Source organism: Cavia porcellus, unplaced genomic scaffold, assembly GCF_034190915.1.
Source record: "Cavia porcellus strain 051 isolate PalLab524CR breed Dunkin Hartley unplaced genomic scaffold, mCavPor4.1 scaffold_11, whole genome shotgun sequence".
Lineage (NCBI taxonomy): Eukaryota > Metazoa > Chordata > Mammalia > Rodentia > Caviidae > Cavia > Cavia porcellus.
The window spans coordinates 35106721-35178809 of NW_026947494.1; the positions used below are offsets into that span (position 1 = coordinate 35106721).

General features: G+C 35.4%; 2 protein-coding genes and 2 pseudogenes across 2 annotated transcripts; all 4 read left to right on the plus strand.

Moving 5' to 3' along the window:
- The first annotated feature begins 1491 nt into the window (after window positions 1-1491).
- Window positions 1492-18212, plus strand: Rimoc1 (RAB7A interacting MON1-CCZ1 complex subunit 1). The gene is made up of 6 exons (XM_003470203.5): window positions 1492-1754; window positions 4632-4738; window positions 6487-6633; window positions 8019-8150; window positions 8928-9042; window positions 13698-18212. The coding sequence occupies exons 1-6, from the start codon at window positions 1655-1657 to the stop codon at window positions 13979-13981; spliced, it is 885 nt and encodes a 294-aa protein (XP_003470251.1). The 5' UTR covers window positions 1492-1654; the 3' UTR covers window positions 13982-18212.
- A 2921-nt stretch (window positions 18213-21133) lies between these two features.
- On the plus strand, window positions 21134-44411 carry Fbxo4 (F-box protein 4). The gene is made up of 8 exons (XM_063258117.1): window positions 21134-21361; window positions 23314-23549; window positions 26073-26293; window positions 28090-28165; window positions 28306-28481; window positions 30952-31127; window positions 40354-40467; window positions 42529-44411. Exons 1-7 carry the CDS (start codon window positions 21173-21175, stop codon window positions 40441-40443), a joined length of 1164 nt encoding a protein of 387 aa, XP_063114187.1. The 5' UTR covers window positions 21134-21172; the 3' UTR covers window positions 40444-40467; window positions 42529-44411.
- LOC134478082 (integrator complex subunit 10-like) lies at window positions 36948-40321 on the plus strand (annotated as a pseudogene).
- Window positions 36952-37579, plus strand: LOC106027787 (integrator complex subunit 10-like; annotated as a pseudogene).
- Window positions 44412-72089: the final 27678 nt, after the last annotated feature.

The window sequence follows — 72089 nt, forward strand, 5'->3', positions numbered from 1 at the left end:
ATGGTACTAAAATTTTCACAAGACTAACACTCTACACCTGTGAAATTCTGGAAAACCTGAGGCTCCTTTTTAAAAAGCAATGACATAATTCACTACAGCATAAATGTACCTGTGTTGCCTCCCATTCTGAATTAATCTATAATGGGGTAATCTTGCCAAGGCTATGGCTTTTAGGCTTTTGATAATTTATTTAATATCCTTCTTTGCCATATTGTGTCCTCCACAGGAAGCATAGAAATCTGTCCCACACCTTCTCATATTTGACCTCTACATTCCTAAACTAGCAATAAAATAATTTTCCTGAAAAATTCATCAAGCTTTCTCCATCAAATAGGTAGCTAAAAGGTCTTTCACATATAGATAATAACATTTTTTTCATTATTCTTTTTTATTTCTTTGGCCAGCCAGTGAGCTACAACATCCCAAGGTAGTTGGAGAGAACATAATTCCCAGTAGGTAGGACCCATAGCTTCTTTCAGTAGGATGTAGCTACGTGAAGATGGAGAGCTTCACTCCCTCAGCACTGCATAAAGATTTATGGGGATGGAAATCTCTCAGGAAAATATGAGGCAGGAGATTGGGGCCTGGCAAATTGGCTAGGAAAGTGGGCATGACAATAACAAAGTTCCAGGGCACATGCACAGGGCAGTTAACAAAGCCCTGCTGTGGCCCCACTCAGAGTGCTATTGCCTGTCTTTCTAATGAGAACCTGAGCAGTTTGGATACCATGGCTCAGATCTAATGTCGGCCTGAGGAGTGGGAGGTGGGAAAAAGCAGTCATCAGTGAGCTCTGGGCTATTGTTTTCTTTCACAGTGGTCCTCTCTCATGCTGTGAAGTCTACTTCTTTTTCTACTTTCACTTGGCCCAAACTTTCACTACACCATTTCTTTTTCTTCCTTTTAATAAACATAAAACCTCTTGAAAGTTTGATTTGTCTTGAACAATTCTTTGCTTAGGACAGAGTCCATTCAGAAACCACCTTTAGAAGGAGACTCCAATGCCCCAAAGCTCACTAACAATGTGATTATTCTACATTTAACTTTTTGGGGAAATTACAAACCACTTTTTCCAATCTGGTTGCATCATTCATCCCAAAACCAATATACTAAGTGTTTCAAACCCTTCGCTAGTTTGGTGCTCCCCTCTGATCCTCCAGAGAGCTCCTCGCGGACTTTAGAAGGGTTTTGTTTCTGACCAAGAGATTATAATAATTTTATTTTAGGCTACCTTTCTTTACCACACCTCCAAACCCGACAATCCTTGTTTTCACGGCTTTGGGTCCGCCCTCTTTCTGACAGCCAGCGCCTAGCTCGCTCTTCTTCCCGACACTAGAGAAACCAGTCTTTTCATTGGGTCAGCTTGGGACATGCTTAGTTAGCGATTGGTTTAGAAAAGAAGGCGGGAAGGAGGTGTGCCGGTGCATCACAAGCGCCACGGGCTCCTCTCGCACAGAATCATGGGAGGGAAACCGAGTCTGGAGGCGGGCTGTAACCCGGAATAACCTTTGCATATTTGGACCGGCCCGCCTCCGGAGCATGTGCCTCCGCCCACCAGCGGGTTCAGCTCCGCCCTCACGGCCCGCCAAGCTGCGGGAATCAGCTGATCTCAGGCTGGGACGGTCACGTGGCCGGGGCGCGCCCGCCCGTTGTGGCCATGGAAGCCGCGGTTTCTAGTGTGGTGAGGCGAGTGGAAGAGCTCGGTGACCTGGCTCAAGCCCACATACAGCAACTGAGCGAAGCCGCGGGTGAAGACGGTGAGGGGGCAGAGGGAGGGACGCGGGCGGACGGATGGGAGTTATAGTTTGGCGCTCGCTGTCAGTAAGGCTGGAGGCTGCGGCCTGTGGCGGTGGCCGTGGCTGCGGTGGGGGTGGGGTCCCGGGTCGTCGCTGTCCGAGGTTTTGCTCCTCGGATCTCGGACTGGGCCTCCTTTGCCCTCCTTGTAAAACTCACAATGCCTACACGTTGCATTGTAAACTGCATTTTGCATAACTTACGAAGTCTGCCTTGTTTGCCTGTGATCCAGATCTGTGCTGTGGGATTTAACCCTGTCGGTAACGATTGGGGAAAGTGTATAAAGTTACACGGAAGCGTTTAAATTAATGGTTAAACTGAGAGTATTCAAATAGGTAGTGATTTCGCATCAGTAAGACAAGATACGTATTACACTTCGATTCTGACAATCCTGTGTTGAAAATTATCACTTTTTGTTTCAAAACTCAATTATAACCTGTATTCTTGAAGAGTTTTACGTTGATGTACTTTAGAGGATTCTTGGATATACATCATCTCATAAGGGTGCTATGTTAGAATACTTGGTTTGGAAAGGACTCAACTGTCTTTAGGAAAACCTGGCTTGGGAGTTGCCTCGACTTTCAATCTCAAATTCATAACTCTTCACTGTTTCTGAGTTTCCTCTAGGTTCTACGTTACTCCGTTTTGGGTTTTGTGACTTTACCGCGGATAAGTTTTAAAACTGATGTAGACTGACTCATGAGTCATCAGGTTCACAGGATAACAGTAGTGGAATATTTTCTGAAGTGATTGAAAAGTTGGTGAATTTATTGAATAGGGTTATGAGATAGGGTATGTGAGGAAATGAGCTAGTTTCAGAGAAGATTGTTGATGATCTTTTCCCAGGAATATGTTTCTGAAAGACCTACAGACAATACTGAAGCCAACTTCATTTTTGGTTTGTGGAAAGTGAATCCTAGAATTCACATGAATAGTTCATGGATAGTGTTAGTTATTACTGGAAAGGTATCCAAGTTTTCCCCCATGTCCAATTCTATTTGAATCAATAGAAAGAAATGCAAGAGTATTTTTGGTGCATTTATCACTGAATTCAAAATCCATTCTCAATTTCCTTTGGAAGAATTCTTTAATACAGTCTAGAATGAGACCTAGAAGTAAGTCAGGTTTTGTATATTTGTTTGAAGGCTTTATATTCCTGAAATTTTACTAAAATTAAATTATGATAGTAGCTGTCTACATTATGAGCTATTAATCGGTATTCAAGTCAATCTTATTAAAGTATTACAAATAATATTTCTTAGGAATTTTAATTACAAAAAGGTTATTTGTATTTGAATTAAATTTGGCATTCTTTTTCCATAGAACAAAAAACACACATTCAAATATTGTCCCTTAGTGGAACAAGTATATTCTTATAGTAGGTTGTAGTTCCTATTGTGATTTTAGATCAAATACAGCTGGGCATTATTCCACTTACGAATACTGTCTTTTTTACTGCTAATTTTTATTTACTACTTATTGTACAAGCATACTATGTTTCTTGTATGGAGATATACTGTAAGAGGGGTTTTTCCCAAACATTGTGTAAAAGTGACCTGTATCTTTTATCTTATTAGTCATTACTTAGACTATTTCTAATAAAAGTGCTGCATTTTTATGGATTTTTCCAAAATGAGAGCTGTGCCACCACCAGATCTGCCCTGCAGTGATTATTAATTCAGACACATACTTCTTTACATTTAAAATAATCTCTCAAAATGGTATTAACAAAATCTCTAAGCATATAAGGGGTGCTATATTTCATACATTTCTCAGTAGAGTCTTTTCTTATGGATTCTCTGATTAGTATTTCTCGCCTGAGGAAACATGGGAACACTACCAGAAGTAGCTTTTACCTCAGGCAAATAAAGGCTCTTATGAGCATCAGTAGATGGTACAAGTTACTCCTTAGTCGGAAAACTTAAGGTTTTACATAGTGGACATAACCTAGTGATGCTTTTGCCCCAACACGAAATAGCTATCTTTATTGTACTGAAGAGACTGGATTAGATGGGCCCATAGCAAATGCTACATTATTTGTCCATTGACTGATAAAGAGAAAAGGGTTTATATTTCAGAGAAGCACAGAGGGACAAGCTGAGGGATTTTAGTGTCTTATACTATAATAGGCATATCTACATACTACATGAGTGAAGTGGAATGGTAGATAGGACTTTGGTGTAAACACATAAAACTGAAATGATAGAAGACAGAGTAATGAACAGTAGAAAAAGCAAAAATATTAAAAGACAGAGAAAGGGAGATGAAACACATTCTGATTAGTGGGAATATCAGAAGAATTTTGTACTTTTTCCAGGTTTTGAAGAAATGAAGTAATTTTTTTTCATTTCTAACTTTTAAAGGAATTAAATACAGACATAATCTAATTACAGCTGTTACAAGCACGATAAAGTTGTAACTTCTTGCAGTGCTAGCTTATGAAGCATTTGATTTAATCATTTTTTGGAAACATTTGCAATTGTATTTATTAACATACATGTTTTCAGGGGAAATGCCCTCTTTAGCTTTATGTATTCTTACTATTCTCTACATGTATTGTTTAAACATTTTGAGTGCACTGGCATTATATAAGAAGCATTTTGCAAATACAGGCCACATTTAAGAAGTAGCAGTAGTGAATATAAAAAGTTTTTAGTCTTCCTACAAAAATGTTTGTGATTACTTACGGTTCATAATTAGTGTATGCTTTGACGAAGGTATTATTAGTATCTTGCTATTTCTCTATATGCCATAATACCATTTTCATTATTTCAGATACATAACTTTAAGTGGCAAACTGAACTTATGTGAAGTAATCATCATGTTTTTATTTTTTAAAGATCACTTTTTAATTCGGGCCTCTGCAGCTCTAGAAAAGTTGAAACTCTTGTGTGGAGAAGAGAAAGAATGTTCGAATCCATCCAATCTTCTAGAACTTTACACGCAGGTACTGAAACAGAGGTAGATTCTGACATTTTATTTTAAAATGTGATCAATTTATTAAAAACGTATGCTTAAAGCACTTAGTCTTGAAACATTGAGGCAATATCTTAAAGGTTGAGATATATTATGTGTGTTGATAGGGGTCCAGGAAAATACCTTTCAGATAACAGAATTGCTTCTCTTTATGCATAATTAATCAGAATACTAACGTATGCCATGCTTTAAAGTCCTGAAGGTTCTAGAGGGAGTAGGGAATTCTTAAGAGCCCTAATACCTTTTTTTTTCTGAATTTCTTTTTTTTTTTTTTGGATTCTCAATATGATTTCCCAATGTTAGTGTCGCATACACTTACAGATTTTTCGGTTGTCTATTTTTTTCTACTATGCTTTCATATTGAGTGGACAATGTTTTTTTAGCTTTTGCAAATTATGCTGAGGTAATGTGACATTAAGAAATAAAATTTCATTATGTAACTAATATTTATATTGTACTTTATAGTTGATAAAGTGCTTTCATATGTCCTTTCTTTATTGCTAAGGATAATAAAGATACAATGGTTATTAAATAGAATAGCTAGTTATTTCCAGAGTGCATATTTAGAGCAGGTATATGCTGGGACTATAATTTTTGTTAAAAAGTACCTCATGAAGATGGTTTCTTCTTCTAGAGATCATGACTGATCCTGTAACAGCTATTAACAAACCTCCAAAAACTGCTATAATTTGCAGGTAGTTTTCCTGGCTTTCTTTCCTCTCAGATTTTTCCTTTCTTGTCTACATATGGTAGATGTCCTGTCTTTCAGCTGGCAGGGGGTGAAAGGTGGTCCTAAACATTTTAACTTTTTTTGAAGGTAAGGCATCATATCTTGATGTACAGATTTTTTGAAATGGCTTAAACCTTCTTACTGTTTAGAGTCAAAAGATCATTTTCCATAGGTTACTGATCTCTCTTCTGACTTAGGCCTTCCACACAATGACATGTACCACTTAATACTATTGCGTGCTATATAGTGTTTCAAGTACTTTATTTATAGCTTTTTTTCTCACAGGCATTAGTTCAGTTTACCATTTTCCATTGAAGAAACGGAGTTTCAAAAAAGATAAAATTGATTTGTGTTAAAATTATTCTTGGTTAGATAGGATGGTTAGTTTTAGAATTGATACTAGAATTTAGTTTTCTCTGTCTTGATCTACTAGGTTAAAAAAAAGATTGAGAAGATTTAATATGCTTGAATAGAGCACTGCTTATATTTATGACTGCTAGAGGCTTAGAGTTTGAACTGTATATGTTGATGATATACTTCCACTGTTAAGATATATGGCTCTTAAATAGTAGTTGTATATTTAGGAAAATGAATTCTCTGAAGATTTAGTATATAAAATTAGAGGTGATAACTTTATTACTGTAGACATTTAGAAAAATTTCAGGGATTATATGTATGTATAAAGAGCAAAAATATATGATCTTTCATAATAGTATATGAGTAACATGTTAATTAAAACGTTAAGCTCCATTTTACTTCTTGAAGAGAAACAAAATGATCATTAACCCAATATTTTAGTAGAATACTTAGGAAGTTTTCTATAATATGTATCTGAAATTATTTTTACAGTTAGTCATTTTGCCTACTTAACAAATTTAATTAATGTGCCAAAAGATTTGAATGTTTATTAAAGCATTTATATACACAATGTTAAACTCAAAAGAGCTCATTGTTTTAGATTATTTATAGATGCCTTTTACCTCTTTAAGGCTATTTTGGACATGACATATTTTGAGGAAAACAAGCTAGTAGATGAAGATTTTCCTGAAGACTCTTCTTCACAGAAAGTAAAAGAACTGATTGGTTTTCTTTCAGAACCAGAAATTTTAGTTAAAGAAAATAATATGCACCCAAACGTAAGTTTGCATTATGAATTATTGGGGAATCCTGCAGTTCTTGCTATCCTGCTCTTTCAAAGCTTTTTTTTTTTTTTTTGTCTTTTTCCTTTTTATCGGTACCGGGGATCGAACTCACTACTGCCTGCTTTGCAAGGCAGGCGCTTATGCCGCTGAGCTAAATCCCCAGCCCCGCTTTTTTTTTTCTTAAATGTGGTTTTATTTGTTTTAACAGAGGGAAATAAAAGAGAACTTAACACTACATACAGACCAGTATCATAGTAGAATATCATATTTTACTAAATATTTTCAGAATATTCACATAATTGAATGGTAATCATAGTACCTTTTCATTTTTCTTTATTTGTTTGGATTTCTGTTTTTTTTTTTTTTTTTTTTTTTTTGTGATAGGATCTCCCTGTGTAGTTCAGCCTGGCCTTGCGCTCATGTAGCTTAACCTGATCTTGAGCTCTCAGCAATCCCACTGCCTCAGCATCCTGAATACTGGGATTATAGGCATGTGCCACCGTACCTAGGTGTAAATCCTTTTCTTAATGTAGATATTCTCTACTTCTACTTTACTTTTTTTTTTCTGGAAGGCCACTGGTAACCTAGTAAACATACCCACTGTCCTTTTTATGCTTCTCATCCTCCTGAACATCTATCTGCTTTCATTCTTAACATTGGTCATCCAGGTCCTTGGAGCCCCTGCATGGTCTTGGCTCTTTTGTCTCTAAGACATCTTCTCTTGCTCTTTTCCTAGTGTCTCTTTTCTTCTTTATTTTATATACAGTTTCCTCCTGATGTGTTTTTCCTTACCCCAGTACTATTCTGTTCATGTAGTTTTTACAGTCATCTCAGAGGATTTCCAGGTTTATGTCTCTAGTCCTAGATGTGCTCTCAAGCAAATAATTTCTTATCTTTAACTATCTAGATATTTTCTTTCCTCTGTGTATTTATTAGGGAAAACAAACTATGGAAACAAATCATCCATAATTTTAAGAATTTTTATTTAGTAAACTTATTTTTGTGTACTTTTACATTATTTTTTTCTTACTACTTAATTCTTACTCCGTTTAACATTTCCATTAAAGAATAGTATTCAAGTAATATTTGTAAGATTTTTTAAAAATCATATTACAGCATATATTTTGAATATGTTAGAATTTGCTACTAAAGTTTTTTAAAAACAGTAATTGAAGAGATTTTAATTCTAATGTAGCAATAGATTTCTGTATTTCTATTTGATTAAAAGGTAGTTATTCTTGTGTTTGTATCTAAAGGTGGGCACACTTTGTGAAATGAGGATTTTTTAAAAATTACTCAAATGTTTGAAATTTTTAGGATATTGCTTCCCACTACAGAAACCAGGTTTCTCTTTTAACTGTATCTTTTTCATGTTTCAGCACTGCAGTTTGCTTGGGGACGAGCTATTGGAATGTCTCTCTTGGAGACGAGGAGCCCTACTGTATATGTATTGTCACTCTCTGACTAAAAGAAGAGAATGGCTCTTGAGGAAATCTAATTTACTTAAAAAGGTAAAACAACATTTCTTACACATTTTTAATTTTTGACATTTATAGGTTACAAAAGTTGTGTTATATTATTAAGAGCATTCTACATCTTTTACTTAATAGCTATGTGATTGTAAACAAATAGAATTTCTATGACGACCTGACAAGGTAACATGTAAAAGCATTTTGTCATTTGGGGTGTTTCTCGTGGTCTTTTTTGTAACTTCTAAGTTTTTAATTTTTAAAATCCAATATAAACTATATTAGTTTCTTGGCATATTTTTTTGACCTGAAGAAAAGACTGTTGTCCTTCCTCTGTTAGCAAATCAAACCCATGTGACCTTACTCCAAGAAAATTATGGGCCTCTGATTTGCCTTGTATGTTCTCAGAAAATCATTAAATCCAAAGACCTGGGTCTTAGTATTGTTTCACTGTGCATTCTAAGTCAAGGTGAACATACGTATAATTAGGTGGACTTGGAAATGAGTGGTCACACTTTCAGATATTTTTGATTATAACATTTCTAAAAGTATATACCTATTTTTAATTGTTTTAAAACTCAATTATTGTAGTTCTTTTTTTCCTCTGATAACATTTTTGATCATCATCTTGTATTTCTTTCATAGTCAGTACTTGTATTATGAAAGTCTTAGAGTTGCTGCATCTCCAACACTGTTGAAATACAATAAATATTAGGTTTTTCTGTGTGCTAGTCCATTTCTTCTTAAGAATGGAGAAATATAATATTTGAAGTTTATGTAGTTCTGCATGTAAAACTTTCAATTCTTTGGCTTTTTTAGTACCTTGTTGATGGGATCAATTACTTGCTACAGATGCTAAACTATCGGTGTCCTATCCAGTTAAATGAAGGAGTTTCTTTCCAAGACCTAGACACAGCTAAATTACTGAGCGCAGGTAATGTAATCACTTTTTACAGATTTTTAAGTGATGTAAAGCTTTTAACAATTGTAGGAAGTTTGTTAGATTTTATTCTGATCTAAATAAATGAAATTTAACATCTGTTTTTTAAAAAGAAATTCAAAGATTAAAATGTTTTCACCTAAATACTTCTAATATCCTTTGATTAGTAATTGTGGGAGAGTTTTGTATCATGTCACTTTTATTTGTTTTGTATCCTAAGTTACTATGAATATAACAGGATTAGACCTAATTACTATCAAACTAGAAACAAGTTCTAAACAAGGTAGATATTTAGATCTCTTTCACATTATAAAGGCCTAGAACTGATATAGTGATTCTATGACATCACTGTGTTCTTGTCTTTTTCTCCATCATATTTAGAACCATAGCCCTTAAGCTTCAGAGAGAGGTACTTTATATAGAATGTAGTAAATATAAATACTTTTATAGCTGTGCAGCATGCCTAGCTATTTAGGATATGGTTTCCAATCTCAGTGTCTCTAGATATTTCTGGAGCCCTCTCCATCTCTTATGTGTTTCAGACGGCAGCAATGACAGAAGGGAATTTCTTTCAGCTAAGTTAGCTTCCTTATAGCATCCTTCTCAGAAGTTTCTAGCAACACGTCAACCACATTTCACTGACCAGAATTTATCAGATGACTTCACCTAGGAAGGAAAGCTGGGGATTATAGTCCTACCTTGATGCCAAAGTTCTTTTCTGGGGGAGGTGAATGAATATTGGGTGGCAGCTTTAAGTTTCTGCCACAGACATCTTTGTACTTAGAAATTCTAGGAACTAGATATAAAGCAGTTTTTCAGTTTTAGTCTGAAATGTGAAATGTGTGCATTTACCATTGCTTTTTGTTTGTTGGTAGTACTGGGCTACATTCTCAGTTCATTTTTACTTTTTGAGACAGGATCTTGCTAAGTTGCCCATGTTGGCCTTGAATTTATTATCTGCTTGCCTGGCCTTCCAGTATTGATAAGTAAACCAAGTGACCTACTCAGGGCCACCTAGCTACAGGTGACATTTGATCATACAAGTAAACTTCTTTTGCTTATACTTCACCTGAGATTTTTGTGTGGAAAAAGAAATACGAGCACTAATAAGAAAACTTTATATGGAAAATTCTATAATTTTAATATATTTTAATTCTTCCTATTTATTTGTTAATTTCTCTAGGCTTTTTTTCTTTGAAAATATTTCTTAAAAATAAAAAAATGAAGTTTACATGTCATTAACATTGGAGTAATGTTATCCAAAAGTTGAAGTGTAGCCCAGAGAATGTTTTGGCACAACCTTATCAGATAAAAGGCTTATGAAAATAGCTGTATCAGAATACAACTAGAGTCAATTGTCTCTAGGGTAAATTGAAATATTATTGAGCTTTCACATCCTAAGTTGTAGCCTTTTTTTTTTTTTTTTTTTTTTTTTTTTTTTTTTTTTTACTTTTTCCAACAGGATCTTGCTATATATTCTAGGCTGGTCCTGAACCCACTATGTGGTCAACAATGGCCTTAAACTTGAGGTGATCCTTCTGTGTCAGCCTTCCAATTAGGGGATTCTAGCCATATACCACCTTGTTCTGCTTGTGCCTTTTTGTAAATATTCTTGGGGACCCTCCTACTGCTGCAGCCCTTTGAATACTTTGTTGTATTTTACTTTTTTTTTTTTTGAGATGGTTTCCTGATGTAATTCAGGCTAACCTCAAACTTACTATATAATGTTGAACTTGTTGCAGTCATGCTGCCTCAGCTTCCCAAGTACTGACATTGCAGGAATGGGCTGCCATACCTGGCTGCTGCAGCTCTTTAATTATTTAAAGCAGAACCTAGATTTCATTTAGGTCCAATAAAAGGCAGATATAAACTGGTATTACTAGTAGCCTGGGAAGTTTATTAAAAATGCATACCTCTGTACCCCATGCAGGTTTCTTTCAGTGTATTAAGACCAGGAATTTTATTTTGAGTAACTTACGTTCAGTTAGTTGTTAGGATGCAGAAAGGACGGAGCATAGAAGATACCATCCTGTACCTTTTTTCAATGGAAATCGTTTATTTCCCTCAATCTCACTTCATGTATTATATTTCCCCTCCTTCCCTGTCCACATCTCTCCATGACACATACATTCTCCCTGCTATTAGAATATACATTCACCTTGAACATGCACATTGCATAATAAAGTGTGTTATTGAAAAAAGCATTCTGAGTATTAACAGAAAAAGAAAAAACTGAGCAAAATTCATAAAAGCAGTTGTACCTCTAGATTATCGAACTCCTTATAAAAGTAGAGGAGAAAAATGTACAAAATTTATTTCTTCCTCTGATGTTTTAAACAAAATTTTCTAGTCCTCAGGATTGAACACAGGGTCTTCACACTGAACTATATCCCCATTGCCTTTTAAGGTTTTTTGAGATGGGCCCACATTGGATCTGGACTTGCAAACTTTGTGCCTCACTACTCCAGAGGGCTTGAGTTACAGGCATATATCACCATGCCTGGCTCTGTGTTTTATTTTGTAGTACTGGAGGTTGAAACCAAGGCCACATGGTAGGCAAGTACCCTGCCAATCGTTAACCTCTCCCTCTGATACTCTATTTGTTGGTACCAGGGATCAAACTCATCACCCCCTGCTTGCCAGGTGGGCACTTATGCCCCTGAGCTATATCTCTTCCTCTGATACTTTAATGCGGTAGTTCTGAAAATAGTAGTCCATTGATTACCACCAACATCAGCTGCATCACCCTAGGTCCTAGAAATGTCTTTTAAAAAAAATACAAATTTATAGGTTCTGCCCCATGCCAGAATTGGAAACTCTAAGTTGGGGCACACTAGGCAGAATTTTAGTAAGTCTGCCAGATAATTCTAAAGCAAGCTAAAGTTTGATAAACACTCTTGGCAGATGACTATTCATTCTTTCTCAAGTAATACTTTACCTAGACTATCTTTATTCTTTGGTGAACAGTATTTCTTCTTGCTCATGTAAAAAATGAAACTAACCTAAAGAATGGGGCATAAATTGGGTCTCTGATCTCTTCTAGGCAGTACTTCTTACCCTCAGGTCCCTAGTTTCAGTCTGTGGAACATACTTCAGCTCCTCTCCCAGGGAGGTTCTGTTCTTACTGAAAATTTGACCAGCCCTCTAATTTAACCTCTGTCCTTACTCTTTTGCACCGTGTTTGTTGTTGTTGTTGCTTGTTTGTCTCTAGGAATAACAGTGGGATCACACAAATAATGATATACAGTGAAGTGCAATATCTAATAGAAAATAATTCTGAGTAATTTCTAATGCAGTAATTATGCTTCTTTTTGAAATGTTTTATCTTTTAATTACAAAGGAATAAAAAAATACTTTTCTTTTGTAATATGTATTGTACTTATTACATGATGCTATTTTATTCATATAAAATATAGACTATCTATAAATGTAAATCTCATACTTTGTTCTTTAATGGTTTTTTGTTTTTTTATTGATACAATAATGAGTCAGCACTTTTACTGAAACTATTGCTTCTCTTGCTTCTATTTATAAGTTGAGCTAGAGGTAAGGTGAAGGTGATAGCTGTAAGGGCAAACCTGAAACTTACAAGCTTGCTGTAGGTTAAAAACAATAGAGACTACAACAGGTTTGAAAGCTACATTTTTTGGATCTTGTGATGTGGTAGTCAGTTTCTTTTAAACTATATTAGCTGAATAGCTGAGATTATTATGCTCATTTACTTGAGGTAACCTTTTCTAGAAAACACAAGCAATTCAGCATAAGTAATTTATTTGTACTGCAGTGACCTTAAGTTAAATAACTGTGTGTTGGTGATGCTTTGTTTTCTGAAACGTAAACATTTCAATTTCATCTGTTCCTTAAGAACTCTCTGAATTATGTAGGTCATGTAGAATCCTAATTTTTCAGATTTATAAATTTAGTCTTAGTTTAGTATGTTGCTCAAAATCAAAAACCAGTGATTAATATTCAGCTCTTTTTGATTCTATTTATCTTTCTACTAAATTAGTATACTTTGAATAACATAAATGATTATATAATTATCTACTGGAATAATTTAAGAAGATGCATTCAACTTTTGATGGCAATTATGCAGTATATTTCTCTCTCCTAGGAATACAAATCATGTTTTGGGTCTAATTATCATCTTTGATAATTTGAATTATATAGCTTTGTAAAGACATGTTGGCACATGATACTTTTGGTACATTCATGGAGAAATATATTAGGTATATGATATATGACTTTTTACATCAGCAATCCCAGAATAAAAGTCGTGTCTGTGAATGGGATTCAGAGACTATTTAAAAGTTGTCTGCAGCATTTTGGGTCTATTTCTGTGAGGGGTTATAACTGAAGAAGTTAAAGGTCATCAAAAGGACCCACACCTTCCAAGAAAGATTAAGAACACTTACATGTTTCTTTAAAAAAATTCTTTGACAATATTCTGTTTTTGAATATGCCATCTTTCTTGTATAGGTAAAATACAAGAGCTGGTTAAATTAAGGTCATAATAGTAATACTGGGCTTTTTAAAGTGTTTAATGAGATGAAGAAAGCTTTATGAGAAAGAGTTCATTCATCTTCTAATAACCAGAGTTCCTTTTTAAATGTATAATTCTAATACCTCAATGTCAATAACTTTCCCAGGAATATTTAGTGATATCCATTTGCTGGCTATGATGTACAGTGGAGAAATGTGCTACTGGGGTTTGAAGCATTGTGGAGATCAACAGCTAGATAATCATGAATTGGATACTGGTATTTCTGGAGCCAGCTGTACTACGCAGAAAGAACCCTTGGATTTTCGAGAAGTAGGAGAAAAAATATTGAAAAAGTATGTATCTGTGTGTGAAGGACCCCTGAAAGAACAAGAATGGAATACAACAAATGCAAAGCAAATTTTAAATTTCTTACAGCATCGCTGTAACTAGTAGCTCATCTAGTCCTTTTCAGTGAGAAAGACAAAAAGATCCATGAAATGGGAAAAAAGTTTCAGAAAAGAAGACATATTATTCTAAAAATATTACACTACATAAAGCTAGCCAGTATGTTTAGGTCCTCTTTTTTATAATACTATCATCATCTTTCATTATATATTCTTAAGCCTATGTAGAAATGATTCTTTAATTTCTAAACTGGTGTATATATTATTCCATTTCACTTTGAACTAGATATCCTGTCACTAGTAAGGAAAACTCAAGTTAACTTTAGTATGATTTTGTTTTTCTGTGTTAGGTTATTTTAAATTGTGATAAAGTTTATGTAACACGAAATTCAATCTTCCTTGTCTTAAAGTTTGCCATGCTTCAAATATTAAAATCAGTTCGCTTCATTGCTTTGACTACATAGTGATATAAATGTAAGCAAAATGAAAAATTATGACTAATGTTTAGACTTCATTTGTAATAATGTGCGTAGCAAAAGGCTCCACAAAAGAATCATTTATGTTTATTTTGCTGTGTATTAATAGTCTTGTTTAAAATTTTTACTTGTTTTAGACATTTTATAAAAATGTAAAAATTATTTTCCTATTTTATTTAAAATGCATGTTTCCTCAAGTAATGAAGATAAAAATAACTTAGGTTAGTTCATACACTATTAGAATATATGTTTTCATACTGTTTTGAAATTTTAATATTTTTTACTTTCAGTAGTTGCTGAAATACTTAAGTTCAAGGAGCCTAAGTTGATAACTTGCTTACTGTCTTTCTCTCTACCTCAGTTCCTACTGTTACCTTGGGCTAATCTATCTGAAACCTTGCTGTAAATGAGACTTCTGCCCAAATGACTTTCTCACATTCCAAAATCTTTCTCCGTGGTTACACCTGAGCCCCAGCTATCCTGAGTTAGACTTTCTAAAATTTTCAATTTCAGTAACTGACAACAATTCTTATCCTGCCAGCTATTTTAGTCTTTAACATTACTGAATTTTCTTTTTACTTTTATTCTGTAGTCTGTAGCTTCTTCACAGCCTGCTTTTCTTCAGTGCTCTCTTTACTAGTACACTATCATCCTTTTCAGATGTTTTGGCTTCTCTGTGTACATTCAGCTTCATGTAGGCACCTTAGAAACTGCTGTTACCAGTTGCTCCCTCTTCTGTCTTGTCGTTTAGCCAACTCATTTTATAAGCCCTCAACAATGAATCAACTCTTAACAAACTTTGTCTAGGATACTTCATGGGAAAAACATAAAGTCATTCAAAGCGGAATCACTAAAGGTATCTCACTTGAGCTTTTGAAGAGCCATCACTATAAGCCTTTGGTTTTTCATCAGGTTGGCCTTTATATCTTGTCCCATTGTGACTGAGTCTGAAATTTCATTTTTTTTCAGGCTTTCTCCCTTTCTCCCTACTGTACAGAAAACAGGCTTAACATCAGCTGATACTAGCCAAAGTTACTCCCCCCATTTTATAGAAAAAGAAGTCATTTGCTTCCCATTGAAGGTTAATCTATGCTACAAGATTTCATCTGTGCTATTTCATTTCTCTTGTTGCTTCTCATTTTGTACCTACTGTTTTACTATATTCATCTTTACTAAAGTTCAATTCTCTCTTTCCTGTCTCTTTCTCTCCTTTTACTTTAAATAATATTGTTATATCATTTACAACAATTGCTTTTTCTACTACCTATATCAGGCTAACTCAAAATAGTACTAGAACCCCAGCTTCCCTCACTTAGACAAACAACCCCTGTAATTTTAGGTTCATTGTATCAAAACAAATCCTTATCTTCCATGCAGAATGTTTTATGGTTCATGTTTTTCTCATTTTTGATCAACTATAGAGCAGGAAAACACAAAATGCCTGCCTTCCCAACCTCATTTATACCATCATGTTCCAGTCCAGTGTTCCTCAAACACTGAATGTGTAAGCTCCTTTTTGGTAAACATATAATATTCTAAAAGAGCCTTTGGGGCCAAGAGAAGCACCCCTTATCCCTGCCCAGGTAGGGTTATCCCTTTGGCTTATCCTTACATGGGCAAGATGATTTTTATTTATTGTAGCAGATTGTGTTATGAAAATACCTTTGTGTTTCCTAAGTATAAAGATCTAAATCATTTTTAATATGGTTTCTAAAAGCACAGACTGTCTCCTTCTCTTTGGAGAATGTGATCAATCCGGTACTTCCAGTTCCTTCCCCAAATGTACTTGTCCTTTTTCAACCTCATTACTTTTTAGACATCGTTACTTCTGTTGCCCTTCTTTGTGGCCAAATAAATGCACGCTTATCTTTTAGGACGCAGGTTCAGTAATACTGTGTCCAAAGGATTTTTTTTCAGCTCTTTCTTGTCAAAACTAGATGCACCTTTGTTAAGTTTCCTTAGTTGTCTGCTCCCATATTAATGAAATTAACCTTGTTGCTTTATATGCATGCCATATTTTAAAACTTCACCTTTATATATACTGTCCAATGCATGGTAGGCCCTTTTGATGTTTTCTTTTTAAATTAATGAGGCATGATTCTAAGTGCCAAATCGCACAAAAGAGTTGCTGCTATTAGATTCCAAACTGCCATCCCCTCTTCACCAGTGGCTGACAGACATATTCACACCTTGCAGAAGTAAAGTATTACTAGATTCTAAACTTGTGGAAACAAGAAAATTTTATCTTAAGAAACTAGGAGGTTCCATTTGTCAATTCACTGGTTGGTTCAATTATGGGGGTATTACTGGGTGCTTTTTATAGCTATTGCATCCTGGAATCATTTGGAGAATAACAGTTACAAATGCTATTTATTCTGGTGTATTATAAACATCATCTTTCTGTATATGCAAAAGCCTGCTAAATAATTTCTCTTTCATTTAGAATGAAATAACCTCAATTTACCAAACACTCCATATAGTGAAAGTACTATAATTTATTCATTCATTTGGTTAACTATGTGTGCCTACTCTATGTCATATTTTGTTTTGAGTACTGAGGATATAGTTTGTAAACACACTCCTTTTTCAGAACTTGTGGAGAAAGTTAGATAAAGGATTTTAAGAAACAGCATGTTAAGTGGTGAATACTGTGAAGAATACAGCAGGATAAAGGTCTAATGTGACTTGGCTATGGGTGCTATTTTATTTAGAATGATTGGGAAGGCACTTCTAATCACCGGTCCACTGCTTTAGCATTTGTGTCTTCAGATTCTGCCCTGTTGGCCAAATACCTTGTATATTTAGTGCATTTACAAAGTCATTCTTTCTTAGAGATGTTCTGATAATAAAGAATAAGAAACTACTTATAACCTCTTTTTGTTATATTTAAGGTATTTCTCTTCAGTGTGGGCTTTACTAATGGGTGTTACCTAAAGATTTAGTTATATTTTTACACTTGGGGTTTCTCTTCAGCTTAAATTTTCTGGTTACTAAAATTTAAACTGTAGTAAATTATTTTTCATAATGTTTACACTCGTGTGATTTTCCCAGTATGAATTTTCTGACATCAGCTGGACTTAAGACTTGGTTAAAGAGGCCAGCGATATAGCTCAGCGGCACAGTGCCTGCCTGGCAAGTGCAGGGTCCTGAGTTCAATTCACAGTACCAAAAAGAAAAAAGGAAAAAAAGAGAGAAAAAGAAGAAAGAAAACAAACCACGCCAAAACTTAAGCTCTTACTTTCCTACATTTGTAAGGTTTCTAACTATGTGAATTCATTGATGCTGACTAAAGTGGAAATACAACTTTTTCCTTATTCCTTTGCTTACAGTACACTAGAGGAGAATTGTGGCTAAACCTCACCATAAAATTGTATTCCTACCTTAACAGTCTCTTGTGAGTTCTCCGATACTCATTACAGTGTGAGCTGTATCAAAGGCATTCCCAGATTCATTTTAATGCCATTTAAAAAAACCCACAGGTGATTAATATGCTAATCTTAGATTATCTCTTTTCTCTCTCTACCTTCCCTTTTCTATCTCCAGTAAGGATACCCTACCTGCCACAGAATCCAGAATTCTGCAGTCCTTTTGTCACTTCTTTGTATGTCTTTTTAACACAGTATGAAATACCATGTTAAAAAAGTATTACATTAAGAAGATACATTTAATAGTCATAATCAAAGCATGCATTATGTATTTATATTACAACTTTCTGTTTTGTTTTTCCTACTACTAGTGAAAATTTCCAAGTTCAATGTTTTGGATTACATAATTTTTTAAAAATAAAATCATATTCCTCTACTTGTTTTTGGATTTGCTTTTCCTTTTTTGTTGTATCAGAATGAAAATTTCTGTTACCTCAGCTTATTATTCTAAATATTTCATTTGTTTCTAGTAATTTCCAGACAAGTTAGCATATGGCTAGGATTGTAGTACGTTCTAGAGCCAGACAGCCCAAGTTTAAGTCACTGTTCTGCCATTTCCTAACCATAACTCCATATAAGCTAATCAATCTTAGTCTTTCTAGGCCTTAGTGTCCTCTTTTTAAAATACAGGATCATTAATAGTATCTGTGTGACAGGGTTCTGAAGATTGAATGAATATTCAGAGTGCTTTAGTTCTTGCCTAGCCATTGTGAAAGCTCAGGAGTTAGCAATAAATATTTTCCTGAATGTCTGAAGTTGGGCATCGAGGCATATCTCATTCCATATCCAAAATTAGAGCAAAAGCCAGAGCAAGTGAGTAACAAACTTGTTGCCTTGTAAGCACTGAGTTTTCCTTTCTCCATGTCATACTGGTTGTTGTAGATGAGAAACAGATTTCACAGAAGAAATTACAGGAAAGATAACCCAATTTTTTATGTGTATGGATATGGCCAGAAGAAACTCTATAATTGTCAAACCATTTTCAGCCCCTCTCAAAGTATTTATCATATAAGTATTACACATACCTTTCTAAAACTTATTTTATCAATCTGCCTGATACCCTTGGGTCTAATTCTTAAATCCCAAATCAGAGGCATCTAATGAAATATGAACCATCTAAATATATGTGTGTAATTTAAAAAATTATTAACCGTGGTAACATGCACATGACTACTATGTAGTGATAAAATGTAAGTATAATAGTGGTCTAAGTGAGAAGGCAAAAAAGATATAGTATGATTCTGTTTATGAAAAGAAAAGTTATCACCTTATTTAAATGTATTTTAAGTTTATTGGTACATTTTAGACATACACAATTATCCTACTCATTACAGGGAATTTGTACCTGTAAATGGTATATTTTGATTCTTTTTTTTCCAAATCCCCTCTCCTCCTTTTAACCTATCCCCCCCCCTCGCCCAAACAAAGTTTTACATTTATTTTTAAGAAGCAAGCAATAGAATAACCAGAAGGTAAAATATCTATGTTGGGGATGAGAGGAGGACCAGGTGGAAAGGATCCAGATGGAAAGGAGCTAAGTTCTTCTAAGTATATCTTGAATTTTGTAGTTTGACTTTAGAACCATGTACCTGCACTATAAATTCAAGTTATAAAGCTTGAAAAATCCAAAACAAAATGAAATACACTGAATTATATATCAAGTTTGTGACTTAAGTACATGAGGATATTTAGGTTATCTTAAAACCTAGTATGTTTGCACAACTCTACTAGGATATACTCAAGGGCAACAAGATCTACAATTTTAAAGTCAGCATTATATATACACACACACATATATATATATTTGTGTGTGTGTGTGTGAGACAGGTTTTCAGTAAATCTGAGTAAATGATCAGTAAATGATGAGTAAACTCTGAGTTTCATGCATTTCAGGGTGGCCTCTAACAACAATCCTCCTGCCTCAGCTTCCCAAGTGCTGAGATTACAGCATGTGCTACCATGCCTGGCTTGAAATACTATTTTAAGCAATAGGGTTGGTTTTGATTCTATTTTTAAAAACCCACAGGTGACTAATACGCTTTTCTCGCTCCTTCCAAGGCCCCTTTTCTGTCTCCCGTAAGGATACCTTATCTCTAGTTTTGGAGCATTGGGTATTTGAAAATGACAATTTATTATTTCTGTCTTTCCTATGTATAGAAACCATTCAGTTCTGTATCATAGATTGCCTTGGAATGTATTTTGTATAATACAGTTTCTTAAAGCCTTTTACAACTAAAACCAAAGTGAACAGAATGGGCTTTAGTTTTGAGAAATTCACTAGAGGGATTCAACAATACTGTACTTGGGTTCTCTTCTGTTTTTTTTTCTGGCCTTTTATAAGGTTATAACATTGAACAATTATTAAATTGTAATTATTAAATGACATTTTTGCATAGCAGGCCCAGGTATATGGTCTCCTACAATTGGACTTAAAGGACGTAAAATAGCAATTTTGCTTCAAGGAAATAGTTTACTTAGAGTCGAATATGAATGACTTTGGCCTGGGAATATGGATTCAATTTACCCTTAACTATGGCTCTACCATGTAAGAGATACATGAACTTTTATAGCCACAGAAGAAAGAAGGCCATAAATAAAAAAATATTCCAAGTACACTGGCAGGGTACTAGGTAGATTCACTGTAACGAAGTGGGAAACTTTTTTTCTGCAGGTTTCAGTAGCTTCAGGATTGCTGAAGGGCAGAAGACTGTTAAGTTTAGCAATTAAAGAGTCTTTACCTAATAGTCACACTGATGTCAGGTCATGTACGGAGGCTGAAAGTAAATGGCTATTAAAGGGACTAAGCCCAAGATAATTTTGGCTGTACCATCTACAATGTTCCACCTGCATCGTCACAATGTGCCAGTCATCCAAGGTCAGTGTGCAGCGTAGGCTTTTGATAATTCTGGCAGCTTCTGAGAATCTTAATTCTACAGATTCCTGCCTGGCCCTCTGAGTTTCAATTTTTGCTAAACACAAGATTGGGGCAGAAAATTAGCAACCAAATGCTGACACCAATTACTTAGCCCAGGGTAACAGAAGAGAGCCGTCTACCGACTAAGCTGGAGTCACCTAGGCCAGCAAACGCGAGCAGCTCTAAGGCTGGGGCGATGGGTCCTACAGGGACAGCGGTGTCCCGGCCGTGGCCGAGGTTCGGAGGCCAGCGATGAGGCCAGGAGAAGCTCGCCAGCAGGGCCAACCCGGGCTGCTCGGCTCCTCGCGGACTCCGCCTGAAGGCCGCCCCGCCGGCGGTGGGGCGGAGGGCGGAGCGCGGCGCCGGGTGATCGGGGGCGGGCGCGGCGGCGGCGCGGCGGCGTCACGCGCCGTGCGGCGGCCATGGCGGGAAGCGAGCTGGCCCGCGGGGCTAGCGCCTCGCCGCCGCCCCCCAGCGACTGGGGCCGCCTGGAGTCGGCCATCCTCAGCGGCTGGAGAACGTTCTGGCAGTCGGTGGGCAAGGAGAGGGCGGCGCGGACGGCCTCCCACGAGGAGGCGGGGGAGGAGACCAGTATCCTGATGCGGCTGCCGGTGAGCGCGCAGGGCCGGGTCGGCGCCGCCCCGGCTGTGGCTTCCCTGGCGGCAGCGGTCGGCAGGACTCGCCTTGGCCTTGACCCCTTGCCCTTCCCATCCTGCCAAGGTCACGGCCAAACCCACGTTCCTGGAGCACCCTGGCGGACAGCCAGATCACCCCAAGTCTTCTCCCCTCCAAACTGGCGCTTAGGGCTGGGACACCCTGCACATCCCATTGAGGCAGTGACACTTACTAGGTTTCCACCGTCTTCCGAGGAGGCCGGCTTGAGGGAGCAAAACCCTTGGGTGATAACCAGAACAAAACCTCTCCAAGGAAATTGTAATTATCTGGCTGTACATTCAAAGTAGCAAAACTGCCATTCAGTTAACGTAAATGACCCAGTCACATTGCAACAGTACATAAAGCTTATATACGTTATTTAGTGTTAGTTTTCACTTTAGATGGGAAAATAAGAATTTTGGATAATTGCTGCAATTTTGTGTCTCATTTGGATTATTGACATCTCTCCCAGACATCCATCCCAAATTGAAAACTGCCGGCTTAGAATGCCTCCCAAGGTTCTTTCTCTTGCAGTGTTCTCTGAAACAATTCTTAAAATGTATTTTATTCGTGCATATTAATTTTTTTTATCGGTACCAGGGATCAAACTCACGACCGCGTGCTTGCACATGGCAGGCATTTATGCCATTGAGCTAAATCCCCAGTCCCCGTGCATGTTAATTTTACAAAATACTACATTTCAGTGTATTTTCATACATTCATATAACGGTTTGATCATTTCCATCTCCCCATACACTCCCTTACACACACTTTCCCCTTGTCCTTATTCCCTTCCTTTTGACCATGTCTGTCTACTGTTTTCCTCTCTCTCTCTTTCTAGATTTCCGTATATTGCCTTCCTGAGTCTAGTTGATTTCACTTAACGTGATGATCTCTAGTTCCAGCCATTTTTCTACAAATGATGTGATTTCATTCTTCTTTATTGTGCATACCACCACACACCATGTTTTTTTCATCCTTTCATCTGTTGATGGTCACCTAGGCTGGTTCTTTATCTTGGCTCTTTGGATTTTACCGCCATAAACATTGGTATGCAGCTTTCCCCATTGTATGCTGACATTAAATCCTTTGTGTACATAAAAGGAGTGGTATAGCTGGGGTATAGTTCTATTTTAGTTTTTTCAGGATCTTCCGTACTGATTTCCAAAGTAGCTATACTAATGTACTCGCACACCAAGAGTGTAGAAGGGTTCTTTTGTTCCTACATTTGCAACAAAATTTATTGCAGTTTGTATTCTTAATAATAGCCATTCTGACTGGGTTGAGATGAAATCACAGTATCACTTTTTTATGACTTTTTAAATTGGTTACACAGATCATTTTTAAAAATTAATTCTTATATATAACATACTTTAATCATTTTCACCCCTCTGTGACCCTTTTGCCTCTTAAACCCTTGTACTTTGTCTGCATCTTATTCCCTTCCTCTTGTCTACTAGTAGCTTCCTTCCTACTTTGTTGTCATCTTTTTTTAGGTTCCACATATTAGATTATTAGATTATATACATGAACTCAAATGACAAATTTGCTCTAATGATAAAATCAGAAAATTGACCACTTGATAAAGGTTTTATTTTAAAGAACAAATTATTTAACTGATTTAAATAACTATAATATCAAAATACTCATAAGAAATTAAAAGAACCAGTTATAGTACCTGAAAAACAGGAGGATAGTGCTTAATTTTTCAAAAAGATTTCAGTGTGTCAGAAATTAGTGTGTTCAATTAGGGTTCTCCCTTGTGGAAGGAAGATAACTTCAGAATGATAGCTTTAATTATTAAAATACTAATTCAATTGACTATTAGTTATTTAGTATAATAATTATTTATTCTCTATCATCAAGCAACAACTTTCTGTGATAAAGTTTCTGATTTCCTCTGTTTCAGATTGATGTACAGCTATATATTTTGTCATTTCTTTCACCGCATGATCTGTGTCAGTTGGGAAGTACCAATCATTATTGGAATGAAATTATACGGGATCCAATTCTGTGGAGATATTTTCTGTTACGGGATCTTCCTTGTTGGTCTTCTGTTGACTGGAAGTCTCTTCCAGATCTAGAAATCTTAAAAAAGCCTGTATCTGAAGTCACTGACAGTGCATTATTTGATTATATGGCAGTGTAAGTATCCCATTTTATGAATTAGAGAGATAATAATTGTGTTTCATCAATAGCTAGTGTTAGTCCTGGTCCCACTACTAATTTGTTTCATGGATTTGGGGTCTGCGTATCCTCTTTTTTTTTTTTTTTTTGTCTTTTTGAGACAAGGTCTCGTTATGCAGTTCAGTCTGGACTTCAACTCATTTTGTAGCCTAGGCTAATCTTGAATTTGCAACAATCTTCCTGCCTCAGCCTTCTCCTGAGTGCTGCGATTACAGGTGTGCACCACCACACTCCGCCTAACTGTCCTATTCTTAAAATAAGAGGTTGACTTAACTATATTCTTCAGATATGATGAACTGTGTTCCTCAGCTTTGATGTTATTTACCTATGGAGTAATTATATATGGTAAAAATGTTAAGAAATAAAATACTTCTTAAAATTTTCATTCTCTTTGTAACACTTGTCATTTTGTTAAATAGTAAAAAACTTTACATATTGAGAAAAGAAGTCACTAGGGATCAGGAGGCAGTCTTTCCGCAGGGAAGAAAAAATAAGATTTTGTCACTTAAAAGCATTGATTTTTATTCATACAAAGTACATAAGAGAGTTACGGTGACTGCAAACTTATTGAACTGGATTCCATGGGCGATTCTTTGTGTATATTAACTTATTCAATTCTCAGGCTACATGTTTTCTACTTTTATGTTATGAATATAGAATTAAAGCTCAAAAAGTTAATGTGATTTGCCTAAGGTCATAGTTTTTAAGGGACTATTCAGATTGGAATCCATCGTGCTAACTTAAAGATAAATACAGGCTACTGGGTCTGAATATAACCAACTTTACTGAGAACTCCAGTAATGTACAACTGTATCTGAAGTCACTGACAGTTCCTTTGACAACAGGGAATTAAAAGTCAAAGGAATTAAAAGAATATTTATGCTTTAGGTAAAAATTGTGTTGCTGTGCTGGATTCACTAGCTACATACAAAATTTTTTTCCCCAGTTTTATTCCAGATCTGTGAAACTAGTTCGTCAAAATGTACATGATTTGTTGTATGTAATCTCAGCAAATGCCACTGCCACAAAGCCAACCATACCACCAAGTTTATTGTATGCTGAGTCACCAGATTTTCCCCAGGGAATAATAATAATCACAGTAACTATCATATATGATCAGATAAAGTATTTATAATCCTTACAACTCTGTGATTTTATTGCTCAATAATATAGCAGAAACTGAAGTTCAGACTATAAGAGAACTGCATATATAGTGTAGTCAAAATATACAGTGAATGCTTAAAATTTATAAGTCTGTAACAGTCACATTACCATTAATTGCCCTCAAAATACCCACTCCCTTCATACACGTTTACCTGATTGTTATTACCACTTTCCCAAGCAGTTCTGGAGGTCCTCTTTTAGGCTATGTCTTTACAGGGTGTTACAAAAACATGGTAAATGCTGCTGGGGGGGTGCCATCCAGTGGAAACACAGGCTCCTGAAAACATTATGGTGTGTCTGTATCCACTTTATTCACTGAGTCTGGTGCTTCGTGATTTCTGGCTTTTCTCCAAAGTTAAAATGACCATGAACGATAAACTCTGAATTGAGTCAGGATATTGAGATAGTGCAACTAAAGACACAAAAGAGAATAACTTCCATAACTGCTTCAAGGAGTGGCAAGAATGATAGGATAAGTGTGTTCAAAGCAAGGGGAAATGATGGTAATATATCTTTCATTGAAATAAAAAAAATTTAAATTGAAATATTCACCTTTTTTTCTGATCAGACCTTATAATTGACATGATGAAACTCTCTATGGTCCACCTAACTTCAGGGCTAGTGGTTTTGATTTTTGCCTTTGTGAATTTCAAGGTTTCTAATACAGATAATTTTGTTAGGTTAGTGATCATCTTTGCCATATGGTTTATTTAAAAGGCTTTAAGTTTTACTTTGATTTGAGCAACTTTATAATTTCTGGTATGTTGCAAAAGTGCTAGAGATTATATCTGTTAAAAGAAGCCAAATTGCTTCTTGCATAAAACTTTTAGTTTCCTAAGTGTTCTGTAAGAATCATTTGAGCCTCCTTGTATATTTAACATTTAGTGAACCTTTACATTTGAGGTTACTGATTGAGGCACTTTAGAAATTTGATTATATTGATAGCCTTGGTAAAGTTTTTTTAATTTCTAGGCAAATTATGTAACTTCTATATAATTTATCTTTACTACTACCCTATGCTGACCATTGGAATAAATGTTAGAGCAAGTGTCACTGAGAGAATCTATATGAAAGGCCAGAAGTCACTCACCACTTCCTGGGGAGGAGTTCTCCAGCTTCCCCGCCCTGTCTTTTTCCCCATCACTGCACTCTGCATATATTTATAATGATATTTATTCCCCAGGGGACCCCCCCTAAGTATTGGAACTATATAATCCTTGCATTCTTATGCCTAGCAAGTGCTCAATAAATTGTATCTTCTTGAATGAACAGCTGGCTAAATCTCTATTAATTTCTAATTGTGACAATTTTATACAGTTATAAAATGTGCTGTCCATGTGCAAGAAGAGCTTTGAAATCCAGTCGTCCTATGTATGGAGCTGTCACCTCCTTTTTACACTCGTTGATCATTCAGAATGAACCACGATTTGCTATGTTTGGACCAGGTTTAGAAGAACTGAATACATCTTTGGTGTTGAGCTTGATGTCTTCTGAAGAACTTAGTCCAACTGCTGGTTTGCCTCACAGACAGATTGATGGTAATTTTCCTGTTACCCTACATAATAATTCAGACACTGAAGCTTGTCTTCAGTATTAAAGAAATTCATTTTAATGAGTTCTTATGTAATGAAATACAGTAATTTAGAGGGTGTCCACCCCAGCCTACAGGTCTTATTGCATGAAACAATTACTTTAGTTATTATAAGAGGTTTTCTCATAATTCCTCAAATTTATGTAGTACAGAATTTAATATTATGTGGAAGTAAATTTTTGTTGTCAGGATAATGTTTGAAAAAGAACTAAATAAGCACCTTCTCTGGTATGAATAAAAACATTATTTGGCAAGGTACATAAATAATATACAATTTAGCTTATGCTTTACTTATTTATTGGGAACACTTTTTAGATGCTAAGAATGCAGAGATGTAGAACAGACAATGTAAAAACTCTCTGTCCTTGTGAATATTTTTGTTCCAAGGACAGGGATAGGTGTATAGATGAGTAGAATTGCATGTAATTTTAGTTCCTGGGTAGAAAACTAAGGATCAAAGAAGTAAATTTGTGATTACTAAATGTCAGTTCCATCTTCCAAATAACAGCTGAACTGACTGTTTAGAATTGCTTATCTATATAGGCCTTGAATCTTATAAGATCAGAGAAGAGTATAAGTTACATCATTGGCAAAAAGTTGCAGAATGGCGTGGGGCAGGCTTGGCTGAGGTTAGACATATGGAGAGAATACTTTGTAGGAGTTAAATTTTAGAAAACAATGTTCAGAAACGTGGTTCATTTTGTTTCCATGTTTCTCTTGTGGAGTGTACACCCCGCCTGGTGGCTAGAGGATGATTGTAGTCTCAGCTTGTGAGTGTTTCAACACTCAATGTACATGCTGCCTACAATGGTGGTGTGAGATATTTGGAATATCTTATTTTAAACCAATGAATTATTATAATGAAAGCATTAAAGATGTATCTCATGGTGATCTCATGAGGTGATCTCAAGGGGTTCTCAAGTGTACCTCCTAGAGATGTATCTCATGAGGTAAATAGGAGACAGGTTTTATTAAGGTTTTATTTTTCTACCTGAAGGGCAATGGCATTGTAGAGAAGAGACATAATTAGATATTATTATTAGCAGTTTCTCCAGCTTCTCTCTGAAGAAAAGATGCTTGGATGCAAAAGGATGTAGGAGACTGATTAGAAGTGACTGCAGAAGTTCAAATGAGAGCTGATGATAATTTGGACTAAAAGGCGAGAATGCTGATGAACAAAGTGGACAGAACTAAGGATATTTATATGTAAGAAGAAGACGTAGAGTCAGAGTCCAAGAAGGATCTTTCCAGGAGAGTAAAAGGAAAACATCAGACTCTGAATGTTAACACAGCCAAAGCAGGGGAGAGGTTAAGAAAGGCAGACAAATGCCAAGTGTTGAACTGCTCAGAATAAAAGTACTGAGAAGCTAGCATTTAGCACTTATTATTTACCAGTCACTCAACTAGAAATTTTACATAGGGGATCTCAGTCCTCACAGTAACCCTCAGAAGTATAGATAATTTTTATGCTTTTGTGTCAAAACAGATGATGATGATGACGACATAAAAAGACCATAATGAGCCTAGCAGTTCTCTGTTCACTGTGTGTTTCTTATCATGAGAATAAGAGTTCCATATAGCATGTTCTTTTCAACATGAGAATTGCATTTTATTTCAAGACTATATATATCCTCTAGTTTTTCTTTTATAATTGCTTTCACTGGGTGACAGACATTTTCTAATCTGATCTTTTGCTGTCATTATCTAATTACTTAGTTTGCTAATTATAATTTTCTTCTTTAGGTATTGGATCAGGAGTCAGTTTTCATTTGAACAATCAACATAAATTCAACATCCTGATATTATATTCAACTACCAGGTAAATTCAACTTACTATGTTTAACTGCCAAGTAAGTCTACCTAGGTTATGGCTGACCTAAAACTCAGGAGTAGGACATTATAGGAGATGGAACCTGCTTAGTGTTTTTGTGATGATATATTTTTACTTTTTTCATATAGAAAAGAGAGGGATAGAGCAAGGGAAGAGCGTACAAGTGCAGTTAACAAGATGTTCAACCTACAGCTTGAAGGAGATGACCAACAAAGAAGCCGATACAGTGTAATTCCACAAATTCAGAAGGTCTGTGAAGTTGTAGATGGGTTCATCTATGTTGCAAATGCTGAAGCTCATAAAAGTAAGCATTCTTATTTCCTTTTCAAAAGCATCATTCTTTGCAAACCAAATAAATAAAAAAATAACCTTTAGATATTTACTGTGTTATCTTAAAAATCTGATAATTTTGTCACTCTGATTTTCTGGCAATTACTGTTTGATTTGCCTTAGGATCATCTAGTGAGCTTGTTAAACATATAGATGCCCAGTTCCTACCCTGCTGGATTGTGGTTCATAGATTTAGGGTGCATCACGGACATCTGTGTTTATCAGCACCCGAAGGATTTTGATGCACATCAAAGTTAGATGTTATTGCTATATAATGTTTTCTCTTAGTATGCTTCCCATTTTTATTACTGAAATTTTCTATCTATGATATTAAATAATTTACATAGAACACACAGTTTCATTCAGAACAAGGTGGCAGAGCCCACTGCTAAAGGCTATTTCATTCAGAACAAGAAAACAAAAGTGTAGATTAATGTGCTCTCTCTTGGATAATAGAGCAAAAGACAGAGAATGTCTTCCCAAAATTCTTTTTTCCACTGCCTTTAATCCATTCATGAGGGTAGACTGCTTACAACCTAAATATCCTCTCAAATTTTTCACTTCTGTGTATAGTACATAATGTTTACATTCCTTGTTGGGAATTGATACATGTGCATGTTTTCATCTTAATTCCTTTTTTAATCCCTTTTTCTGTCCGTCCTTTTCCCCTCTATCCATTCCTTGACTCCCCCTTTCTTTTTTTGTTGCTAATAAAATTTTAAAAAGTAGTAGCATTGCCAGTCCTAGGAGCTTTCTAATTAAATACAAACACATATATGTATGAATATATATGTGTATATATTCACACATATATATTCAATAGATCTCATTGTAAGAATCTTAAAGGAAAATTTTCAGGTAAAAGAATATAATACCAGGTGGAAATTTGCATCTACAAAAATAAAATGAAGGTTCCTGAAATGGTAAGTAATATAACCACATACACAAAAGTTTTTTTCTAATTTTATTTATAACTATTTAAAGAAAAATTAACGGACTATGGGTATATGGAATTTTAAAGCAAAATATAACATACTAGAGCATATCATAAAAGAAGAAATTGAAATATATTGTATATTTTTTCTATTTGTAAAATATATTTTTAAAAAGTAGACTTATAGTTAAGAATGTTTACTGTAAATCCTTTAATAACTAATTAAAAGTATAATGTAGTTATAACTAAATATCTAAGTAACCCAGTAATAAAATTATTACAAACTCAGTTCAAAAGAATGCAGTCAAAAAGGGGAAAAGGAATAAAGCACAGGAGAGTTAAAGTCTAAGGTGAGTGATAGATTTAAGTATACCATGTTGATAATTGCATTAAGATTTTTATGCATTTTCAATTGATATAAAACAAATTACCTCAAAATTACTGGCTTAAAACAGCACCTGTTAGAATACAGTTCTCAGTGTACAGTCTTGACATGGTTGAAACGTGTTCTCGTCTTGTGTTAGAGTTAGGGTATCAGATGGATTATACACTCAAGCAGCTCTGAGGAAGAACTTGCTTTCAAGAGCTCACTAAACCCTTGGCTGAGTTCAATTCCTTACTGTTGTAAAACTGAAGTCCCAAGTTTGTGGTTGTAGGCTGGAGACTTCTCACTATAGGCTTCCTAAATTCCTTGTCATGTAACTTCTTACATCTTGAAATCCAGAAATGGAGAATACCTTTTTTATCTAATCCTTCTCAACAGGAAGAACTCTTTTTAATGGTTCACCTTATTAGCTCAGGCTTTTAAAGACAACTGTGTCTTAAAACCTAATCCTAGGAATGATAAGTCATTTTTACATTTTCTCCAACTTCAGGGGGTAAAGGATTATCTAGATGCCCTGAGTTCATTTTAGAATTCTGCAGTGTATAAATAGTTTAAATATTCCACAATGTATAAATAGTTTAAATATTCAATGAAAAGTAGATATTTTTAGTTTGAATTTTTTTAAAAAACTAGATCCAGTTATATTCTTAAATTTTGTTTTTATTTTAAATTTTAAAAAACCCAATAGAACAGTGTCAAAACAGGTTAGGAGAACTGCAATAATTAATACACTGTGTATTGTTGTCTTAGTAGATAGTCAGAGTACAAGACTTGTACTGATACCTTGTCCAAGCAATGTTAGCACAAACCTTTGTGTTCAGTGAACTAAGAGAAACTAGCTGTATGACTATCATGTTAAAATTTGAAAATAAGACAGCTATAGGATATTTGAGATAAAAATACATCAAGGATTTTTACTTTTCAACTGCAGAGACATTTGAAAGCAGGGCTTCACCTAAATTATCCTCAAAATGCTACTGGGTCTAGTTTTCTGGTAGAACAATAAAAGCAGTTTGTTAGATTTGAATCATGGTACATTTTTAATCCCTTATTTTGTTAAATTTCATTTCATTTTAAAAATTATTATAAAAATAAAAATTAATACATCTGACTTACATTCTTTAGGACATGAATGGGAAGATGAATTTTCTCATATTATGGCAATGACAGATCCGGCTTTTGGATCTTCAGGAAGACCAATGCTGGTTTTATCTTGTATTTCTGAAGCACATGTGAAAAGAATGCCCTGTTTTTATCTGGCCCATGAGCTGCATCTCAGTCGTATAAATCACCCATGGATGGTAAGGCCTTTGCTTTTCTGATGGTAAAAACTTCATTTCTTAATTTTATTTTCTATTTCATTGTTGTGTCAGCTTTCTATGTACGTAACAAATTACCTGAGGCAGTCTACTTAAACACAGAGGAGGAGTCAGATGTGGTGGTTCACACCTGTAATCTCAATACTCTGGGAGGCTGAGGGAGGAAGAGTGAAAGGTTGTGGACAGCATGAATAACAAAAGACCCTGGGTTCATTTCCTAATATTGCAGGAGTTTTTGTTTTGTCTTTAAATTTTGGCTCTCTTTTGAAACTTTAGTCCATGGTTGGTTTGGTCTATTGCTTGTACAGGAGTGAAAGAAGAGAAAAGGACTGGCATACAATATCACCTTCAGGGAAGGCCCCCAGTACCGCGTCTCCTGCTAGGGCCCATGTCTTGAAAGTTTCACTACCTTCTCGTAGCATCACTGTCAGATGCTTTAATAAGTAGACCTTTAACAGGTAGACTTCTGGGGCATTTATTCAAACCATGCCAGTTTTGTTTTTTCTTATTCATACTGTTTAACGAACTAGCATTTAATGTAAGTTTTAAAAGTTTAATTGATAGAAGCTATTTAATTGGTGTTGATAAATCTCAGATGATCAGTCCTCGCCTTTATACTTGTCCCCTACTTGTCTCTCCTGTCATAGCAACAGCATCCATGTGTTATGCCTTAAGAATCATAAAAAATACAGGTGGTTGTGGGTTGTGGGTGTAAGCTGAGTGGGAGACTGTATGCTTAGCAAGCATGAGGCCCTTGTCTGAGCTCCAGAACCACCAAAAACATTTTTTAAAAAAGATTATATCTTATAGTATATTGCTTCCCCAAATTTAGCTTAATTATGGGATATTTTCTTCAAATGAAATCAGACATGAAAAACCTATAGAAAACATTTTAAAGTTGGAAACATTTTTACTGAAAAATTTAGAGAATTTTCTTCATGCCTCCCTTATCTTTTGTTCCTGATACTCTAGCAACTATGTGGAGTACAGTGTGAAGGCTAGTAATAAAAATTTACCCTCCTGAGTGGTGCGAGTTTAGTCCTACAGTTTGAAGTGGCAGTTTTCAATACTTTAAAAAAATTATTAAACTTCTTTTTTTCTTTTTTTTCTGCAGTACCAGGGATCAAACTCACAACCTTGCGCTTGCTAGGCAGGCAAGGCACTTGCCAGGCAGGCTTATGCCACTGAGCCAAATTCCCGGCCCTTAAACTTATTTTTTAACTATTACATAAAAAAATTTATACAGAATAATGGGGTACCATGTGATATTTCAACACATGTACATTGTGAAATATATAAGTGAGATTAAGCTTACTGTTTTCTTCAAACATGTATCATTTCTTTAAACAAAAACATTCGAAATCCTTATTTGTACCTTTTTAAAAATATACTACTTCAGAACTCCTTACTCCTATGTAACAGTAACTGAACCATCATCAGCCTTTCTCCATCTCTTCTTTTCTAACCTCCCCAACTTCTGATTCTGCTCTCAGATTTTTAAGATTCTACATATAAGTGAGATCATTTGGTATTTGTTTTCTGTGTGTGGCTTATTTCACATAACATAATGATCTTCATGTTGATGTCACAAGTGGCTATTATTCTATTATTATTCTTTTGTTGTGAAGAATATTATTCCCTGTATATATACCATATTTTTATCCATTAATTAGTTGAGTCCATGTCTTGACAGTTGTGCATGGCACTTCAGTGAACATTGGAGTACAGATGTCTCTGTGATGTTTCATTTCCTTTGGACACATGTGCCTGTTAGTGGGATTGCTGCATCGGATGGTAGTTCTATTTATGTTTTGAGAAATCGCCATACTGTTTCCCATAATGATTGTGCTGATTTATATTCCCACCAATAGTGTATGTGGATTCCCTTTTTTCCACATCCTGACCAGAACTTGTTGTCTTTTAGATAATAGATATGGAAATGAAGAAATATCTCATTATGCGTTTGACTTACGCTTCTCTGATGATCAATATGTTGAACATTCTTTTCATGTACTTATTGGCCCATTTGTATTCTTTTTTAAAAAACATCTGAGTCAATTGTCCACTTTTTAAGAATATTTTTTTTTCATTATTTTATAGGTAAATGTTTGTATACTAATATTTCCATTCCTTTTGGGGCATTGGTACATGTACGTAATACATCTTAATTCCTTTTTTATCCACTTTCCCTTTCCTCCCTCTCCCCTCCATCCATCTCTTGATTCTCTTCCCTTTTTTGGTGCATGTTTGCAACACACAATGTTTACATTCCTTATGTATAACATGCATGTGTGTAACACATTTTAATTCCTTTTTTCATTCTCTTTCCCTCCTTTTCCTTCCTCTCCACTCCTTGTATTTCTTTATCCTCTTTCTATTTGAGAAAGATCTACCTCCCTACTTTCTATTCTCTTATTTTTCTCTTTATTTATACTTTGGGTTTCTCATATAAGAGGAAGCATTTAATATTTAACTTGCATATCTGATTTATTTCATTTAGCTTTATTGTATCAAGGTGCCTTAATTTTCCTACAGATAACTCTTTTATCTTTCTTTATGGCAGAGTAGTTTCTTCATTGTGTATAAATACCATGTTTTCTTTCTCGATTCATCTGTGGATGGACCTATAGGCCACCTCCAAGATTTAGCTATTATGTATTGTGCTGCTGTAAACATAGGAATGCATGTATCACTGATACAGTATATTTAACTCCTCAGGGAAATTAATTAGAAAGAGAGTAACTAAATCAGTTTTTCTAAGGAATCTCCATACTGAGTTTCAAAGTGGCTGTATTAGTTTACATTATTACCAACAGTGTAAAAGGATTTCTTTTTTCTTCCATCCCCACCAACCTTTGTTATTTCTTGATTTTGATAACTGTTATTTCTGTGGTAAGGAGAATCTTGATTTTGTTTTAATTTGCATTTCTCTAATAGCCAGGGATGTTGAACATTTTTTCATATATTTATTGGTCATTTGTACTGTTTTGAAGTGTTTATTCATTTTCAGTTGTCCATTTTTGTCTAATTTTTTATTGCTTAATACATTCTAGATATTAGTCTTCTGAGGAATAGTTAGTGAAAAATTTTTCTATTCTGTAGGGTTGTCTTTTCACTCAGTTGGTTGCTTTTGCTGTACAGAAAGTTTTTAATTAGGTACAATTAAATTTTTTGATTTTTGATACTGTGAGTTCTCTTGATATTGAGATTTTGTAATTCCTGATATATTCTAGATATCAACCTTATATGAGAAGTATATTTTGCAAATTTTCTTCATTCTTTAGGTTGTCTCTTAATGCTGATGATTGTTTCCTTTGAAGTGCAGAAACTTTTTCATTTTATATAGTTGTATTTATCTATTTTTTCTTTTGTTTCCTATTATTTGAAGGTGTTGTACAAAATACTTGCCTTCTCCACTGTACTCAAGCATTTCTCTTACGTTTTTTCCTGGTAGTTTCATTATTTCATGTCTTCCATTTAAGTCTTTATTCAACCTTGAATTTATTTTTGTGACTGGTTAAAGATAGGGATCTGCATTCATTTTTCTACACATGAAAACCTAATTTTCCCAGCACCATTTATTAAAAAGATGGTTGTTTCTTCCAATACATTTTTTACAGAAACTTTGTTGAAAATCAATTGACTGTGTTTTCGTGGAGTTATTTCTGGGCACTCAGTTCAATTCCACTGATCTACATATCTGTTTTTGCCACCATATCATGCTGTTTTTTTGTTTGTTTTGTTGTTGTGTTTTGAGACAATTCAGGCTGTCCTTGACTTCACTGTGCCCCCAAGGCTGGCCTGGAACTCACAGCAATGTTCCTGCCCAGCCTCTGGAATTGTAAGCATGCACCACCAAGCCTGGCCTGTTTTTACTATAGTTTTATAGTATATTTTATAGTCAGTTATGTAGTTTTTTTTCCTCTCAAGAGTGCTAGGATTGTTTTTTCTAGTTCTGTGAAGAATGACACTGATATTTTCATGAGGATTGTATTGAATCTTTGGTCCATAATGGGGAACATAAAAGACCTTTCCATTTTTTTGTGTACTTTTCAGTTTGTTCCATCAGAGTTTTATAATTTTCACTATAGAGATACATATTGTATTTCCTCCGTTAAATTCGTAGTTTTTAAACTATTGTGAATAGAATTGCCTTTATAATTTCCTTCCCAGCAGTTTCATTATTGGTAGATAAAATTACCACTGATTTTTGTATGTTGGTCTTTTTTAATCATACAAATATAGCGAATTTAACAGTTCTGTTAATCTTTTAGTGAAGAATTCAGATTGTTCCATATACAAAATTATGTAATTCCCAAAGTTTCCTTTCTTCTATCTGTATGACTTTTATTTCTATCTGTTACCTAATTGCCCTGGCTAAGACTTCCAGAACTATATTGAATAAGATTAGAGAGAGTGGGCGTAACTTTGATTCCAGATCTTAGAGAAAAGGCTTTTTTACCTCTGGGGCAACTGTGGCAATGGAGTCTCAGTCTAGGGACCAGCAGTCACAAGAGCTGAAGGCTTCCTGACATTAAGGCTCTGTCTGCCCATAGCGACAGCAGGTTCCTGATGCAGCAGCCTAGGAACACTATTCCAGGACTTGTGGACAGCTAAGGTGTGCTTGATCACAGACTGTACCCTTTACTTGGCTGACTTTAGCATCCAGTGTGAGATGTACACCACTGAGCAGGACATAGAGTAGGCTACCACCACTAGGAGGCTGCTGTAGACAGACGTCTACATTTCATAGACCAGCCAAAGGTGTGGATAGAATTCACCATTATTGCATCAGCATTAAGGAAACACTTCTGGCAAGATCTAGTGTGAAATCTCACTAAAAGTCACAGAATAATGCTTCAACGCATTGATACAACAAGAAGCATCGTCCCTACTTTTGATGATTTTTCTCTAAAATGGTGTAATTTCACCCGAAGATGTCCTCTGTTCCTTCTGTAGGTCCTAAAACAGATGCCATTCCAGGCCATCTAAACCAAGCAGCTCTAATGTCGTCACAACCAGGACCGTGTTATGATCAATGCTCATAAACTATGGTTCAAACCAGTTTTATACCCATTGTTCTTGAAATAATGCCATTAAAAACATTCAAAAATTGACCTTCATAAGTCATTATGAAGCTATATTAGCATTAACCATTTAAGTTAAAGATTCGAAATGATTTTCTCCTTAATGAAATGCCACAACTATACATCTGCATAATTTACTATTATTTTATCACCGATTATTTCATTACTTATATTCTATTAAAAATTTTAACACGCCTATATTACACAAATTCCCTAACAACCCACCTAGAAATTGCAAAGCAAAATTGCAAAACCTTGAGCAAAAAGAATGAAAATTTATTTGCCTCTTTCATTACACCAACAATAATAGGGCCTACCTATTGTAATCGTTGTCATTATTTTCCCAGCATCTTACTTCTGTTACCTAACTGCTAAATAACAGGTGAATCACAATTCAACAATGATTAATTAAACTAATTCTAAAACAAATAATACTAATATATAACATCAAAGGACTAACCTGATCATTAATGCTAATGTCCCTGATTTTATTCATTGGCTCTACTAATCTTCTAGGTACTATTTGAAGCTAAAACTGTTGAAGAATAAGAATCTTATTAATTGCTTTATAACTTTGTGATGTACTTTAATCAGACACTCTAGATCCAGCCACTTCTAATGCTTAGTTACTATTAGTTAACTATAATGCTTAGTTACCTGCTGATTTAATATGTAAATACTGTATTTTATATGCTTAGCAGCTGTATTTTATATTAACTATGTCACTAGATATACTCAGATGGAAAATCGGCACAAGTGCCAAAAATAAGTCTGATATAATGGTGCCAGGCAAATATAGCTCCCAGAAGTATGTAATAGAAGGACTCACCTAAAAATCCTCCCAGATTATAAGCACTTGGAAGAAGTTGCATAAGATTTTGAATATTATTGAAATCAGATGTGAATGGCAGATGGATAAAGGAAGATGAAGCAATAGTGATATATTGCATAGAATGAAGTTTTTCTGATGATGCATGGGCGACTTTGATAATGAAACACGTGCAAAATATAAAGATCAAGTAGTTTATTCCACTATTTTGATCTTCTTTAAGAATGTGTTTCAGTATGTCAGCAGAATACAGCATCTCTTTTTCTAAGGCACAAATGTTCCAAGTTCTACTTGTTCTTCTTGAAGATGTATCAAATGTGTATGGTGATATGGAAAGCAATCACAATCAGCACATACATAGAAAGAGGAAACATGCAGAGAGAAGAGAAAAAGCCATGAGTCCAGATAATGAAGACTGTTCAGCAAAGAGACGAAACTGTCACATTATAGTCAATAAAGTAGAACTTTCAGAAGTGGCTGGATCTAGAGTGTCTGGTGCTAGGATTAAGGGTGTGTAATCACTAAAATTAGCCCACTGATTGAATTGGTAAAGTTCATTATAGTCAATAAAGTAGAACTTACTCTGTTGAAGTATTAGGAAGTTTTAAATTGTGCAGGTAGAGCTGGCCAAGATGAACTTGTATATCTTGGTTTGGAGCATTAGGACCTTGGAAGAGAGATAGCTGTGTGCTGTTGACATACCAGAATGCATTCTTAAATTAGCCAAGGAGAGCTTTATTCCCTAGAATTTCTTTAAAAGAAAATTCGAAAGACTTTCTTTGGCATGGAAGATGGATGATTGGCTGTGGTTATGCATCTTGCTTGGGCAACCCATTTGGGATGCCTTCTGTCTCTCAGGAGCTATTCCTAGTCCTCATTCCTTTTTTTCAATAAATTTTCCTAATCGTAAAATTTTTTTTCTCTCATTGACATGATCACTTATCAGGCTCAACATGAAAAGGCAGTAGCCAGCCTGCATCATTTGGCAGCTCTCCAAGGATCCCTTTCTCATCCACAAGATCCCACGATGTTGGAACATCAGAGGGTGCTCATCCAGCTGGCAGCATTTCACTTTGTTCTGGGGGCATTGCAGGATGGCATGTGAAAAAGTCCTTGATCTAATGTGCTGTGTATAACTTCCCATTTAGGATGGAGGCAAATCCCAGAAAAAAAACCTCAAAAGTAAAGCACACATTTAAAAAGGTTCCAATCTGAGGCTTCTGCCCTGTATGAGTAAAGCCATTATGCCTTACTGACTGCATTTGGTTTTAGCCTATTTTAAGCTTAGACTTTCACCGACAACAGTGATGACATGCCACTGGGCCATGTAATCATACTGCTTCTGGAGAGAGAGCTTTTCTCAAAAGCTGTCAATAAGATTTGCCAACAGGGAACTTCCAAGTATGAGAATTTTTTCACTTATGTTACAAACATTGATATATTGGAGGTCTTTGCCTACTTGAGAATATTGGAAGATTGGAAAATGCATTTGGAATTACCATTATGGTTTATATTAAATGTTCCCCTCCCCAAAACCTCATGTGGTTTTAGGTAAGGCTTTTTAGAAGTGGCTGGATCTAGAGTGCCTGGTGCTAGGATTAAGGGTGTGTAATCACTAAAATTAGCCCACTGATTGAATTGGTATAGTTCAGGGTGTGGATAATGAGAAAACCCACCCTGGGTATGAGTGATATCTGCTTAGGGGCATGTATCCTGAATAGAATATTAAGGACAGAGAGAGGGCTGCTGCTACTGTTTTATGCTTCCTTCTTTTCCTGCCTTCTGCCTTGCTGTTTCCCCTCTGTGATGCCCCCCTGCCCTGCTACCTTGCACTGGAGCGAGCTGATTATGGAATGAAATTTCTACAAACTGTGAGCTAAAATAAACCTTTGCTTTGGGTGTTAAGTATTTTATCTTAGCAACTAGAAAAGTAACTAAGACATTACCTAGTCAAAGAATGCTGACCACACAAGTCACTGAGGGCATCACCCGAGATGGGCAGGAGGACATCTGCCTGGCCCTGGAGTGCCAGGTCTCCCACTTCAGCAAGAGTCTGATCGTGGAGCTGATGGGTTCTGCATTAATGAGAAGATTTTGCTGCTTCAAAATCTGACCTGAGTGGAGACCTTTATGTCAGATGCAGCTGGTCCCTGTGTTATTTTGAGATAAGATATAACTATGAGTATTGTGCAGAAAAAAAGGCAACTACCCGAGTTCCAATCCTGTGATTGCTTTTTTTTCAGACCTCTTGGTTGCTTAAAAGAAGTTTCCAAGAGTCTGAAAGGTTGTATTTAATAGTCCTGTTTTATAATTTTTGTATAACAAAAAACGAAACTTTTATAAATTCTATAAATAAAATTCATCCTGGCCATGGATTTAGCTCAGCGTAAGCACCTGAGCTAAATAAAATAAAATAAAATAAAATTTGACTAAAAAAAGAAAAAAAGAAAACAAAAAATGGACCTTTTTGCTATTCATTATGTGGTTGATTTTAGGTTTCTTATATACATATAGTCTTTATTATGTTGAGATTTTTCCTTATATAACTGACATGTTGAGTTTTTATTATGAAGTGATATTGAATTTTATTGAATGATTTTGCATCTAATGAAATAGTCATATGACTTTATCTTGAATTGTGTTTATATGATGTGTTGCATTCATTAATTAGAGTACTTTGAACCATCCTTGTATTCCTTGGATAAATCTCACTTGATCAGAATGATTGATTGATCATCTTGGTGATCTGTTAGCTTTAGTTTGCTAGGATTTTATTGGGAATTTTTGTACCTATGTTCATTAGAAGTACTGATCTATCATTTTCTTTTTATGTTGAATCCATGTCTGGTTTAGTATGAGGGCAATGGTGGCCTTGTAGAATTAGTTTGAAAGAATCCACTTTTCAATATTTTGTAAGTTTCAGAAGAAATGGTATTAGTTTTTCCTTTAAAAATTTTTAGGATTTAGCAGTGATGCCTCCCACCACTGGACTGTCCTTTGTTGAGAGACTTTTTGATACTGGTTTGGTTCCTCTGTTTATTCATCTGTTTAGGTTTTCTCTATCATCATGGTTTAATTTGTATAGATTACATGTGTCCAGAAATTTTTCCATTTTTTCCAGGTTTTCCAATTTGTGGGCATATAATTGCTTATAATAGTGTTTATTTGAAGATCTGCTCTATGTTCATCATACAGTAGATATTTAACCTTTTAATATCTAGAAAAATATCCCTTTTAATCATAAAATTTAGGCCTCAGTTTCCTATTGACCTTTTCTTTTATCTATTCATAGGTCCAGGATATAGAGGCTGATACTCTCACTGGCTTTTTGAATGGCATTGAGTGGATTCTTGAAGAAGTAGAATCTAAGAGGGCAAGATGATCCTCATTTTGGACCTTCAGAACTGTAACTATTTTGAACTTTGTTAGTAGGGTCATAATGTGTGTTTGCTTAGTCAACTAGCATTGTCCCACCTTTTTGGTAGGTGGGCATTACATTAAACAGCTGTAGGTTATAGTGGGGTGGGGTTTTTTTGGTATTTTTTACTTTTTACCTTAAATCAATTATGAGGAAAGAGTTTCAATCTTTATATTTAGCCCCCAAATGAATCTTTAACTTTTTGAAACTTTTCTATCTTTGTCTTTTTAAAATACTAAATTCTGGAAAGAACAATTCTGTGTCTTAGTCTTTGTGGTTTCTTTTCTTTTTTGATACAACAGTTGTCCTAGAGGGGAATAGAAAATTTGTTAAACTTTCCATAAGGTCTTTTCAAGGTTCTTCCTAACCACTTCAGACAGGAAGTGGTTTTTCCCCTGTCTTGAAGATGCACTGTTTAAAGAATGAAAATCCCAGTAGAGCTTCACTTAGTGTGTGGTCACACAACTTTTGTTCTTTTCTGATTATAGTAGAAAGATTATATTTAATACTGTTTTAGTGAAAAAAATAGCTTTTCCTGACTTTTATTGTCAGTTTTAGATAATTTAGAATACTCATAAGATACTAAAGCTATATTCCATATTCACACAGAAAGCTTTCCAGAGACTTGCATATATAATATCACTTTCTACAAATTGCTTGCATTTTTGCAAAGGCAATATGTGAGGAATTTTAAATTATAGTAAAGAGTATATATCTTCATATATAGTTTATGTAAGTTTTATATGTAAAAGTATTTCTGTTTTGGAGAGAAAGTTTCTGATAATTACATTTAATATTATTTAAGTGAATGTCATTCCATTTGGACACCTAAAATTTTTGTCTAGGAGACAGGATATTCCTTAATGATCCATTTATGGGGTTAGGAAGATTTTTTAGGAAAACCTGTGAGTGTGACATGTCACATTTACTAAAACATTTTACGTATATATCTGTAGTTTTATTATATTAAAGGCGTTTATTATAATTATAATTAAGGTTATGTGGGGCAGTGATTTAATTTACTGGGCACTTCATTGACATGACAGTGTTTTTATAACAGCCATCTTTTTTAAAAACAGCATTCTGTTGCAATAAATTAAGGTATTATTTCTGGTTTATGGAAAAAATGAAATATTTATGTATTTTTAATATCAGGTCCTAGGTCACTCACCAGATTAAAACTAGTTCCTTGTTTTCTTTTCTTTTTTAAATAATAGACTTATATATAGTCTAGATTTTTGCTAAAGTTAAATTTCTTTTCCTAGTTTTTAATGAGTCTCAACACAAGATGTTTTCCTCCATTTATGCTATGAAATCCAATTCTTTTATATTAATTCATTTAAAATGGTCTTTTCCCAGATCTCATTATCTTACATCTCTTTAGCTATTTTTCCCCATGTAATATGAGCTAGAAACTCTTTTGTTTTATCCCTGATGTATTTGAGAAGTACATTAGCCCAATACATTACAGTTGTTTTTGCTTGTTATATGAGGAATAAAGGGGATTTAATAATTACTAATTATGAGGTTGCTATACAACTTATAAAATATTTATTGTTTGGAGCTTAAACTAAGTTCTAGTCTTCATTATCACTGTGTCAGGCAATGTGCCTAGTACTTTGTATACATAAATGTTGGAAAACCTTTGCAAAGTTGGTGTTGTCTTACTATGTGTTTTGTTGCTAAATAACACAATACATAGACTTGATCAGTTATATAGAAAGGTTTAATTTGGTCCATGCTTGTGTCCAAGATCCAGGAACATTATATAGTGAAAGCCTTCATGTTGGCAGAGTCCCAGAGCTGTGCAGGGCATCACATGGCAAGAAACATAAGGCATGGGAGAGACTTAGTCAAACTGGCTTTCGTGCCAGACCCCCTTTCAAGAAGACTCATTAATCCCATGAGTGCAGAGCCCTAATCACCTCTTAAAGGTCTCACTTTTTCCTACATCTTAGTATGTCTTAATAGGAATGAAACTGCAACTTTAGTTATAGAGGGGACATACCATAATGAAATCATAGCAGTGCTATTATCCTTTCATTTCAGGTGGAGAAATTTGAGACTCAGAGAAGTGAGGATTTCTGTTACCACGCCATGTTGTGATGTCACTGTTCAGTTTCCTGTTTTGGGGGGACTGGAGAAGAATTCACCTCATACATCCCTGGCCAGTGAGGAAATGGTTTCAAAATGAAGAGTTTATTGCAAAGCAGGATATGGCTCACCAGACAAGTCAGGACTCCCCTGGAGTACGGACAACATGAGTGTCTTTGTTTCGATTTCTTTTATTTTTCTATACTTTTTTTACTTTATTTATTCCCCACACTACTCTTACATATTCATGATTTATCCATGCACTACTTTCAATTTTGAGGTATGCATGCATTTCCCCCCTTTCCTGAATCTTAAGCCGGTAACAATGAGGACAAGTCACCAGGGATGCTCAGGGCAGTCAAGGTGCATGCTCTACTGCATGGAAAATCCCTGTCCTGCTTTATGGTTAGGGTCTAGCCTTTTCCAGTTGATTGAGAGCATTTCAATTGGTCCAGCACCCCACTTCCCATCATCAGAGAGAGCAGACTATAGCAGCTCTGTCAGCCTTCCGAAAAGAACAGCTGATGCCCCCTTGCCACATATCTGACTAGCTGCTGTAATGGTGTGACTAGTAGAGAGAACACGAGAGGCGAACACTTAAAAAGAGTAACAAGCTATTAATGGTTAATTAAGAAATCAACTTGAACTCTACTAAATTCTCATCAGTGCTATATTTTTACTCTCTAGGGGTGAAACCAAGCAAACGTATGCGTGCAGATTCTGGTATTGAAAGTAACCTAACAAATTCCAGTTACGCAACTCTTATCTTGATGACAATGAGGGTATCCCTTAAATTTTGAATCTCAGACTTCTCATATACAGAGTGAGGATCATTATATTTGTCTTGTATTTCAGCTTGGCTATGTCAAGAAGTGAATGTTAGTATCTGGGCAAGTAAGTTCTCCTCTGTGGGAGGACCTTATCTTTGACACTGGCATTCTAAATGGGGCTTTTCAGTGTCATTCTGTGAAATGCTTATCCTGTCATATGACAGCTATTTTATAAGTATGATTAGTTAGTCCCAACATTGATATGAAAAGTAAGGGTCAGTGTTAATCAAAATTCTATTACCAGCATTAAAAACTCGTGATGTATTGCCCTTATAGATGCTATGTTCTAAAACTGCAGTTAAAGCATAATATATATTTTATTTATACACAGAAAAAGTATAATTTTCCCATTATTGTTAGAATGGTTCCTTTGAACTTTGAAATCTTTCTAATTACTCTGTCAAGGAATTTTCAGTGGTTTACCATTTCCTTAAAAATAAGGTCTAAAAGCCCGCTATCACTATAGGAAAGAGAAACTTTCTTGATCTTTTGGCAACGTTTAGTGACATAAAAACGCTGATGGGTTGTGAAATTGTAGTTGTTACCATAATGATGAAGGGTACTCAAACTTTATTCATGAAACATTCCTAAATAAATCAGACAAAAGTATGAGACTAGATAAATATTACAAGTTTTTGTTGTTTATAAAATATTGTGGCGCTTGGGGATGCAACTCAGAGCACTTGTCTAGCATGCACAAGTCCCTGCATTCAATCCCCAGTATGGTGAAAAATATATGTATTTCATATTCATAGAAAAAATGAAAAAAATGGAGTTCAGTAATGCATTCCTACTATTTGTGAGGCTTTGATTACAAGTGGTGCAGAAACAAATAACAATTTACAGCTTCTGGCACAAATTGTGTTTTTAGCAGTTTTTTTCCTCAGCTAAAATTGTGATTGAACTTGTCAGCTTTTTGCAAAATTACGTAAATTTGTAATTTAAAAATTAGTGTGCTATGATCAGATACTTCTTTTGACAGGAAACAAAATAAATATTTAACTCAAAGGTCTCAGAGTTTCTCTTCAAGACATTTTAAAGTGATAACAAGACATGAATATAGGAAGACTTAAGATTCACAGAAAGAATTTGGTGGCTTGTTTCAGCAGCCTTAGAAACATTAAATGTTAAAACTTCAAAATTTTATTTCTGCAAACATGTCTTCAGGGAAACAGTCATTGTTGTGCACAAACCTAAAACTAGACAGTCAATGTAGCATGGCCTAACAGACGGTAGCAAAGTTTTTTTTAACAAGAAGTGTGATAGACTACATTTATTTGATAAGTGTGACCCAGGACCGCTTCCACGTTCCTTGGGGGGAGCTAAAGCTCTTACGTCCTGAGGTGAAGATGTTCTCTCAGCTCACAATCCAAGAGAAGCACGTAATGGTGGGAGCACGTACTAGAACAAACTACTTACACAGTGATACCTCAAGAACTTTATTCTTTCCATGTTTCTGATCACAAAATGAACTGGATGACAACCAAATCAAATTAACCATTGAATTTGACTTAGTTCTTATCTAATTCTGTTTGTGACTAGAATTGTGGAAAGAATTAAGTTAATGGACCAAGGTATCACTGAGACATAATATGCAGTACCCAGTTTAAAGGAGGTTTAATTTGGCTCACAAGTTCAGAGGATTCATTCCTTATTCTTCTAGCTCCAAGGCAGAAACATAGAAGAAGGGTTCAGCTAAGATGCACTGCCTAGTTTTGCTTCTGGGAAAGAGAGTAGAATACAGGGTCAGAGAAGAAATGGACCAGAAGTCATACATAATACCACGGTCATGTCTCATGAACCACACATAAGCACCTAAAAGTGTCCTTTACTAACCTGTGTTTCTTAATCCACTCAAATTGAGATATCCCAGTGATAGACTCACAGTCTATCACTTCTTAGTTCGGCATTTAAATCATATTTAATCTTGAAATAAACTCAAGATTAATAATTTTGCTTAACATGATACAACTATCTTGCATTGAACCAAAAATGCAGTAATTTTCCCCCCAAACTCTCAGCAATTCCAGTAATTTTCAAATGTTCAAATCTCTTTTGAAAGTCAAAGTAAACTTTATCAATGAATCTCTGTAAAAATTAAGAAATTACATAATTCAAAAGTACAGTGGTACTGGGGAAACATTTCTATTCTGAAAGGGAAGAATAAGAGAATGGAAAAGAATCAAACCAAAACCTAGCAGGACAAATACTAAACCTTGTAGTTCCATATGTAGCACGTGAGACACACAGTGATAAGTTGTGGAGTCTAGAGGGCTTGGGTGGCCTCACTGAAAGGTTCTTGCCCTAGAATAAATTACTGTGTGGTTATGGTGGTGGTCTAACGTGGTGGAAGGCCAAAGTGGAAACGCCTATCACTTCTTGCTTCTTCCTCAGCCTTAATTGCAACTCCCCGTTCTGTTTGTATATAAAGAAAACTCCAATCAGCTCCTTGCACGTCATCAATGCCCACCCCTGGTCAGAGGTTATATGTGTATCCCATACCCCATGTTCTGGTCAGAGGGACCCAGGCCGTCTATGGTAATAGACTCCTCTCCATGTCCTTGGAATAAAGGCTATTTTTTTTACATTATATTCTCTTTTATCACGCCAAAACTCTTCCTTAATGGTGCCCTGTGACTCAGATGACAGAGTGTGTTAGCTCCTAAAAAAATCCCTTCCAGTTGGAGCTCCCCTGCCTAAGAACCACATTTTCCCCACTCAAGGACTGTTTACTTGCCACTGCTAATCCACGTGCAAAAGCAACCTTCCTCACGTATCTCAATCTCAGGTGAGTTACCATCCAGGGTTTTCTGTTTCCATTCCTAAAATTGCAAGCTTGCTTTAGAAAACCTATCGTGCTGTCCCTGAACGGGGATACCAGTTTTCATGCTTCATAAGCTATACAGCCTGAGGCAAAACTTACTTTTGTTCCCTGGGACCCCACCCCACATGCTTCAGTGACCAGCAGAGGAGAATGGGTGTTGAGACTTTCCGTGTCACATTTTCAAAACTGGTGATGACCACTTTTGATATTTTGTGATCCAGGACAGCTTCCAGGTTCCTTGGGGGAAGCTAAAGCTCTTATGTCTGGAGGTGAAGTTGTTCTCTCAGCTCACAATCAGTCATGGGGACCATTTCCTGTCCCCCGAAAAACACGCCTCTTGGGTGGCTGGTTCATAACCTTGGTGTTCTTGTCCTCTACAAAGCTATAAAAACCAAAAAAGCTGATCTTTTATTTATGCTTTTGCTACAATGGTAGCAAGTTGACAGAACCCTTCATTTTTTGGCCTTTTTCACTTTAGGGACATGTCCTTCTCTCACTGTCTTGTCTGAATAGCTGGGAAAAATAAAATAATCTTGGGAAACTAAATCCTTAGAGGTTGTAGTTGTCAGTTTTTCTTTTGCTGTAATAAAATACAGGAAAGGGTTATTATGATTATGATTTTAGAGGTGTCAGTTCATTATTGGATGGTTCCAAGGTAGAAGTGACATGCTGGAAGGGAATGGAAGAGGAAAGCTGCTTGTCTCATAACAACTACAAAACAGACCACACCTTCAGTGATCCACCTCAGACAAGGCTCCACTTCCTAACACATGAGACCTTTGGGGAGTATTTTAGAACTAAATGGTTACCGGGGCCCTTCTTGAGCAAGGATCCATTCTCAAACAGATATCCCAGAGACTATCTTCTGAAAGCTGGAAATTTTTACACTCTTGAACCTTGGATAGGGGGAGTCTTGCTAATTTCTGAGATGCCCTCAAGGCATTATCTTATCTATGTATAAGGTACTTGGTTTTGTTTGTTTTTTCAGTTTTTTTATTGTTCTAAATGCTTCAGCAACTACACCTTCTTTGGTCCCAATTTTACATGAAGGTCCTTGGCCAAAATTTTAAGTTTTTCGTATTTTTGTGCTCTGCTTTTTTGTCTCCATAAGTATGGCTGAAGTAGCCATTCTGGAAAGTACCCAGTCTGAAAGCTGAATATTGACTGCCTTGAAATGTTCCCCTTCAGATTAGTCAGTGTACTGCACTTAATCTTCCAGTCTCTCGAAAATTCCATTTCCCAATGTAATTTTTGTTACTATTTGAAACCATGAAGCCTGCATGTTTCTGTTCAAATTTTGTTCAGCATTCTGAGTTTTCACCTGAATCTCCCATCAAGCTCTATTTACAGTATTCTTCCATTTACAGTATGCTGGGATTTTTCTAACCTGTTCCATCAAATTTTCCAAAATCTTCTGGTAACCAATTCCATAGACTTCTAAGCCTTTGACATAGTCACAGAAATATACCTATTTCTCTAAAAACAATTTTCTGGATTACTCCGTGTCTTGCTTCTATCTTGTGAGACAAAATACCTGATGTCCAATGTGAAGCAAGGAAAGGTTTATTTAGCTTACGGTTTGGGGACGTTTCAGTCCATACTCAGTTGGCCTTCAAGGCAGGGTGGCATGGCTGAAGGGCAGCTGGTCATGGTGGCTGAAAATGATAAGAACAAAAAGGGAAAAAGGGAAAAAGCATGCCTCCTTCCATCCCTTATATTGTACATTGGCTCCTTGCCCCTGGGTGAGTGTATTATTCACATCACCAATCCCAGCCCTAGACAATGAACCAATCACAAACATCAGACTCAGTCACCTCCATGATGGAATGAGGCTTTGGGGGGGGGCATTTAAACAACCCACAACACTTTCCCATTAATGACCTCCAATACCCAACACCCATAACTTAAAGAAAATTTTAATTTGAACATATTAGTCAGGAATCCAATCCATGGCCATCTGGCTCCCAGGTAGAAACATCATGGCAGAATGGTGTGCCAAACTAAAGATGCTTAGTTCGTTGTGACAGGAAGCAGAGCAGTACAGTGCCAGAGAGGAAAGAAATCAAGAACCACATAGTAGGTACTCAACATCACATTTCTATGAGTATAACTGTAAGTGTGCTTCAATAATCTGCTAGGCATTTATTTTTATTTTTATGTCTTTATTTTGAAGGTAGTAAAATACAACAAAATACAACAGAACAAAGCCAATCAAGACAATGTAGTGAAATTGGTACAGAACTTCAGAGCAGGATACCAAGATAACGGTAATAGGTATGGTAGTATATCTTGCTATTTTCACAATAGTTGTCCATTCAATCAGGTATAGCAAAATCTAACCAAAAATGGAACATTGTAAAACCTATCAAAACAGAATATTGAATAGAGCAAAGAAATCAGAACAAATAAAAACAGTGAAAACAATATTTGCCTTCAAAGAAGATAGAAGAAAATCCCACATATTTGCCATGTTGCATATGGTCATCCTTCCAAGAGATGCTCAGACCTTTGGATCTTGGGAGACGCTTACTCATTCTCTGACTGGCGCTCCTACTGCTCACTTGCACAGCTGCCACTTACAGGAAGGAGGGCTCATTGCTTTCTTGCTCTGGCCCCCAAATTCGAACATGGCTGGATCTTGGGAGACACTGTCTAGGCATTTCTTAACCCAATCAAGCTGACATATCATGATTAATGGTCACATCATTTTTATCATGAACCAGGAAACAGAAAAACTCCAAATGATCTGAATTCTCACTCTCAGTAACAATCCCTATGATACAAGGACCATCCAATAGACCCGAACTCTTAAATGTACATAGAACCTCTCCCAATACTGCTGCCACAGAGACTAACCTGTTACACAATGACCTTTAAAAGACATTGTCCATATTCTAATCATAACATAGACCAATCTGAGAAACTTTAATAATAAAACTATATAAGTTGTGATTAAGATACCTGGCAAATTTTAAATTTTAAAAACTTATTAAGAGGAAAAAGTGTATTGGAATTAATCCCTGCTCAATCCCTACTCTTCCTTGCTTCCAACACATTCTGTCATTCTTGCCACATTCTGAAGCAGCTCCAGAAGTTCTCTCTTGCACGTCTTTACAAGGTGTGATAAAAAATTATTGTATGTGCCACTGTGGAATGCCATCCTTCTGAAAGGCAGTCTCATGAAAACAGCAGAGTGTACCACCTTGTTAATTAGGGTTAAAGATAAAAAACTAGTGGCCAACTTAATGCAGTGGAATTAAATCACCATGATGCTGAGCATAGATGTTCCACCTGAGGAAAATTGCCAGCATAAATAGACATGTGGCGAAGGAGGCGTTGAGGCATTGAGGTATTGAGGAATTGTGGGTTCTCCTACATGTTGCTGTTTGAGCTGTTGGTTCTCTTGGAGAAGCTCTGGTCCTCACACTGAACATTGCTTCCTGGCTCTGGAGGGGAAGACATGTGCTACTTAATCTTCAGGAAGAACTCGTCACACTGGCTTCCTGGCATGTACTCAACTGTGCTTATCATCTGAGGAGCTCAGGGCCTCCATGTCACTGAGGATGGCTGTGGTTCTTTTCAGGACATTCCTGGTCTTTGTTTCAAGCGTGACTTCTCGGCTCTAGTGTAGAACCCACAACCTACCAGCACAGCTCCTTCATTCTGTTGGCATAGGCTTTCTTCCTCCCATCGCTAACCTTTGGGCCTTCCCAGCATAGATCCATAAAAGAGACTGGAGTGAGTCCTTCTTGTGGACTCTAAAACTCCAGCTGGATTGATGGGAGGTATTGTCATGAGCTCTGAGTCTTCATCTGGACTCATGTGAGACGTTGCTGTGGGATTCAGACCCTTGGCTGAATAGTCTATGTCTTCAGTGTTGTGTATAGATTTCCTGCAGTTTGTGTTAACTCTGGGTGACCATCATAAAATAATATAAATATCATGTCCTTATTCTAATTGTTTTATTCTTCTCACAACCCCTGACAATCAGATATGCAGCCATGCTACTTTTGGCTATTCCCAAAAGTAAAACTGACCAGGGAGTGTAAACATTTTGAATTAATTCAAAATATTGAGGAAGCCACTAAATGACACTTATGAAAGAGAAGTATCAGAACATTTTCAGAAAGTAATGAGAATTGTGGGCTAAGTGTTTGGAAGCAAGGACTATCTTGAGGGGATTAATGCTAATATGTCTCTTTGGGAAAATTTTTAAGCTAAAAATTCAATGTCTTTAATAAAGATACAAATATTAGTGTGATCTATTTTTTCTTGACTGAGAATTGATTGTCCATGTCATATATTTTGTCCATTTTACTGGTACAAGTTTGTTCACAATGCCCTTACTAACTTTCTAAGATTGTACAAGTTAGCAGTTAGTATATTTACAATTCAGCAGTTGGTATATTTCAATGACTAGACATGTTTCTCTATCAACACAGTCAATTTGAGAATGTTTTTATGACCTCAAAACTACATTTTAGCAGTACCTCCCATCTCTTCCTTACTCTTCCCAACTCTAAGCAGCTACTAGTACACATTCTGTTTCTATAAGTTATTTATTCTGGACATTCAATACATGAGGAATTATAAAATATGCGTGTTTTTTTGTTTAGATGTTTTCTATTTGTGCATTTTGAGTTTACTTTTCTGTTTTGTTTCCTATTATACTTGTTGCTTTTTAAGAATTCTAGTTATATTTATATATTACTAAAATTTTCATTTAGTTTTTCATGGTAAATTTGTCTTATTTATAGTCATTCAATCCACTTTTTCTACATTCTGTCATCTTTAAAAGATAACTTTAAAAGATGTCAACTTTAAAAGATAACTAGTTTTTCTCCCTTGACCATTTTTCCCTTTGAGACTACATTTTTCCTGGTTCTTTAAATATATTAATTCTTTTGAACTGCATTAAAAAGAATAATAAACTATGAGCTAGGTAATATTTTTATTTTCTCTTCTGTTTACAGGCAGAGTAACCACACTCCATTTTCCATCTGTCAGCTGCAGTAAGAAGATGATCATTCTCATTCTACCATATATTCAGCTCATTGGGAGCCTGGCCATATCTTTATTTCTAGTTCAAGTGAGATTCTGTCTTTTATTTCCTTGTAGGCCAACCTCCAGTACATGTTATCATCACCAAGAAGCTCATCTCTTCAATTTTATGGTTACAAAGGGCTTTGGTTGCCTATATTATCAGTTTCAGTTTGTGAATAATTCTAATAGGAGGTCCCTTGCACAGAACTATGAAACAGTTTTCTACTTTTTCAGATCTCTCCTTTTATCCCGTTACCAAAATTCCTGTGGGGGAGAATTTTTTGCAAATGATTTATTTTCTTATTGGAGTTCTTCCATTTGCAATCCATTACACCAAACATATTGTTCTTAGAAGGTTCAGCAGGTTTTGTTTTTAATCCTACAAAAATATCTTTACCCATTCCAAAGGCCTGCTATTCCATCCACTACTACTTGAATAGACAATGATCTCGTGAAAACTACATAGGTCTCATCACAAGAAGAGCTTTGTTTTACTTTAGAACTATTTATTTAGACCTCTTTGCACTTACTGATCTTCAATGAATTAAAATATGACTCTTTTCTTATCCTGTGTTTTACATACTGTTTAATAGGTTAAAGAAAAGCACAATTTTCAGTTTTATATTTTCTCATATCTTTTGTGCCCTTTTATTTTCTATCTGAATCAAACTTTGTTGGTTTTTTCATTGTTTTTTAAATACTTTATTGTCTTCTAGATTTCTTTATTAAAATGTTTCCTAGCATTATGGCTGTAACCAGTAGCTGTGCTTTATTTTTAAATTTTTCATCATGATTATGTATTGTGAAAAGTTATTTTATGTTACATGTTTTCATAATTTCATCATTTCCTTTTTATCATATAGTATGGTGACATTTTTATTCTGTCTGCATGTGTGTGTGAGAGACAGAGAAAGAAATAAATTTAAATTCGACTTAATATTCTCAATTTTTGGAATAAATCCTATACAACTTTGCATGACATATGAAAGCTGACCCCTTGCTGAAGCTTCAACAAACTATATATACTGTATTTTAATCTTCATACCTTAGTGTTTACTCATTCTTTTTATCTATTTATAGATGAAGTTAAGGGAAGCATATAGCTTAGTCATTAAGTGCATGGGCCCTCAAACCAGATTAGTGTGTACAAACTGTAACAGTTGCAGTGTGATGTTAGGCAGATTTCTTCTATGTTCTGAGTTTTCTTAATTTTAAAATTAAATAATTACATGAAATTCATAGGTGTCTTAATAGGATTTATGATTATAACATACCCAGAAGAGTGACTTGTATAAAAAGATACTCTTAAAATTTTATTCAGTAAGTAAGATACTTTTGATGCCCAGAACAATGAGCTATCTAAATGAGCAGGGTTTAGTTTCATAAGAATAACCTGATGCAAAAACCTATGTATTTAGCAAGGCATATAAAGTCCTATCAGTAAGTTTGATAAAAATCAGGAAGACTCTTAGCCAGGCATGGTGGCTCATGCCTGTAATCCCAGCACTGCATTGTGAGTTTGAGACCAGCCTGGGCTACAAAGTGAGCTCAAGGCCAGCCTGAACTGCATAGCAAGACCCTGTCTCAAAAAAGTAAAAAAAAAAAATCAGGAAGACTCTCAAGGTCTTGATTTTTCACTGAAGTGTAAATTTTATTTTTAAAAAATTTCTTGGAATATTTAAATTTTTCTCTTTGTCATGAGTGGTGCTATCAGTTTCATAGAATACATTGTAGATAATTTTATGTTTTCTATCTTTGCTATTTCATGCATTTTAATTAAGGAAAATGGAAGACTGATAGATAAAATAATTTGTCTAATGATTTATTAAAGTAAATCCAATCATTTTATTCTCTGAAATATTTTAATAGAAATAAATGCCTGTATCAATCCATACATTAAAAATTGTTTACTTCTATCCTGTTTGGATATAGGAATTGTATATGAATGATAGAATAAAGTCTTATTTTAAAAGGAGTGCAAAAGAACAAAGTCCTAGCTCATTTTTGCTAATGGTACCATTACAGACTATTTTTATATTTTGAAAAGTGTGGCAGTGCTGTCTTTAGATTTCCAGAAGGTGGTACTATTGCTACATGCCAAAAGACAGAATTTGTGACCAGAAAAATAGCTATTTCAACTTAATTTTTACTTTTGTGATCAGATGGGATTTTCACTAATATTTTTAAAAGTATATTTTGAAATATAGTGACTTTCTTAATAACTAAAGTGATATAACTTTATCACTTAAAGGGTTAAATGAAATTAAGGATGTTACCAGAACAGTTTTCAGAACCTCTAATATGCTGATATAAATGTGAATACAAAAATGGCATAGAATTATCCTGTTTCTGATATCGTACTACATTTAGGCAAAATGTCATCATTGGAAGGCATGAAGGTAAAAGATACACAAAACTTCTTGGCACTATATTTCTAACTTTCTGTGAACTGATACATGTTTTAAAATAAGATTTTTAAAAAACAGAAAATATGAATGTAAGATAATATTGCATGAAACTTTCTCATATTTGATTTACTGTGAGATCTTCTGTCCACATAATATAAAGAGTTTTGTTTTTGAGGAACATATTTAAGGAAAAAGGACTATAGTAATTTAAACTAAATAGAATGTGATTTTAAAAAAAATGTCATGACAATCCACAAGATGAGGAAAATCCTTTGAAAATGATGTATATGATAAAAGAATTATATTTATATACAGAACTATTTTAAATTGATGAGCAATTTTTTTTAAAGAAAGACTTAAACAAAACAGAAAACAGATAGAAATAATACATACTTTCAAAGAAAAAAATAAACAGTAAGAAATCACTAGTTGATGATTATAGATTGTCCTCTTACAAATAGTTATTCAAGATACTAAAGTGGAGCATATAAAGTGGGGATTCAAACAGTGAGATTGCAATCAGCTCTGTTCAACTATCCAACAAAAACTTAGAAATATGATTATCAATCCTATATACTTAAACATACATGCACTTATCCATATCTTCAATTATGTTGAGATTGAACAAAACCAAGCAGGCTAATATCACTCTGAACAAAGAATATACTATTGCTGGGTGTCACATTATGACACTCCAGGATCAGCTGGTGATCTGTTGTTGTTGGTTACAATTGTTGGTTACAGTTCTTCTGGTATTTAGTATCTCTTTTTCTTCAAAATATTTGTTCATTTCATCATGTGTCATAAGATCAGTTCTCATAAACTGTTTATAGGTTCTACACATGCATGAGTCATAACATGTATTTCTGTCCTTTCTATATTAGAGGGAGAAACAAAATAAAGCAAGACAAAACAAAACATATTCCTATAAACACATGAAATGAAAAAGACATAAGACCATTGTACAAGGAGTTCTACCATAGTTCCTGTGTTGTCTCTTGTTATCTTCAATAGACTTGGCTATACCATCAGACATAGTATAATTGAATATCTCAGTACATAACACTATTAATAAAAACACAACTTTGTATATAGTATAAAACTTCAAAAACTGGCAGTAATCAAACCAGCATGTATATTGTAGTGAGTCTTGTCATCTTCAGTGTAGTTGCCTATACTCTCAGACTTGATACTATCATTCATATCAGTTTTGAATAAAATCTGTTGATACCAAACAGCAATCAAACACACCAGATTTAACTAAGATCAGTCATGATAAAACAGTATAAGTCATACAGGGTTCAATCCTATATACTTGAACATATACATAGATTAAGATAATAGGAAATTACAGACGATTACTGTGCCATACCCTGATGTTTTTGGTATAGCTGTCTGTGCCCTCAAATCTAATGCAAATAGACAAACTGGGACAGAATAAAATCTATCTAAGCAGAGTGGTGTGAGTAATGTGGGTTTTAAATCCTGATACACTATTAAAAATATCTTCTGCCATCTTTTTTAAGACTCTCCCTCCCCTCTCACTTCCCCAGGGTACACTGTGCATTTTTGGGTGTGACCAAGACCCTTGGTTTTAAATTGAGGGGGGCAACCTGATATTTACCTACGTGGTTCTGAACCTTCTCTCTCCTGGACTTAATTTCTAATTGTATTCCTTTACCTATTAAAGCCTGTCTTTCCAACCTATCCACAAATACCGGTCTAGTTACCTCTATTACTCTCTGGCTCTCTGTCATTTAGAGCATTGTTTTCTCATATTTGATTTTAAGTCCATGTACTCTCTTTCATGTTAATTATATTTCCTAAAAATAGCATCTTGGTGGACCCTACCTCCTGATCTACTCTACACGTGGTTCTTTTTTTTTTTTAATTTAGTTTATCAAGGGCATCTATATTAGAGATTATAACCAACCTTCTCTGCCTCATTTATGTTATGCTCTTTTTTGCCATCTGTTGTCTGCTTATCTTCTTCATTCGGTTTTCTGCCACATTCATTGTAGCCTCTCTGCCACTGTTCCTGGAATCCTAATACTTTTCTGTCTCTGTAGAACGTCCCACAGTATTCTCTGTAGAGTTTGGATTTGTGGTCACGAATTTCCCAAGTTCTTTGTCTTGGAAGCATCTTGTTTCTCCATTAATTTCTAGACAGATTTTCAGGGTATATCAATCTGGACTGGAGGTTATTTTCTTTCAGGGCTTAGAATATTTTGCTCCAGGCTCTTCTTGACTTTATGGTTTGTGTCGAGAAGTCTGCTGTTATTCTGATGGGCCTTCCTTTATAGGTGATGTGTTTCTTGTCTCTAACAGCTTTTAATATTCTGTTCTTATATTGAATTTCAGGATCTTGATTATTGTATGCCTGGGTATAGCTCTGTTTTGGTTGTAGGTGACTGGAGTTCTGTATGCCTCATACATCTGCATGTCATTTCCTTTTCCTATGTTTGGGAAGTTTTCCTTAATTATTTCTGTGAATAGCCTTTGTAGTTCCTTTGTACCCCTGCTTTTTCATTCACATTCTTTATTTTCAAGTTATGGATCCTCTTGTCATCTTCTAGCCTTTGTATTGTTACTGCTCGTTTCCTTGTTATTTTTAAAAAGTTTTTCCTGGGGCTGAGGATTTAGCTCAGTGGCATAAGCACCTGCCTTGCAAGCAGGCAGTCATGAGTTCGATCCCCGGTACCGATAAAAAGGGAAAAGACAAAAAAAGAAAAAAAGTTTTTCCTTTCATAATCCCACATTGCAAAACTGTCCTCCAGTTAGAATAATCTATCCTTAATTTCTTTCAAGCTGATTTGCCATCCTTCCATAGAGTTTTTAATTTCCTGGTAATCTTTTTGAATCTGCTTCATGTATTCTATATTTTATTTATATTCTTCATCAAATAGTTCTCTCTTTTTTTGAGTTCCTCCCTTTTTCCATCTGTGTCTTCTTGAGGGGTGCTTAGTATCTCTTTTGTTAATCTTCTTATATCTTGCTTTACTTGGCTAAATATTTCCCTTTTGAACTTTCTGTGAGGTCCTGAAGATATCTCTTTATGTCCACTGGTGCTATGTCTGATATTGCATGTTTGCTGTTCTCATTCTCCTTTGTATTTACCTGTCCTGGGTCAATGTTCTCAGGGTTGGGGCTTGGGGACTTTTGTTGTTGCTTCCTCTTCCCATCTTTTTTGCTTCTTCCAGGAGGTCCCAGTTTCTTTCTTTGTTGGTTACAATTCTTCTGAAGTGTGCTGGCTAGATGACCCTTCACACTGCAGTGTGCTAGTGAGTTGCAAACAAGGGCAGCACATGCTGGCCCCTGCCCTATGGGTAAGTCAACCTGCTGAGACCTTCACTGCGTTAGTGTGCACTGCTGCCATAGGGAATTGATTTTGGATAACCTATTGGATCTCAGCCAGATTACGTGACCCAGGCCCAACTCACTCCATCAGTCCCATTTGGGAAAGCAGCAACTGACTGAAGTCACTGCTACCTTGTTCCTGCCACTCCTGCCCAGTCCCAGAATGTCATCTGCTGGAGCCTCCTTCTCTGTGGAGTGGCTTTATTCCTGTCACTCACCACAAGTCAATGCAGGTTTCCTCCTAGCTCAGGTCTTCGTTTGGCTCCCTGACTCCCGTCCTCAGTGCAAGTGCATTTCCAGTGAGTCAAAGCGGCGGAATTTTGGACAGCTTGGTAAATCGCTGCTGCTCAGATTCAGGCGCTGCAGCGGGAGCACTGAACCTTCAGCTGTTTCAATAGTAGCACCGGGACTGTTTGTTTGATTGGTTCTTCTCACCTTAGTTTCTTCTTGGGATGAGAGAATTCATCGCCCTCTGTTCAGAACTCCCCACGCTTGTATTATATTGATTACTAAGTTGACTATCTCAGGGAGCCTCTGGAGCCTGCTGTTATCTATCCACTGTCTTTGTTCCTCAATTGATGAGCAAATTACAATAATGAAAATAAAAATGGGTAATAAAACCTAATGGATATTTATCTGAAATAGATACATAAGCAATCGGTATCTCATGGAAAGATTAAATATCATTAGCCATTAAAAATGCAAGTGAAAGCCACAATGATACAACACTTTGTGCCCAGTAGTTTGACTACCATTTAAAAAATGTAAAATAATAAGTGCTAATGAAGAGTAGGAAATCTCAAAAAATTACATACATGCTGGCAGAAATATAAATGATGCATTGACTTTGGAAAACATTGGGTTAGTATCTCAAAATGTTAAAGTTACCTACCATATAATTCAGCTTTTCTACTCCATGTATGTAACTAAAGAAATAAAAACATCTATATTTGACTGTGAATGTTGATAGCATTAACCATAATTTCCAAAAAGGAAAACAACCCAAATGGCCATCATGCTATGAATGTGTAAATAAACTACTGTATGTCCACACCATGGATTATGATTTGGAAAGAAAAGGAAGTACTGACAAAATGATGCAGAATGAGTGTGCACTGACATTATGCTAAGTAAAATAAGTCAGCTGAAAAGAAAGTTTTGTTTTATTTAGTATAAGTATTGCTACAATTTAGGTATATATAATGATCACATTCATATAGGGAATTTGTAACTGTACATGATATATCTTGATTCGTCTTTTCCCCCCATTTTCATTTCCTAATTTCAAGCCCTTTCCCCCTCCTGTTCTCAAAGCTCTGTTTTCACTTTATCTTTTTCTCATTTTTTCTACCCATTCCTTTCTTTTCCATTTCCCTCTTCCCTAGTTCTGTTTTCCTTTTGGATAGTTTCTTTCTATTTCACAATATCTATTGTATATTTTTGTTCTGATTTACACTGCCAGTTTCTCAGACCAGAGAGATGATATATTTATATATGTGTGTCCAATTTCACTTATAATTATTGTCTCAAAGCCCATCCATTTAGCTATAAATTTCTCTATGAGCTATAAATTTATCTCTGAGTAATACTGCAATATATATCTATATATATACACACACACATATATACATAGATATGCATATTTGCTGTGTTATGGTGGTTCTTTTGGAAAGATACCAAAAAGTGGAATATGTAGGTCAAATGGGACTCTAGTCTGTTTTTTGAGGAATCTCCACACTGATTTCCACAGCCTACACTCCAACCAGTGGTAGAGAAGTGTTCCTTTTTCCCTACAGTCTTGTCAGCATTTGTTATTAGTTGTTTTCTTGATGATAGCCTTTCTTTCTGGAGCGAAATGGACTCTTGTTTTAATATGCATTTTGTGAATGACCAGTGATGCTGAACATTTTTTCATGTATTTATTTGGACTTGTCATGGTTGGACTGGGGTTTTGCTTCTGCATCTTGTCATTTTTGTTTTTTATTTTATGTTTTCTGTGTTTATGCCTGTAAATTTCTTATAGCAGGTAGCTTTATCACTAGTATGGAGGCATCCGTAGAAAATATCTGAGCTATCTTCTAGGTGTAGGAGGTTCTTGATTTTTGTTTCTATTCCAAGATCTTACCTTCCCAGTTTATTAAGGATGAGATCTATCTGGTTCAGTATCCAGTCCTTTGGTACTGGGCTATGGTGATGATTATGACCCTACAAGGTCACACTATTGTTATAGAAAGGAGAACAATTCATTATAACAAGTGTGAAATCTTGGCTGAAGTAGTACAACTAGCAATAACAATAGCACCATGAACAGCATAGAAACTGACAGACTGTGATAACTCTTGATTTGGTAACTTTCACCATAAAGACAAGCTCTACAATTATATAACAAAATGCAAAATAAATCAGGATCTTGCATACAATGAGTTCCCCCCTAGTAGACTGATTTTATCCTGTGGTGGGGAAATTTGAGAGGTTTAGGGGACAAATCAGAGAGATAGATGATCAGAAATTTGGTTAAAACAAGGCTGGAGAACAAAAGATGATCACTCAAGCTTTGGGAAACTGGAGAAGAGGCCAGGAAAGAAAGAATGAAGGAGAAAACAAAAGACTATTGAAGTGAATCAGAAAGACTAGACTATATTCAGGCACATGAAGATATCATAAGCTCAAGAAAGGTAATTAAGGAAAGAGAAAAAAGAAGACAAATAGAACCGAGTAAAAGTATATGTATAAATCTTAAACAGAAAGACAAAGCCCAACCAAATAGTAAACGGAAGACATACAAAGACAAAAATGAAATAAATTCCTCTGTTGGTGTGGTAGTGTCCACATAAGAGTCCCATAAAGCCTGCAGTACGATTAGTGCTGGATGTGGGGCTGATCTTGGCCAAAGCTATGGTGTCTTTGACCTGCCATTAGCCAGCGGCTTCCTGGATGGCCTGCCCACATCTTATCTGTTTGTCTCTACTTTACTCTTCTAGTTGCTGTCATTCCTCAAATAAAAACAGCCCCAGGCTTCTCCCAGTCCTGTGTACAGTTGGCTCCTCCAAGGTCCTGCACTGCCCACTCTGTTGCACAGTGCTGGCTGTTCTCATGCACTGCCCTCCTTGTCCTGCACTGGTGGTTGCAGGTGGGAGAAAATACTGACTTACTGGCCAAAGGGTGCTTGTGTCACTGGTCACAGGGTGGGGCAGTGCTTGCTTTCCCCTTCTTGTTCCCACAACCTTGCACCACTTGTACTGCTAGTCATAGGTCTGAGGGAGTGCTAACTTCCCAGCCCAAGGATGCTTGTGTTGCTGATTATAGGGCAGAGGAGTGCTAGCTTTCCACTTCTTGTTCCCAATGCTATAGGATGCACCATGACCATGGTCCAAGTCCTTCTCTTAACCAGTCATAGAGCAGGAAGGGTGTGTTGTTTCATGGGCAATTCTCAATGCTGTGAGCAGCAATTAACCTTTTAGTTAGTGGTTCTAGTTAGCAGGTATGGTGCATGACAAAGAAAGTAAAACAAAAAGAAAAAACAAAGCAACAACCACTAAGAAACAAAAACCAACCAAACAAAAAACCAGTGGCCTGTTGGGGAGGGAGCAGTCACTCATTGCTCTGTGTGCCAATGAAATTTGTGCCAGACTGCAGAGTCCTCTGCAGGAAATCAAAAGAGGCCAGGATCCTTTGTGGACCGAGTTCACTACCCATTTGCAATCTCTGTTTTTTGGTGGATAACTATGTGGGAATAGCAGTTCCTCCTTTGATTCCACTGGTAGTAAACTCATGGGCAGCCCAGAGGGCTGGATTATCATTTTATAAAGTCCCTTAGACCTATGTTTTGGTTGGTCTATAAGTCTCTTATTTTCAGATTAATTTTGATATCTGGATGTATGTCCTTCCCTTTCTTCACCTAAGTTTTAAGTTGATTTTCTCTCAGAAGCTCCAGTATGATTTTTTTTCATTAATATTAAATCCCCTTTATGTTTTTGTAAGAATCCTTTTGGTTTAGGTCTGGTACTCTGAGTACTTTGAAGATAATGATACACCAAATAATAACTATTGTCATTCTTTTCTTATTTAACTGTGAAATTTGGTTTTATTTTTCTTTAAAAAGATCCATCAGGCAGAAAATTGTAGGATTCCACATATGAAATCTGCTGAGTAGGGAAAAAAAGAAAACAGTATCAATAAGATACTAGCAAACAGAATATAGCAAATCATTAAGAAGATTATACACCATAATCAAGTTGGATTCATCTCAGGATGCAGGGATGCATACGCAAATATGTGCAAATAAATAAACGTAATGTATCATATCAACAGAAAGACAAAAATCACGTCATCTCACTAGATGCATAAAAAGCTTTTGATAAATTCTAGCGCTTAAAAACCCTATAAAAAACCAGAATAGAGGGCCTTTACCTGAATCTGGTAACAGCCATCTATGATAAACCAACAGCCAGCATCACACTAAATGGATACAAACTGACAGCTTTCACTCTAAAATCAGGAGCAATACAAGATTGTCCACCATCTCCACTCCTATTCAGTATAGTGCTGGAAACATTAGCCAGAGTAATTATACAAGAGAGAGAAATAAAAGGAATAGAGATAGGAAAGGAAGAAGTTAAACTACCATTATTTGCAAAATGACATGACACTCTATGCAAAAAACTGCAAAAACTCTACTAAAAAACTCCTAGAGTTAGTAACCAAAGTCTGTGGTGTAGCTAGACACAAAGTCAACACTCAAAAATTAATAGCATTCCTGTATACAAACAAAAAATTCACTAAGAGAGAAATTAGAGAAGCTATGCTCTTCATTATAGCCTCCAAAAAATGAAGTACCTGGGAATCAATCTGAAAAAAGGATTTATGTGTTACAAATTACAGTACTTTGGAAAAGGAGACTGAAGAAGATATCAGAAAATGTAAAGATACCCCTTGCTCATGGATAAGAAGAACAAACATAGTGAAAATGGCCATATTCCCAAAATTGTTATACAGTATTTTTTGTGTTTTTCTTTCTTTCTTTTTTTTTTTTTTTATCGGTACTGGGGATCGAATTCACGACCACACATTTACAAGGCAGGTACTTATGCTGTTGAGCTAAATCCCCAGCCCCCTAGTTTTAATACAATCCCAATCAGAATACCATTAACATACTTCACAGAATTGGAGAAAACAGCCCTAAAATTCATCTGGGAACAGAAGAAACCTAGAATAGCCAAGGCAATACTGGTCAAAAGGCAAGGCAGAAGGAATTAATCCTTGATTTGAAATTCTACTACAAAGTTACTGTGACAAAAAGCTTGATATTGGCAAAAAGACAGACATGAGGATTAGTGAAACATTAGAATCACACTCAGCCGCCTTATATATGATGAGGGAGCCAAACGCAATCACTGGAAGAAAGACAGCCTCTTCAGTAAATGGTGCTGGAAAAGTTGGCTTTGCACATGCCAAATAGTAAAACTAGACCTATGTCTATCATTATACACTAAACTAAAGTAAACATCTTTGATCTAAATACTAAAATATTAAACCTACTGGAAGACAAAGTAGGTAGAAATCTTGAATACATAGGGGTATGCACAGACTTCATGAACAAAACCCAAACAGCATTGAAAATACTTCAAAGAATCAACAATTAGGATCTCATTTTGTTAAAAAAAAACCTTTTGTACATTCAAAAAACAAAACGTCACAGAGTGAAAAGACAACCCACAGAGTGGGAAAAAATTTTAGAAAATTGTCTGTCAGACAAAGAATTTCTATCTAGAATGTATAAAGAACTGAAATACATCAAACTCAAAGACCCAATCCAAAAATGGGCAGCTGAGATGAATATACACTTTATAGATAAAGAAACATGAATGGCAAATAAATATATGAAAAAATGTTCAACATCATTGTCATCTGAGAAATGCAAATTATGAAAACACTGATATTTCCTCTTAGCCCAGAAAGAATGGCTGTCATTAACGATAACAAATGCTGGAGGGGCTGTGTGGAAAAGGGATGGGTTGCCACTGATGGTGCGAATATAGACTGATGTAACCACTATGGAAGTTTGTGTGGAGATTCCTCAGAATCTAGGATTAGAGGTCTTATTTGATCCAGCTATTCCACTTCTGGATATTTTCACAGAAACCTCATACCAAGCAATATATGTGCACCCATATTTATAGCATCAGAATTTGTAATAGCTAAATCTTGGTAACAATCCAAGTGTCCATTAAAAACATGGTGCTATTTTTATACAATGGAGTGCTACTCAGCTATAAAGAAGAACAGACTAGAAACATTTTTAAGGAAATGGATGCAACTGGAGACCATACTCATAAGTGAAATAAATCAGACTTACATGCATAAACATCGTATTGTCTCCATAGTGTAAGAAGCTGAAAAAGTAAGCAGGATCCAGAATATACAATAGATATTGTGAAGTGAAGGAAGCTATTCAAATGGAAAGAGAAACTCAGGATGAGGGGAAGGAGATGAAAAGAAGGAAAAAGGAAAAAATATATATGTTCTGCAGTATATACACATGTTTATGTATTATACATACAAAACAGTTAAGATAGTTATAGTAATGATATTAGTTCATTGAAAAGAAGGATGTGTGCCTATCTTGCTTGATCAATTTTTCATGTCTGTAGCTTGTAATAGGAACAACTACTTTGAAAATAACAATACAGAGTGTATTTACTATTGTTACCTATAGTTTTATTTTGAAGTTTGTACCATTTTTTTCTCTAAGATAAAAAGAAGAGAAAAAAAGAAAGTACATTTTTGATCATCTAGGGTGAGGGAAGTGGTGATGGAAATTGTGTATGGCTGGCAAAGTGTTAGTTAGGCATTTGAATCCATTTGACAGTCACTGAATTTGGGCAGCCGATTTTGTTGTGTGTGTGCGTGCTTTTTCTTTTTCATGTGGAAACATATTATAAATGAGAAATCTAGACTAATTACTAAATTAAGTGGAAGTTAGTAATAATAAATCATTTGTTACATTGTGTTTCAAAATTCTATTTTTCCTTGGGGTATTCCATATTTTACGCTTCATTAGGGTGTTTACTGTATCATTTGGCAAATACACGTTTATAGCCACGCATCTCTATGGATTGAGTTTTTTAACAGTAAGAAGGAACATCATTGTCCTGTTTTATATTTTTAATTCCTAATTTCTTATTTCCTTGGATGTAGCTAGTTAGCCTTTTGGAATCAGTTTATTAAATATAGCAGAGTTGGGTTTTACTATGTAAGTCAATCTGTAACTTTCAAGAAAATTAATAGGGCAATATCATTTTTATTTATTGATATGATATCATATAATCGCATTATATTTTTAATATAACTGCATTATATATTTGTTGCATTTTTTCAGTGTTTCCTATGTTCAGGTTTTATACGTTCTCTTGTGATTTGCATTTATATCACATTTAAAATATGTATTTTGTATGTTCCCTGTGGTTATTTTTTTGTTCTTACAATCATATTTGTACAATTACTTTCTTTAACACCAATTTCTTACTTAGATTTTTTAAAGGTTACTTTCTGTATGTTCATTTTCTAGGTAATGTCTTTGTCTCTTTCATTTACGTAACTTTCTTTGAATTCTTATGACTTTTATTTAATTTTCAATTTAAGCTGTTTTTCCTGGAATGTTTTAAAATTTATTCTTCATTTATGAGATTTTATTTTCAATATTGTTTCAGAGTTCAGTCAATTCTTATTTCACATTATCTTGTTTTTGTTGTTCATTCATATATGTATATATATTGTTTGAGGGCTTTTTAACAACTGTCAATGTTTAAGGATATTTAATTTAGACATTATATTTTGTTACTTGTCTTCCTGCTTTGTGCTGTTTTGGAAAAATTTTTCTCATCTGAAATATTTTCATTTTCAATTTTCAGTTATAGTAACTTTGTGTTGATGCTCTTTTATTTTCTACTAATTTTAGGAGGTCTCATGTTTCCCTAGGTCAGAATATTGTGTAGACAGGATTGAGTTTGATGACTTACTAGATTTCTTAGCTCAGGAGTACTCTCTTCTTTCTTTGTATGAAGATATACAAGTAATTTAATTAAGGTCAACAGCTAGGATAATAATTGTGTTCTTCTGTTTCAATTTCCCTTTGTTTCTGTAGGGCCTTTAATTTCTACCACTTACTTCTTTCCTTCCGTTACCTCCAAAATCTAAAGGAACCCCTTCCCTTTCCAGCTCTTCCTACTTTCCCAGAAACACAGTACAACTCTCGATTTGGTTGCCTGCACTTTAAGGCTCATCATTTCAGTTCTCCACAGTCAGAATTCATTCAAGTATCAGATTTATTCTCAGCATCTCTGCAAGCAGAAGGGTCTCATCTTTTGAAAGGTGAGTACTGTATGTCTGTTTAGTGTACAAGTGCTCGCTGCTCTTGCCTCATTCATAGGCAGTCTCCTTTTGGCTTACTGCTCTTGAAAAACTCCAGAGATGAGTCTCCTAGTTTCTGAATGTTTATTTTCCTAGTCACACATAAATGGAATCATTACTTTGTTTCATAGTTACTTTTGATGATTTATTGATTTTCTTTTGTCTTTATGGGATTCAGCATATAATGAAGATTCTATTCAGGTAATCTCATTATCCAATGGGGTTACAAAAAATTTATCTTTTGAACAGTAATAATTGCTAAACAAGTCTTTTTAAATTTTAAATTTTTTTGTAATTTCTATATATTAATTCTGGTTGTTTCTTCTAAGATAACAATAGAGGAAGTCAAATTTATCCCTTAAAATGAAAGCTGTTTCCTAGCCACACAGTCTTGTTTTCTTGAATAATCACATACAGATCCTTCAACCACTGTTTAATAAAGCTTCAAGGTACCCATAATTGTATCTGATTACTCCCCTTATCAAAGATGACATTTCATTGGGTACATTGCTTTCTATAGTGTATTTACCTACATACGAAGACATAACAATGGAAGAAGTTAGCAACAGAAATTCAAAAGTTCACTCATGATCATTATTTTTCTAAATCCAAATAAAATTAGGTATGTAAATAAATTGAAAATGGGAAAAACATGTTTATATTTTGATTTAACAAAGGTGAATCATCAACAGCTTATTTAGAAGAACAGCAAGTATTTACCAGGCTAATGTATCTAAATATTTCTAACCAAACACAGCAAATAAAATGTAAAGCCTGAATGAGTGAGTATATATGATTCTTCATTTGGAGTGCAGGGCTGTAAAGCAAATGCTAATGGAGCAAGAGTATAGCTTTGCTTGTTCTCATTTATATGGCACTGAAAGGGTTATGGCTTTCTTTGTACTGATGCAAGAAAATCATAGGCTTGCTAAAAATTTCCATGTAGTATAATTCAGAATTTCAAATAGGAAGATGAAGGGACAGTGTGAGGAAATGGGTGAGGAGTGGAAGTCCAGAAAGTTGAAAAAGTAGTGACCATAGAACTGATTAGTATCTTCTTAACATTAGCGGTAGCTACAAATGAAAACTAAAAATGGTACCTAATGAAACTAAATGATGTATTTCCCTCATATGACTCCCTCACTCCCTTCTTGGATGTGTTCTCATATTTTTATTGAACAGCAAAAGAAACCTTCCTGCAGCTTTGGGTTCCTTAAGCTTAGAGGATAAATTGTAACAAAAATCTATTAATTTGATAGTTTGGAGCCAAGAAATACTTGGTGACAAAACAATATAAATGTCTCTACTACTTCCTTCACAAATTGGAGTAATGATTCAGTAATCTTTTTATGTGTGTGTGTAATTTCTAGTTTATCCATCCCTCACACTATGTCATTCATTGTTTAGAGAGATTATATACACCAAGAGAGACTCATCGAGATTCAGTGATTTGTTCACAGGCACCCAGATGGTGACAGAGCTTGTGGTGAAATCCATATATTTTGTAGTCACTGGAACACAATGTGTTAGGCCAGCTCAATTTAATTTGTCTTCAGTCACAGTGCCTAAAACTTGTAGATCTTAGGCTTGTGGTATTACAATAGTAGAGGTGGGATATTCAACAGTTTAATTATGTGCAACACACAGACACATACTCTGAGGGGTGAGGAATTACTTTCACTCACTGTTATGTCTCTAACATGTGGGATAATTATTAATATGTGATAAGTGATCAAAAATGACTTTAAATAAAAGTATAATCCAGTGTTGTGTTAATAATTGCAATTATTTTACAAATGATGTTTATGTATATTTGCTATATTTTTAAGAGTACTCTTGTCAGACAAAACTCAGTAGAAAATGTTAGCATATAGTTTGTAAAATATATCAAGCATAGGTAAGGTAAATGATACCAAATATAGGAAATGATATAAGAAATAAGTAGCACTCAACATTCATGAAGCAGGAAATGACCTCAGCAGTCACAATATCCTTAAATTGGCTGACTATTTTTGACATCCATTATGACCCTACCTGTCCTTGACTGGGCCTTTGCAGTTGATTGGCAAGTTTTTGGCTAAGAGTATTGGCTCCAGGTATCTCTCTTCATTCTCAACTCAGGTTCGTATAATCTGACTATGATAAGAGAGCTGATGTGTCAAAAACAGGGCAAAGTAAGGCAAAATCACAAATGAACATTGTGTAACAAAAAATTCAGATATCATGATAACTTCATCCTATCCTATCAGGTATCCATGGTAACTTTGACTCTTACGCAAATTCTTTATTCAAAATAGTCATTTCTGTCAAAACCTCCTAAAATGAGTCCAGACACCAATACAAAGAAAAGGAAAAGTCAAATTACAGATGATGACTCCAGGAACTATCTCATAGAACTACTCCAAGCAAATAGCTTCTACTATCTTTATATAATTTCCTTAGCAATTGATTGCCAAATGAAACTTCAATGGTTGCCTTAATATTAGCCTTCCATAATAATTGCCACTGCTGCCATTCAGAGGGGTCCTACAAGCATGGAACATGCCAATGTACTTTCTTTCAACATAACTTACATAGATGAGCCTATCCTAATGAAATGCCCAAACTTTCTTTGGTTTTCAAAATACCCCAGAGGTCACCCACCTACACACATGTGTCCTGAATTTCCTTCCTATTCTTTGTTTATTCCTAAATAAAATTTCTGTTGTTGAAATCCATTTTTTATATTTGTTTGACTCTGAATAACCCTATCCTAGGTGTACTAGCCTACCCTGATTCTTTCCCTTTGCTTCTTCAACCAACTTGGCAATCCATTTATTTGATATGTGGGGCTTTCTGTCCTGTTACCCGTGGGTGAGACGGATGGTGGAACACTTAGAGCTACCATGTATCAAGTTATTTCCCACTGTGATGATGACTTACGTTAAATGAGGTCTGAGGATATTCAAGTTAAATACCGTAATAAAGTCGCTTCATTTCCCCTGCTTTCTAATATGTCCTTAAGAGAAGAAGTAGAATGATAGCCATGCGTTAGCATCATCCTTCATGTGTTAAGGCTGAATAAAAGTTGAAAAATATAAACTAGAGAACTAACGGTGATTCAGCTATAAGGTTCTTAAATTCTAATCTGACACATACCAAAAAACCTCTCAAAATACTGAGGTCAATTGCAGAATATGGTTCAAAAGCAAAGGAATTCCAGAATTACTGCAATTTTTCAAGTTCTTTAATATTGAAGCCAAAGATAATTAAGTTCGTACAAATTATTTCTTCAAATGCTACAAAAGAATAGGTGGCCTGAATCAACTCAATCTCATTTTAAAACTTCTTTTTGCTTCGTCTGACTCAAATGTAATTGAGAAGAGCAAAATCAAACTGCTTGAATTAAAAAAATCATTAAAGGAGTATTTACACATACATGCACTATTATTCTTTCAAATGTGGTTTTAAATATTTTGAAAAGACAAACTTCATGAGATGCTGCTATTAATATTTATTTTTAAATATGAGAGAAGCAGCAAAAATTCTATTATAGTTGTTATGCAACTTGCTTTTCTTTCTATTTCATTGGCTTGGGATATAAAATATGAGTTTCAAATTAAGATTCTTTTGTCACCAGAGCTGGGTCACCACTATCCTCAAAACAGCAACCCATGAGACTAACACTAAATCATGTAATCGTAATTCATCATCAACATTTGGCCAATCCCTGTATTCTGAATTTTCAGTAAAAGGATTTATAACTATTTGAATACCAGCTGGTGGCCTGCTCTTCCAACTGCAAATAATAGCATCATTTATAACCCACTCATGTTCCCTTTTATTACCTTTTTTCAGTATGCTTCCAAGGAAGGCAGGGCAGCTTTTTTTATTTAAATCACTTCCTGATCATTGATTGTGACAAATATATTTGGCAAAGTGAAGGGTAGATGTTCAAAAGGGAGACATCTTGGTTAATTTCACTTGCTAATTACATTCTTAAATTACATTTCAACAGAAATCTAAAGCACAGGCACAATATAAAATTGATAGATAAATGTATGTATATGAAAATCAAAACAAAACAGGCACATATGTGCCTGTTTTTGTTCTTTCATTTCTAGAGGAATTTCAGAGAAAGTGTGAAAGCTATAATACCTAAACAGAGTTTGAAAATTTGTAAAATGTTGTCTTTTAAAAGAGTTTGTAAACATATGTCATTCTTTTCCTAGAATAAAAGGTGATTATAGAGAATGCTAGAATACCTAGTTTTAAACAAAAGTAGTCAGAGGAGAATTTTGCAAAGTGCCAAAGAAGTAGTTAAACAGAAGAGAAGGTACAGATGAGATCAACATCGTTGGATATGCCTTTTGGGGTGTGTGTGTGTGTGTGTGTGTGTGTGCGTGTTTTGCGTGTGTGTGTGTATGTGTGTGTGTGCGTGTTTTGCGTGTGTGTGAATATGTGTAACTTCTGCTTCTGGATTAAGTCCATACTTAGTATTTGAGCTATATTCTAAATTGATTTCATGAAAGATCTAGAAAGATATTTGAATTAGTCTAAAAGAAAATCATCATCTCTGTCACAATATAGTCTACATAGATTTAGAATATTTTCAAAAGCATGTTACAGTGATTTGTATTTTAAGCCAAGATGAAGAGAAAATCTACTGGGATAAGATTTACCTTCCCATATAAACAACAAAAAACTAAGCAAAATATAAGAAACAATTTTCAAGTCATCAATCATCAGCTGATGAAGTACAATGATACCCCAAGAGATTTGAAACAAATGAGGTGAGACCTATGATCACCCCAGTGACCAGGCCACAGTGAAGGTGGAGAGAACTCAAACAAAGCCTCATGATATCTCTGAGTTAAGATGAAACTGAGAATCTGAGAAGGACCAGGGAGTCGGAGTTCGTAGAGTGTCGTAGAAGAGATCAGATCAGAGAAAGAAGAGGGTAAGAGAAGGAGCAGGAAGAGGAGGAGGAGGACCAGGAAGAAGAGGAACATTGATTTTACATCCTGAAACTACTGAATTCACTGATTAACAGTATTTCGAGAAATCTTTATAGAGTTCTTTCTATACACTGTCAGCATAGTGTGCAGTGGTGGTTAGGATTTGGTGGTCTTTGTGGTGGTGGCTATATTAATATCTACTAAATCAGACTTGGTATGTGTACGTAACACATCCTAAATCTTTTTTCCCTTCTCTACCCACCCCTTTTGTCAGTATCAGACTTACTTATTTATCTTATAAGTTCTTATAAAGTTAATTATCATACATACAGTTTAACAGGCCTGTCCTGGCCTGTGGGAAAGTCGACAGAGACCCTAGATGGGGAGTAGGGACGAGAGGGGACAAGAGATGCAAAGAATGGAGACAAGACAGGATTCTGATCAAGTCTCGTTTATTCAAAGAAAGACTAATGAATATATAGGGTATTGGAAGGGGCTGGGTTTTGACAAGTCAGCAGGTAACTTAGCAACAGTGGGAAGTTCTAACAAGGCCAGGGGCTGTAGGGTAGTTTGAGTCCCCTGCTCGTGGGCCCATAAAGCAGGCTAATTAGCATAATTCAACACCCAAACCACATCCCCTGTTCATGGTTTCACTTTGTGTTTATATTCTTCCACCTTGGGAAACACTTGTCTTAGTTTTCTTTGTGTTACTATGACAGAATATCAGACTGGGCACTTTATAATGAACAGAAATTTAGTGTCTCACAGATCTTCAGGCTGGTGTTTCCAAGATCCAAGGGCCAACATCTGACAAGAAACTTCTTCATGTGTCACTGCATGATGAAAGGACACACATAGAAAGAGGAAGAAAGACAGACAGAGACAGAGACAGAGAAAGAGAAACAGAGAGACAGAGACAGAAACAGAGACCGAGCAAGGCGGGGCCAAGATTACCCTTTTACAATGAACCCCTTGTTAGGATAACACTCCATTCGCTGTGCCTTCATCTTCTAATCACCCCTTATTAGGCCCCTCTTACCAGCTCTTGCCTTGGGGATTGCATTTTTAATGCATGTTTCTTGAGGGACACATTCAAACCAGTCTTCTGACTTTTTATCTATCTATCTATCTATCTATCTATCTATCTATCTATCTATCTATTGTCTGTCTATTACATCCCCCTAAACAATACTCTTGGTTTACTTACTTTTAATTTGGAGTGGAATTTTATGCTGAAATTATATTTATTCTTCTTTTGTTCAATATTGTGTTTTCAAGTTCCTCCATACTACAGTATTTGGTTGTGTCATTTTCTTTTTGATATTATCCAGTCACGTGAATATTTTATAACTTACTCATGCTATTGTAAGTGGACATTTGGGATTGTGGCAGTTTTACTTATTGTAAATAATGCTGTTATAGATGTTCCTATACACACATGCTAGTATATATGTACATGTGGTTTTAGTGTAAATAGTGAATGGCATACCTTAAAATTTTCCTGAGAAATGTATTTTTAGTTGTGTTTTTTTTTGTTGTTTTTTTTTTTTTTTTTGTCTTTTTCCTTTTTATCGGTACCAGGGTTTGAACTCACGACTGCCTGCTTGCAAGGCTGGCGCTTATGCTGCTGAGCTAAATCCCCAGCCCCTGTATTTTTAGTTTTAATACCCTAGCTTTAGAATGTAGATGTCTTTGCAATAGACTTAAC

Coding starts and splice junctions, on each gene's coding strand:
- Rimoc1 (XM_003470203.5), top strand. CDS start 1,655: ATGGAAGCCGCGGTTTCTAGTGTGGTGAGGCGAGTGGAAGAGCTCGGT. Junction 1,755..4,631: donor CGAAGCCGCGGGTGAAGACG/GTGAGGGGGCAG, acceptor TATTTTTTAAAG/ATCACTTTTTAATTCGGGCC. Junction 4,739..6,486: donor TTCTAGAACTTTACACGCAG/GTACTGAAACAG, acceptor TACCTCTTTAAG/GCTATTTTGGACATGACATA.
- Fbxo4 (XM_063258117.1), top strand. CDS start 21,173: ATGGCGGGAAGCGAGCTGGCCCGCGGGGCTAGCGCCTCGCCGCCGCCC. Junction 28,166..28,305: donor ATATTATATTCAACTACCAG/GTAAATTCAACT, acceptor TTTTTCATATAG/AAAAGAGAGGGATAGAGCAA. Junction 31,128..40,353: donor GTATAAATCACCCATGGATG/GTAAGGCCTTTG, acceptor ATCTATTCATAG/GTCCAGGATATAGAGGCTGA.